At 42.8% G+C, this 59,442-nt stretch overlaps 3 protein-coding genes across 3 annotated transcripts in view; 2 read left to right on the top strand and 1 right to left on the bottom strand.

Annotated features, from left to right (window-relative positions):
- The window catches only part of EMP3 (epithelial membrane protein 3 (MAM blood group)), a 10,325-nt gene extending 6,070 nt beyond the window's left edge, over positions 1–4,255 (bottom strand). The window contains exons 1-2 of the mRNA XM_063301211.1: positions 3,993–4,255; positions 1–48 (exon numbers count right to left, since the gene is read on the bottom strand). The exon at positions 1–48 is cut by the window's left edge and continues 38 nt beyond it. Of these exons, the coding sequence (XP_063157281.1) occupies positions 1–40 (40 nt within the window). The 5' untranslated portion in view covers positions 41–48; positions 3,993–4,255. The remainder of the gene's footprint in view (positions 49–3,992) is intronic.
- Positions 4,256–12,522: 8,267 nt separating this feature from the next.
- On the top strand, positions 12,523–39,710 carry ODAD1 (outer dynein arm docking complex subunit 1). Its single transcript, XM_063301209.1, has 16 exons — positions 12,523–12,564; positions 14,130–14,303; positions 16,765–16,847; positions 19,927–20,026; positions 21,512–21,701; positions 22,299–22,421; positions 22,505–22,618; positions 23,505–23,572; positions 26,660–26,847; positions 27,878–28,003; positions 28,204–28,286; positions 32,646–32,814; positions 34,337–34,500; positions 35,251–35,354; positions 37,284–37,362; positions 38,248–39,710. Exons 3-16 carry the CDS (start codon positions 16,781–16,783, stop codon positions 38,290–38,292), a joined length of 1,620 nt encoding a protein of 539 aa, XP_063157279.1. The 5' UTR covers positions 12,523–12,564; positions 14,130–14,303; positions 16,765–16,780; the 3' UTR covers positions 38,293–39,710.
- A 6,664-nt stretch (positions 39,711–46,374) lies between these two features.
- MYADM (myeloid associated differentiation marker) lies at positions 46,375–56,875 on the top strand. The gene is made up of 2 exons (XM_063301210.1): positions 46,375–46,491; positions 54,555–56,875. Exon 2 carries the CDS (start codon positions 54,566–54,568, stop codon positions 55,463–55,465), a length of 900 nt encoding a protein of 299 aa, XP_063157280.1. The 5' UTR covers positions 46,375–46,491; positions 54,555–54,565; the 3' UTR covers positions 55,466–56,875.
- The last annotated feature ends 2,567 nt before the right edge of the window (positions 56,876–59,442 follow it).

Below are 59,442 nucleotides of genomic sequence, written 5' to 3'. Positions count from 1 at the left end.
GAACGTGGAGGGCAGTGACTGCGAAGAGAAGGAAACTCATCCTGGCAGCTGAATGGAGAGAGAAGAAAAACATGCATTAAACTTACACAGATCCTTCCTCACTGCTGGTCAGAGCAACTAGGAACCACCGTCTTCCCAGGCAACACCAACCCAACTGTGTCCCTGGCTCAAACTGATAAATTCTGCTCCTTCCAGATTCTGCACCCCAGAGGCTTTCTCCCTATTATCCAGCTGTCCCCATGTCCTTTCCCAAGGATTCACAAATCTCAACTCCAAAGAAAAAATGAAACATGTCTCAGACCTTAGCCAGTTTATTCCAAGTTGTCTCTGGGTGCTCAGATTTTGAAGCCCTTCCTTGAATGCAACGTATTTCCTCCTACCCCACATCAGAGAAAGCACAATCTGGGCTCCTGCAGCTAGTTTAAATTCCTGTGGCTGTAAGCCTGGCTTAATATGATCCAGATGTTTTAGAATTATGTGAGCCCTGGGCAAGCAGAGGGAGGTAGAAGGGGTAGCAGCTGCCTAGATATGTTGCCGCCCTTCTCAGTCCCATCAAGAGCCCCCACCCATGGTTTTGTTTTCCCCCAAATGGCAAAGAGGGAACCCGGATAGACAGTGCAGAGCAGTGAAAAGAAATCTGGGGTTGAGTTTAGAAATCAACAAAAAAGGTTGACATTCTCTCATCTGATTCTTATTGCTAGCAGCTATTTTCTCAGTTTGTTTCAAAGTTTCCCTAACTATGGAGCTTCGCCGATAAGGCACATGGTTCATGTTTGGGTTTTTCTTCAACGCTATCAAGTTTATCACCAGGTATTCTTTAACAGGAAATCTGATTCTCCAGTGAGGTTACTTGTACGGTGACCATATACTGGCAGTAATATACATTGGTTGCATTCCTACTTTGCAATTTAAGGTGTACATTAAAAAAAATAATGTACACATTAATCTGGCATTTAAAACAGATTTAATCCTGGTACACATTAAGCCATATGTATTTCCCATTCTAGGAAAATTTAATTAGTCACCTCCAACTTAGAAATGGAAGGATGCTAGTTAACCCATTAAATCAATTCTTCTTGAGAGTCCAAGGAGTCTTTAATCTACTATAGCAACTACCACTGCACATGCTGGCTGGGGCAGCTGGAATTGTAGCCCAACCCCAACCAAGCCATGGCCAATGATATGAGGCACTGGGATCTTTGACTTGACAACATCCGGAAGACCTCATGTTGCTCATCCCTGAACTCTAGCATGGATGACCAATTCTTTGAACTTTATCATGTGACTTTAAGTGATGTGGGAGGCACATATTATTATTACTTAAATAAAATGGAAATGGCCTAAATCTTGCAAAATCTCATCAGAGCAACGGGAGACAACAATAGCACCATTGTCCTTCTTCTCTAGCAAGAAAATGTCTTGGGGTCAGCCTTACTGATGGCCACTCCTGAGCTTTGAAAAAGTATTTCATGTTAGAACAGCTCTTAACCTTTTGTGTCCTGGACCCCGTTTAGAGCTTGGTGAAACCTACAGACCCCTTCTCAGAAAAAATGTTTGTAAATGCATAAAATAAAATAGAGAAAATTAACTTTTATCCCATCAAAGTCCATGGACCCCCTGAAATCTAGCCATGGACCCTCAAGTCCATGGACCCCAGGTTAAGAACCCCTGTTTTAGAATAGAATAGGAAACCCAGTCTGGTGGGTTGAGAGATCTAAGCCAGCCTTCTAGGGCTGAGAATTCTGGGAGCTGTAGTCCCAATATATCTAGAAGGGGTAAATTGAGCAGTATGAGCATAAGCTACAGGATGGCTACAGATCTGTCAGCTCTCAGAGTAAGACTGCAGTTTAGGGGATCTCATTATCTACTATGTGATTATTTTTCATTCTGCTTCGCTTCACTAATGCTGCAATATTATGCTTGAAAGGCATAATATTTCCTTTCATTACAAATTTCCTTCCTTACAAATAATTCCTTCATTTGTAATCTAAACAAAAAATCTCCATGGACTGGTGTTTATATATTTAAGAATATATATTCTTTAAAAGTCTCTTCTGCTTTCTGTTTCACATGGACAACTTTAGCAAGTGACGCATTTCAGACTAAAAAGGCGTTCCCTTCCTTGTGTTATCCCCCACCAAGTAATTGGAGTTTCCTGACACAGGCAGTAAACAACTTTCTCCAGTGCAGAAGGTGGTCAGATGATGGCTGGGCTAGGAAAGCTGTGAAAGAGTTAACCTGCTGCTAAATCAAAAGACACCCATTCTTGGAAAGTTTGGTTCCTCTGCAAAGATGCTTAAAACAGCATAATTATAAGGTAACATGCACAAAAATAAGTTATGCAAACTTGGTAGCATTCCCTGCTCTACAAAAATAGGGGGAAACCCTGCATTATGCAGCACAAGCTTAAAAGCAAGAGATGTAATTGAAGAAAAGTTTGCATAGAATCGACTATAGATTCCAGCACACAATATTCTGAACATATTTATTCAGCAGAGAGCCAGTCTGGTCTAGTGGTTAAGGCATCAGGCTAGAAACCAGAAGATTGAGAGTTCTAGTCCTGCCTTAGGCATAAAAGCTGGCTGGGTGACCTTGGGCCAGTCCCTCCCTCTCAGCCCAACCCACCTCACAGGGTTGTTGTTGTGGGGAAAATAAGAGGAGGAAGGAGTATTAGGTATGCTCCCCGCCTTGAATTATTTATAAAAACAATAAAGGCGCGATAGAAAATAAGTAAGTAAGTAAGTAGCCAATGAGACTTATTTCTGAGTATGTGTGCGTTCGGCTCCAGATTTAAGAGTTTAAAATTCTATTTAAATCTTAAAGATATAAGGTAATCTGCATGGAAGTCCAGTATTTTCACAGCAAGGCCATTATTAAAAGTTTTTTAGCTTCTTCTTTCTGCTATATTTAAAAGTTACTTAATAGGGTACAGCAAACAGAAAGAAATCAAATGTACTAACCAGGGGTTTTGCATTTGATTGTGATGTAATAGACCCATTTTAAGAAGAACATAACCCAGAAGTGGGGAATCTGTAGTTTTCCAGATGTTGCTGAATGACAACACCCAGCAGCAGCCCCAGCCAACAGCAAGGCCAGGGGTAAGGAATGCTAAAACCTAAATGGGACAACATCTGGAGGATCATACATATCCACCCCCTTCCTTACAACTTCTCACTCCCAGTGCAGTTTGTGTGGAATGAGAGCAGAGCTGAAAGCCCTAAAGGTTTATTTTATGTTTAATTTCGAGCACACCAACCTCCTGTTAAACACCCTTTTCTTTTTTATTACGGTTGCTTGCCCGCCCGCTCGCCCGCTCGCTCGCCCGCCTCCCAAGAATTAGTGTTTCGAAATCAGAAAGAATCACGATTGGCTAAAATTTGGGGATTCAGGAGGTGGAGCCTCCGGGATTTCAATTGGCGGCTATTCCACTACCTTTCCCCCAATAATTTAAATGAAAAGTTGAGGGACGATTGGAAGCAAAAGATGTGTTCGGACTTTTTTTTTTTTTAGACTGCTGTTAATAGACGGGCCAAACTACGGTGCCAAACAACAGAAAACCTCAGCTAAGGCAACGACCCGCGTCTGGAAAGCAAGGCGCGAACGATAATGGAGGGTGGGCGGGTGAAAAAGTGATATCTGGAGAAAGGATGGGCGATCTCGGGGTTAGATTAGATGGCGGGGGTGGGGAGCGAGTAGGTTGCTCATCTGATAGGTTGGCGTCGTTTCTCTCCCTTCTCCCGACCCTCTTCCAGTGCGTAAAACAACCGACCGCTGTCCCTCGTCCCCTTCTCGCCTCTCACGAGCCCCCAAGTCTAAACGGAGGAGATCTCGCTCCCCTCCTTCCCAAAACCCCCGTAAACTCCTGAAATTCCAGGAGTGGCGCCCGCACCAAGCGGCCCCCACTCGTTCCTCGCTTCAATCGGTCTCCCAAAACTCAGGACTCCCGACCCGCAACTCTCTCTCCTTCCCACCCCTCACCGCGGATTAGGTACCTGTTGGCAGCGCAGCGCGGGGCAGGGGCGCAGACGACCGGTCGGCCTCCTTCGCGCTCAGTTCTTCTTCCGAAGTTTTTCCTCTGGACTTCCCCAACTTTTATTTTGTTTTTTTTTTAAAAATACAAATTCAGTTCATCCTGCTCGTACCACGCTCTGCTCGCCCTGCCCTTGGCATCCGGCCACGTAGGTGGGGCCAGAGAGCGCGTGGCTGGCTTGACGCCCCAAAGAAGGGAGCTGGGGAAAGGGTGGGTCCTTTGGGAGACGCCCGGCTTCTTCGCAAGCGGGGGGGGGGGGGGGGGCGGCCGCGCCCTTCTGGCGGTGCCTCCTGGCTCATTTTTCCGTTAGCTGCAAGGGGAGGCAGATAGTCGTTTTCCCTTCCCTCCCTGCCACTGGGAAAAAAAAGTTATGTTAGCAGATGGCTAGGAAAGCAATTTGGCCCAGCAGAGATCAGAAAAGTCACACACCAGGCATTTCTATAAAAATAATTTTATTTACAGAAAGCAAACATATTTACAGGCTCTCAGTGAGAGCTGCTTAACGCTCTACGTGCCTACACAGAAGGGAAACTGAAGCTAAAACAAGTCCAGGCAAGTTCTTCCCCCCAGGTGCAAAAATTAACTGAAAAGGGGACAATTCAACATCTTCACCTGGCCAAAATGATTAGTTACCATAGTAACCTTAATCTGTAGTAAAAAAAATTAACACTCCCCTACAGAATAAGATGCAAACCAATTGTCTTTGATAACTCTGTATGTCTTTCCATTCACAATATTTTGATATTATTTCCCCTTTGGTTTGACAGAAAGCTACCATCCTTCTTCCTGTGTATTTCCAAACCTAGGTAATTTGTTACAGTTCCAAGGCTTTTTAATGTGAAATGGCTTTTCATGCAGGCTTCAAAATCAAGCCGTTGTTTTTCTGTTGGTGTGAACAGCAGCAAATCATCAACATAAATGCAGAGATACATACAGCCTTGTTTGTCTTTCTTCATATATACACATGGATCTGCTTTTCCTTTTTCAAAACCAAAATTCTGCAGTTTTTCATCTAATTTTTGGTTCCAGGATCTAGCAGCTTGTTTTAACCCATAGACTGATTTCTGCAGTTCACAGACCAGATTCTCCCCTTTTTCATAGCCAGGGGGTTGCTGCATGTATAATTTGTGGTCTAATTCACCATAGAGAAATGCAGTTTGAAGGTTACAGTGATGAACTGACATTCCTTTGAGTGCAGCAATTTTTAACGGTAATCTAATTGATTCACCTTTAGTAACTGGTGCAAAAGTCTTGTCAAAGTCTAAATCTTTCCTTTGAGTGAACCCTTTTGCAACTAACCTTGCTCTATATTTTTGGATTTTGCCATCAGCATCCCTTTTCAGTTTGAAAACCCACCTGCAACCTAGACAGCGTTCATTGGGAGGTAGATTTACCAGTTTCCATGTTTTATTTTCTTTCAAGGATGCTAACTCCTGTTGCATGGCAGAATGCCAATTTTGTGCAATCTCAGGTGGTAAAGCATTCACTTGTTCTAAAGACTCAGGTTCTGTGAATATGTGAAAAGCCTTTACTGTTTCAGCCTGAAAAACGTGATGGAGGAACGCCTTTATTACTCCTCTGAGATCTGCAAGGTAATACAGGGCTTAAATTTTGACTCCTATCACTTTCCTGAGAAGCATCTGTCTCATCAGACAGATCTTCAGTTTGCTTTTCTGGTTTAATGTCCTCATCAGGCAAAAGATCACCATCAGCAAGTCCTTGCTGTTCTCTTGTGATGGTCAGATCAACTGGAGAGGTAGAATTTAATTTCCCCCAGTTTTGTTCAGCAAAAGAAGTGCTTTTGCTAATTATCAATTTCTCTCCCATTATGAACCTGTAGCTCCTTTGGCTTTGTTCATAGCCAACAAAGATGGCTTTCTTTGTTGTGGGGCCTCCTTTCCTTCTCTGTTGTTTTGGAATATGAACCCAAGCAGTGCTACCAAACACTCTAAGATGGTTTACCTTTGGTTTCACACCATAAAACAAATGGAATGGAGTGTCCTGAATCACAGTTATACAATCTGTTTTGTACATAACAGGCAGTAGATATTGCCTCTCCCCAATACTTAAAAGATAAATGTGAATCTTTAAGCATGCATTCCATTGCATTTTGCAAGGTTCTGCCCTTTCTTTCAGCAACACCATTTTGCTGAGGGGTGTAAGGGTTAGAAAGAATTTGTTCTATCCTCTCTTCCACTAGGAACCTTTTAAATTTGTGAGAAAGGTACTCTCCTCCTCTATCACACTGGAGTGCAGATACAGGCCTAGGGAATTTTCCATTTGCCCATGTCACAAAACCTTTAAATTTCTCAAATGCCTCATCTTTATGTTTTAAGATGTAGATAAATGTGTATCTTGAGAAATCATCAATGATGGTCATTGCATAACTTGCTTGTCCAAGACTTGGAGCAAAAGGACCAATAATGTCAGAGTGTACAATTTCCAAAGGTCTAGTTGTAACTCTGTCACTGTGCTTACTCACAGGAGCTTTTAGTGTTTTGCATTCTTTGCAAACTACACAATCTAAGTATTTGTCACAGGGTTTTATCTTTAGGTCAGCACACAGCTGTGGCATTTGTGCTATATACTTGAAATTAGCATGACCAACTCTCCTATGCATCAGGTGTACACATTGGTCATGATATGGCATGTTGCCAACTGCAGCCTTGCAGCTTGGCTTCTTTGCATTTTGCACAATGTACAAGGAGTCTTTTAATATACCAGTAGCACACAATTTTCCATTTTTAAGTATCTCACAACCATTTTTCTTAAATATTATGACATACCCTGTTGCAGCCAATTGTGCCACAGATAAAAGGTTTGATAGTAAATTTGGCACATACATCACACCTTTTACAGTTTCTCCCAAGCAGGATAAATACACGTCACCTTGTCCCATAATTTTGGTCACAGACCCGTCAGGCAAAGATACACTTTGTCAGTTTTAGACAGTGACACAAAAGAGCTTTTACAATTACATAAATAACAATTGGCCCCAGAATCTAACACCCATACATCAGAATTACCCTTCTCAGCAACCTGTGCAATTTGGGTTGTCTGAAGAGCCTTCTTCTGTGTTGCCCTTGTGTTCTTCTTCTCTGTCTTTCTACTCTTGGGTCTCAAGGCACAGTCTTTCTGCAAATGTCCAGCTGAACCACAAGTGAAGCATCGCTGGCTGGCTAGTGCTGTGGCCTCAGCTTCCTTTCCCTTCTTTTCTGGTACTGCAGCTTTCCAGAAGAGATGGGGGGGATCTTTCCTCTCTCTTCTCCCATTCAGCGAGTAAGCGCTGTGGAACATACGATGGGGTGAGGTCTGTTTCAGGCATAGCCTCCAGGGTACAAATCAGCGTGTCCCACGTTTCATTCAGTGAGGACAGGAAGGTATAGGATTTTGTGAGAGGTGTAAATTCCATTCCTCTCTCCTGCAACTCAACAAACAGCTGCTGAATATAATGCAGGTGCTCAGGAAGGCTATCTCCTTCTGCAAGGCAGGCTTTGTACAGCTTTTTTGTCAGGGTAACTTTACTCCCTGCTGTTGCCTTTACATACAAGTCTCTCAAAGCGTCCCAAAGTTGCTTTGCAGACTGCATACCTCGCACGTGGACTAGCTGATTCTCCTCAACTCCCAGGATAATGGTGGCTCTAGCCCGCTCATCCTGTCTCAGCCATTCAGCACTGGGATTTTGGGGGGTTTGCTCACCAATTGGCAGCCAAAGATTCTCTCTGCGAAGATACATCTCCATCTTCAGGGCCCAATTCAAATAGTTGGTCTCTGATAGGCGCTCCAGAGGCATCTCTGAGGGCTGGGAGGTAGCCATGGCTTCTTCCTTCTTTTGCAAGTCGCCTCAGCTGGCTTCTTTGTCCTGCAGACCAGCAGTTGCTGGAAAATCTCCAGGTGGCTCCAAAGAAAATCTTCACAGGTCTTTGCTACCTACCTTTAAATTGTGCATTAGGTGTGGAGCTCTCTATTCTCTCTGGGGTTTTACTGGGCTTCTTAGTGGGTTTACTGGGCTGCTTACTGGGCCCATAACCTGTTAGCAGATGGCTAGGAAAGCAATTTGGCCCAGGAGAGATCAGAAAAGTCACACACCAGGCATTTCTATAAAAATAATTTTATTTACAGAAAGCAAACGTATTTACAGGCTCTGAGTGAGAGCTGCTTAACTCTCTACATGCCTACACAGAAGGGAAACTGAAACTAAAACAAGTCCAGGCAAGTTCCCCCAGGTGCAAAAATTAACAACTGAAAAGGGGACAATTAAATTCAACATCTTCACCTGGCCAAAATGATTAGTTACCATAGTAACCTTAATCTGTAGTAGAAAACATTAACAAGTTACCTGTTGGATTTCTGCCTGTGTCTCAACAAAAAGATGACTGGGGAGGAAGGAGCAATCTCGGTGCTCTCCTACTCCTGTGCTCATACTGTATAAGTGATGCTGATGGATAACTTTAAGCTCAAACCTCAGGAGTAAAATCTCCTTATTAGAGCCTCCTTTATAGAAGCTACTGTAATGGATATTATGTCCCCTGTTGGATTTCTGTCTGTTCTGTCAGTTCCAACTCTTCATGACCTGATGGGCGTCATACCTCCACGATTGTCAGGAACTGCCCATTTGAGTTCTTGTAAACTCATGTTTGGTCCGGAATCTAGCCACCTTGTTTTCTCAACACAGTACCTCCTTTTCAATTGCCTTAAATTTTCAAGCAACAGGGTCTGCTCCAACGACTGCCGCCTTTGCCTTCTGTGTCCAAAATATTTAAATTTTAGTGTTTCTGTTGAGCAACCTAATTTTACTTCATCAAGGACTAAATGATTGGTTCTTGTAGTCTAAGGCAGTGTTTCTCAACCTTGGTAACTTTAAGAGTGTGGACTTCAACTCCCAGAATTCCCCAGCCAGCAATGCAATGCAGCAAGGTTGAGAAACACTGGTCTAAGGTATTCTCAGCAATTTTCTCCAGCACCCCAATTCACTTTTCTTTTGTTCAGTTTTTGACATGGTCCAGCTTTCACAACCATATTTTACAGCTGGAAAACTTATAGCCTCGATGGTACATACTTGGTTGTCAACAGGATGTCTCTGAATATTAATATTTTATTTGGGGTGTATTATATTACGTAAGTTCAAAATGGGATCACCATCTCTGCTGAACTTGGAGATCTTTTTTTCTTTCTGGTAAGTTGGGATTACCATCTTGTTCTCAGAACAAGACAGCCCAAACAGGATTCCATCTGGAACAACACTCTGGAGTCAGGAGTTACCACTCTTTTATTTTTATGGCATTTTTCTTTCCTCCAGCTCTTTCATTCTCTTACAAACACACACACAAAATGCGCGCACACATAAACTTTGGACACCATAAAAGCTAGCCAATATTATTGTGGCATATCCTTTCATGGACTGTAATTCTCCTCCTTAGATTCTTTTAGCATTATCCTCAGTTACTGGCAGTTATTCTTCCTGGCAGAAAAGTATGTCTACTGCATTGAAGAAGAACTGGGGGGAAAGGTTAAAAAAAAAGAGAGAGAGAGAGAAGTTGCCAGGTTAGAGCACATTGACTATTTCGGTATTCTCTGATAGTTGCCAACCACTCATCCTTCAGCAGCTGGTATTCAGTGGTACATTATCTTTGAACATAGAAGATCCATTTTAGCCATTAGTATTACTGGGAGTTTTATTTATTTTGAGCTTATAGCTAAGCACCGTACAGATACAGAATAAAGCAACAATTGATGCAATAACATATTAGAATTTATTATAATAACATCACAATATAAAATTAGAGCGTCTAAACTAAAAGGTCCTTGACATGTAATAATATCAGCTGCTAGACATGCACAGCTTAATGGGTGAAAATGTATGTATTTTAAAGCTATTTCAGAAAGACCCATGAAGAAGAAGCATTTAAATGCTTTATTAAACTTCAAGTGATCCAGTTCCACAGGTAGTCTGGTGGGAGTCTATTCCAAAGAACCAGCACCAGGAAAGAAATTAATAATAATACCCAAGTCACAGTCATCATCATTAAATAAGTCTGATTAAGGAATCAATCACACTTTTTAAAAATCTGGTACCTTCCAGCTGCACTGAGATTGCAATCCAAAAATTCTCAGTCAGCAAGATATTCCAGTCAGGAATCCTTTGTTTTGTGGTCCTGATATATTTGGGGGAGTGGGGGGGCAAAAGTCTCTGAATAACTAATTTGTCTAAATCCCTTTTAAATGGCTATTAGTACATCATGTATTAGGGGTAAATAATAATTAATCGGACAGTGTATGAAGAAATACTTTAAAAATCTGTTAATAGTCGGTTTCACTTGCATTTGTAAAGCAACCTCAAAATATGCCTGCCTGCCTGCCCTCTCTCTTTTTCTTCTTCCCTCCCTTGCCTCTTTTCTCTCCCTCCCTCCCTCTTTCTTTTTTTATTAATATGGCCACAAAACACCACAAAACCGCAAGTGGAGATAGCATTTTGAATCCTCTCCCATAACAACCAATCTCCTTTCTTCAGATAAAGAACTGACTCATCATGGAGAAAAGTTATAGCTCAGTCTATTTCCTTCTGTGCTGTTTTTCTACTTGAAGTCATTTCTTAAATATAGGGGAGCATTTAAAAATATGATCCAGCACTTGCAGTTAGAAATAATGCAATCAATTCTATCATTTCAGGATTTACTGCAGCACTCATAAAAACTATGCTGATTTCAAGTGAACCGCCAATTACTGGTCACCAAAGGAATTATTCCAAATCAAAACCCAAAGTTTGAACCCCACAGAAAACGCATCAATCCAAATTCTGCCCTTCTGATTACAAATATAACTAAGTATAAGAAGCCCTGATTAGAAGTATAAAATCTGAATTCAAATTGATCCAGCCCAAATTTAAAATAGTCCATTGATTCACGATAATAGTTTCAACTACTGTTACCTGTAGCAAGTTCTCAGATATCAGGTTCCCTTTAAAAATACCTGTTCAGTCTCCTTTCTATATCATAGGACCAAACTTGATTATTTTAAGACTGATGTGAAGATTACGTGTATCGAATCTACGTTAGAAATCCTAATCAGAATCTTCTGAATTATTTAAACAAACAAAAAAATTAATGAAGGATTAAATTCTTTCAAATAATACTAGAATAAATAACGTTTGAATGTAAATATACAATTTAGATGTTATTTTGCAGAGCCAGCATTCAGATCTGCCTTATATTTCTGCAAAGGTCAGCAGATGAGAGGTGCTACTTCCAATTGTATACTCCCAGTGACATATACAATGTCAGATCAGACTTTCACTATATTTCAGTCCTACACCTTTTCAGGCTAATGTGAGGGTCAGTGTGATATAGTAGTTAAAAGTTTGGGAACAGGACTGGAGATCTCTATTCAAGTCTACTCTTGGCCATGGATCTTCTGCTCATCATGTCCTCTCAGCCCAACCTACCTCACAAGGCTGTTGTGGGGTAAAATCAGAGAAAAGAGTATTGTACCTTGAGTTCCTGGAAGAAAAGCAGAATGTAAATTGATAGAGAATTGTGTCTTCTGAAAATTTTATTTTAAAAATGGAAAAGTGTGTTTTCAGTTTCCCTACATTCTGTCGTAGATTTTTGGTGCTCTAAGTTAACAAATGGACGCATATCCACAGTCTGAAGCTGCTGTTCTACCTTAAGCTGATACATACGGGTGGGCAGATGCAGGAAAAGTCCTCATGATCAAGGGAGGCTGCAGTGTTACACAAATATGCCCCCCCATCCCCACGGACCTCATATAATGTCCTTATTTTAGTAACTAACCCCTTGCAACTGGGATAAAGTTTGGGACCTTCTACCAAGTTCTCCCTCCAAAGCCATGAGGGCTAGAAGCAGAACCTGCAGGAATGCAATCAAGTTTTCCCTGGGGATTGTATCCAGGACACGCTCTGTCCATCTATCTATGAAATTTATTTCCTGCATCGCCTCTAATGTTCCTAAGGCAGGTTCTAACAAAAATGTAATCACAACTGTGACAATAACCACCCTAATTCTATCATCAATCTCCTGGCACTGGAAATGGCAGTATTAACAAAAGGTTGAGCAACAGCCAGTTGTGGGGCTTGTGACATTTTGCCAGCAGAGCAGAAAATGTACATCATTAGTCATCTCTCGGGCGCACTCCACCCCCCACCCCATCCCCCCAAATTAGGAGGCTGATGCAAACTTTCCCCGCGTCTCCACCACACTCCTGCCTGCTCCTTCCCCACCTTCTTCCCCTCTTGCAGTCCCCCTTGATCTCCCCGCCTTTGCCAGCTTCCTTTCCGAAAACCGTCTCCGTGGCAACTGGCTTCAGCGGGACAAACTGAGCGAAGGATGTGGTTTTGTATGAGTCTTCAGCAATGGAAAATTGCCATGACAACCCGCCCGCGCCGCCCTACTCCGCCCCTCAACTAGACTCCGCCCAAGGCCGGGGGGGGGAGACGAGCGTCTTGCAAGGGAGGGGGAAAGAAGGAGGGAAGGAACTGTTAGGCTTGCACATGCGCAGTGGGAGGACAGGCCTGGAAGGTAAGGGGAAGGGCTTATTGGGAGGGGTGGGGCTTAAGGCCTGCCGTGAGCCTCAGTGTAGGTTGAAGGAGAGCGGGAAGGAGGGTGCGGGGGCTGTTGGGCGGGTTGCTGTGATCAGGCAGGGCCTACGAACATTATTTCTAGCCACGTGACTTTGCAGCACTCCAGTGTGGCCTTCCAGGACCTTAAGGGCTGACATGTTGAAAGGGCTTTGGTATGAGTTGTTGGGTTGGGGGTGCGACTGCCCCCCATTATCACATGGCGGTGTGGGGCTTTAGCGTGACCTGCCAGGGCCTTGGGGGCTCAAGTGACCTGGGGAGGCCTTGGCATGAGCAGCAGAGTCCCATGACTAGATAGAATTTGGTGAGGTCAGGCTTTGGGGTTATCCAGCAGAATTTGAAAAAGGAATTATCCCCAAGGGTTGGTGCCTCCTATGAAGAACCACTGATACTGCTTAATTACACACAGTGTAGTAGGAGCTTCATAAGTTGGCACAAACTGTTGTGATTTCAGCTGGTTAACCTCTGGGGTCTCAAATTCTGGAGTTTAGTGTAACATGCTGAGGACTGTGGACCAGCCATGGGGATAATGGGAGTATCTGCCTAAAGCCTGCTGACGGTGCATCCTAGGCAAATTTGACGTATTAGTATACTGTCTATATTTTCAGGGCAGATTGACGTGTTATTAAAGGCATGTAAGCACATAAGACTGATGTAATAAAGTGGCAACCTCAACATTAAGGTACTGTGCAGAGTATGGAAGTGTTCTTACTCTGTTCATGGGTCTTTCAGTCCATATTACACGTGCACTGGAGGAAGATCCGATTGAAATGAGCAGTGGAATGTGGCATTGTTCTGTAAAGAAGCAGAAGTCCAAGAAGGAAAAGTTTGGAAAAGAAAGTAGCCAGGAGTGAGGGTTAAACTTAAGGCAAAACACATGACAAGGTTTTGGGGTGTACGAAGTACACCACTATGGGTACAATATACAGAGAATAGAGCAACACCTGAGGTTTAGAAATGGTACAGTATTTGACTAGGCAATTGATGTTACTTTGAAGACCTAGTGACAATTAACAGTGATAAGCCTGAACAGGATGTCGGTATAACTTGAAAGCCATAGGATTTTATAGCATATAACATGACAGAAAATTACAGAAATGTATGGATTGTAGAGTAGTTGATGGGGATAGGAAATGGAGAAATGTATCACTGTCCCTGGGTAAACCTAAAAGTTTCTTGATTTTTGCAATAAATATATATTCCTGTGCAATCTTGCTTAGCTCACTCAAACCTACTGCCTTCTTAGCAAATGCTGGAACTATTGTTTGACAGCTGTCTATCACACACTTAAACTCCTCTTTTCTTTTTAAAAGTCAAGGGGTCTGTCACTTTCTTACCTTCCTTCTTTCCCAGTGTAACTCTTTTCTTAACTTCCTGCTCTGACCTCTAGTTTTTAACCCATTTTATTTGGTTGGCATCCTAAATTACCCGTAAGCGAATCAAGGAATCTCTTGAATTAGTTGGGTATAACCCACACTTTCTCCTTCCCCTCCCATCTTTCATCAGGATTGGTGGAAAGCTGATGCATTTCTTGGAGATGGTTGCTAACAACTGAGTGAACAAAAGCAACGGGTGATGTTGGCAGGAGAGATCGGAAGACTATACCAGAGCATACCAAAATACTGACTGCCTAAACTTTAATTGTATATTTGTCATAGGGTTTCTCCAGTAGAGAGCAAGGTACTTTTATTGTTTTTTGTGGGGGAGAGAGCACTGATTTAATTCAGGTTTCAGATGCCAGGAAATTATTAGGTTAAGGGGAAAGGTTTGGGAGACGGTGATGAATGTGCAGATAAAATTGAAGGAGGTTCTGTGGTTTTGAACTGAGTCAAATTCAGGCAAAGATATTGAAATGGAACTCTTTCTAACGAATTCCTGAATGTTCTTGGGCAAATAATTGCATTTCAGATGAAGTTTCCTCCTTGAGTTGCTTTAAGTAAAAACAATCTTAGTGGGAGGATGGAATGCGTTTTCTGTTTCATTAAAAAGTGGTATTTGTATTATATGGAATATTTCTTTTGGGGGAAAGTTGATAAGGCTAAGAAGCTAGAGAGATAATTTTTAAACAGTCTTGGGATCACTGATGAATTCAGGTCTTTCAAGTGGTCCTTTAGGTAATTTGTGAGATAGCAATGGAGATAATAAAAAAAACTGCTGAAAAGTTATGCACACAATTTTTAACTTTATGAAAAGTGGTTTGTCTCTTCAATTACACAGACATTTACAATAACATTGCTAAAGTAACTATTTCTACCTGTTCTTCAGCCAGTTCAGTGAACCTGGAAGGCAGGCTTCTGTAATCTGATGCACTCCAGATGTGCTGGGATCACAACTCTCAGAAGTTTAGGGCCATATTAGATGGGGATTCTGGGAACTGTAGTCTCAACACTTTTGGAGAAGAGATGGGCGTGACTAGATTTTTCCATGCTCTCATTTGCTAAGACTTTGTCAGAGCCAGATTTTAAATGTGGCAGTAACAGACAGTGTTACATCACATGTCCCATGTTCAGGCTTACTCATATCACATAGGAAGTCTTGTTTCATCCTTAGATTGAGAACCCCCAGATTATGAACCTGCCACTCTACCTTGCTAAGGTCCAGCCTATTCCTCCCTATCCGGACTCTTCCAAATAACCCAGTGAGGCTTTTTGTTGTATCATCCCTCTAGCCCAGTGCAGAAATGTTAAGATTAGTATCATCAGTGTTTTGATGATACCTCACCCCCTGCTGTTGAATGGTGTCACCCAGTGGCTTTGTGTAGGTATTGAATAAAAAGAGAGAAAAGGCCCTGTGGCACTCCATAATGGAGCAGCCAGGGGCTCAAACTCTCCACCCCCCAAGATTGAAACTGGTGGTTTAGTAAGAAGAAAAACCATTAGAAAATGGTGGCCCCCACTCTTGCAACTGGTCCAGAGGCATACCATGGTGGATGGTATGAAAGCCATGGGCAAATCTGACGAGATTAGGGTGGTCACGCTCCCTCCTCCCAGTCTCACCAAAGGTTCCCAGGCAGGACAACCAGTACAGTTTTGGTCCCATACCCAGGTTTGAATCCTAACTGATACAGATCTAGATAATCCTTTTCAATATTTCCTCAAATAGAATTACAAATAATTTTGCAGAAGATCCTTCTAGTTCACAGTGTTTACACTCTGTCCTCTGCATGTTTACCTTTATTTGTCATTTGATGCCATCATGGAAAAAGAGGGTGCTTATGTCGCTACTTTTGGTAAGCCTTTCCATTACATACAATTCTTAGCTGGCACAAAACAACCAGGAAATGACTATATTTACAAGTTGTGCATTTCAGAATTATAGCACTATTTTGGGAGATGGTCATGGAAAAAAATAATAATGTTGAATTGAGAAGATGAAAGGAAGATGATACACAGTAGAGTGTACAGGTTAAGTTATACTAAGTATTAGAAGTGAGCATCTGGTGAGGATTTTTTTTTTTGGTAGGAATATCTGTAATACCCACTTTTATGGAGCATCATGTTTAAGGGAAAGGTGTTTAGTTTGTTGTTTCCTATTGCCATTTAAACATTAGTCATTTGTATTTTAATTTGCTCTTCCTTCAGAGGTCTTAGGGCAGTGTATATAGGCATCTTCCATTCTTTGGTGGAATAAATAGTTATTTAGGTTAAAACATGACCTTCAGACAGTGCAGACCAACAGCTTTTAACAGCTGTGAATGGCTTAGGTAATAATGAGACATTATAGGGGTTACTACACTTTGCTCACCCATAAACCAAAAGAACAAAACAGGTCTGAAGTTAATGCATATTCTGCAGTGTCATGGTTTGCTTAAACTGGTTTGTTGGATAAAACAAATTGGTTGGATGTGTACCACATGCCAAGCCATAAATCAGTGTTACAACAGCAATATGTTAATCAACATGCTAAGCCATATGCATAACACATGACGGCTCAGCATGATGTGCAGAACCTGTCACAGGGAAATGTTATGACTGAGCAGATTTGAATTTGGGTCTCCTTAATTGCAGTTTGAGGCATTTAACCGTTTTTCACACACTAGCTTCATGAAGCAGTTATTCCCAGAAAGTGACATAATGTTTCTCAATTCTCTGTCTCTGTTACACACACTCCCATCTCTTTCTCTCTCTCTTCTTTCTATCAGCAGGTAGAACTTGAAGATGCCATTCTTCAAATCTACTTCAAGCCTTCGTTCGGAGAGTAGTGATGGGGACCCAGAAGGCCTAGGTAATTTCCAAGAGAGGGAAGAAGATACTGTGGTGGTGGTGATGAGGACCTAGAATATATGGAAAACTTTTAAGAGAGAAGAGGAAGTTATTGCAGTAGGAACCATCTGTACTGCCAGATTCTGCATTGGCGTTAATGATACTGGAGCTTCTGCAATGAGCTTGTAATGTGATTTAAGTGTTGAAATAGGAAAGCAGGAAGCTATCCTATGGTTCATGTTCTGTGTACCTGTTTATTTATACTGAGAACTTAAGATTAGGTCTTAAGTATTTAAGACTTGCTGGTCAAATGTATTTAAATCCAGTATTTGGTTTCTATGATGATGATGGCCTATACTTGGTCTCCAATAACTGACATTAATATACTTGAGCTGATTCTGAAAAGAAGCTTTCATATTTAGTTATATTCTGTTAGCTAATATCTGGATTTGATGAAGGTATGATCCGGTTTTGCCTAGCTCACTGGGACAGTGGTTCTTCCAAAGTGATTGTGTCAGGCTGCAATCCAAAAGTTGCATTTGTCCTCCTTGTAAGCCATTTCCCTAGCAGTGACTTGGAGTAACTTCCATTGGCATCCTGCTGTCATTGAGTTGATCTAGTCTGTCCTCATTACTGTTATTTTGGCATGAAAATTGGATGACTCTCAGTATAGTCACTAATGGGGGATCTGCAATAATAATTCTAGTTTCTCCTGCTTTTCTATCCTGTTGGAAAGCCCTTTATCCCCATATATCAAAAGATATGGCAAGCAGTAGCTGAGGACTTAGAGCAAGTGTATTTTTGACATTTAGATTTAGTGAAGATTTCCCAGAATTCCAACATATATTTATATGCTGCAGTTTTTCTCAGCCTAAACCTGTTATAAAATATCTATATACTCAGCTCAAATATAGCTTGACAGTTTCATAAAGGGTATTTGACAGGAGGTGTTGCTGTGGTTTTGTTTCAGAAGTGTTGATATACTACCATGGAAAGCTGTGAAACCTTTAGAGAAAAAAAGTTGAGGAAATGTAGGTTGTGTAGTAAAGTGTGCAGATGTGCCCAGCTAAATGAGCCTCTCACTGAGCTGAGGCCCACAGAATGCAATGTGAAAGTAGCAAGCAATACTGCAAAATTGGGTGGGGAACAAAAGTAGAGGTAAGAGGATCTTTGCATCTCTCTCAATCAGCCAAGTAACCGTATTCCCTTAATTTTGACTGGAAGAGATTGGGAGCTCATTCCCAAGCCAAATTAAAATGCTGCCAAGGAAGCCAGCTTTTGAAAATGAATAAACAAGAAATAAGTTCTTTGTGTCCAAATAAAGGGGCCAAAGAAACAGAACCAGGGCACCAGGGCTGTTTCCACATGCCTTGGTAAGTTTTATGAGGTAGTTAAGCCAGAGCTCCTCATGGTGTATTGGTTTTGAAATTGGAACTAAATTAAAGCCGCTGAAGCAAAAAACGTCCTTGCTATCATATGGGGATAGATGTGGGCATGAGTCACTGGTGGTATGAGGAGCCAGGGAGTGAGTCATTAAACTATGAAGAATGAGCAAGAAAGTCTGCCTGTCCTTGAGTTCAGCAGTGTCCAAGACAAGACAGAAACAGAGGCAGATGGATGGAATAAGGGTGTGTCCCGATCAGGAGCAGCGAAACATTTGCTCAGAGTAGGCCTGCCCCTGGGGTGGGGGTGAGGTTTGCCTATGCACCAAATGACTTCTGAGTTGGGTGGAGATCTCCAAATGCCCATGAACATAAAGCAAATTAATAAGGTTGCTGTCCACAAACCCCCAGATCTCCCTAATGCTCTTTATCCTCCAACTTACCTTCCTTTTTTCTAGGCAAGTATTTCACATGTCCAAGCCAAGCACCATTTTTATTTTCAAGCAAAGCCTGTGGGGCCTTGATACGTTCTTGTAAATAAAGTTGATGCTTTGCAGCAAGCCAGCTTCTCATCTACATTTTTAATGAGATTTTTTCTGAAAAAAACAAGTCAACTGGGGTGGAGGGACCTGCCAGGTCAGCAAGTAAGATATCTGTGGCTACTTTAGTATTTCTGAGCATTATATTGTTTATCTCTGAGCTAGATAGTAAGTTTGTGTACTCTCAGTTTGACCCCATAGCATATGATCTGAAATTCAGAAAGGATCCTGGAGAAAAGCAGGAATCATTTTCTCACTGGTTAGCTCCCATATGGATATGGGGGATCCAGTTGTGTGAAACAGTGTAGATTTTGGTACTCTTGGCAGTTGCGCTGACTGCATGAAATTGGTGGAAAATAAAATATTCTGGTATATGAGAACAAGAGTAACTCGCCTGCTGTTATGCAAACTGGATAGGCCTCAAGGAACAATCTAGGCCAGAGGACCTCCGAAGAGTATAGGGGGATTGTGATAAGACAGTGACATATATTGATTGGGCATGGACAATACTGAATTTAAGTGGGACCGTCAAGTTTTCTGCATTCTTAAGGGTACATTTTAAAAAGTAACATAGGTGCATTAAGCGGAAGCAGAAAAGCGATTGGTGACCACCTACAAGACCCTCACCATCTTTCATCTAGGCACAAAAACCAGGGCTTGAAAGTTGGCTTGATCCAGAAAATTAATATTAGCCAAAAAAGATACTGTCTGTTTATGCAGAGGATCATAAATCATTGTACTATAAGCTGAGAATGCCACAGAATTTGAAAACATCGTATTGCTCACGACATGTATTTTCACTCAGCTTTTACCTCTGACAAGTCTTGGAGATGTTTTTCTATCATTACATAAACTGGCAAATCTCTTTGACTGGACAGGGCCACAGAACAAAACAGAAATAAGATTCCTGATCCTGCCCTCTCTTCTGCTCTCTTAAAAGTCATTTTGGCCAATTTGACTTAATTATCAGAAGTGCAACCACTTTTGATGGTGATGGGGCTGTTGACCTCAATGATCTCCAGTTTTGCTCTGGGTGGGATAAGTGGGGTTCCCTACTCCACCCTTCAGAGATTGGGAGGGGACCTCAGGCAAACGACCATACTGGGCTTTCTTTCTTACCACTTTTCTTTCTTCTGCCTCCCCAACCGCCCGCCTTTTCCCCGGCATTGTCTTCTGCCAGCTGAAAGCGAGTTGGCCAAGCTGCAGCGCCAGTTCCGCCTTTTAGAAGGTGACCGCCATGCTTACGCCTTGGAGTCTCGTGAAACCATCCGCAGACAGATGTATGTATTTAATTGAACATCCTTGACCAATTCTTCATTTCTCAAAATGTGTTGTAAAACCTCCAGCATGTGTAGGGTGGGAGGAGGAGCTACTTTTTTTTTACCTTTTTACACAGCGGTTAAACAATTATATTTTAAATGACCTCATCTTATATTGGGGGCAGGGCAAGAGAAATGAAGGTGATGTGGAAGAGGCTTCTCATGGTCTGTTATGTACTTTTTTAATGTCTCTGTTACGTCTATTCCGTCCTTCAAATGCATTGGACTTCATCCCCTACTTTGGCCACGGGGTTGATTGGTGTCAACTTCAAAATTTCTAGAAGTCATAAAATACCTAACTGAACAGACTTTAGAAATTATAGAAAATCTGCAAAATCTATTTTAATTGCTATTATTAGAAGCACCATTACAAACAGTTTAACTTCCCTCAGATATCCATGTTGTTTGTTTCCAGCCTTAAACATTTTAGATTAGCTGAGTTCTTATTTTTCAGTCCTGCATAATTTCATATTTTCTTAGCCTCATCTTTTTTTGGTTAGTGATGACACCCCACATGCATTCTTTGACTTCCATCTTTTGATCTCTCATTTCCAATTTTGGTTTTTGAAAAAGTCTGGTTATTACATGCCTTACTGCAAGGAGAAGACTAAAAATTGAAACATTAAAAAAAATCAGTCTCTTTTCCCTTTCCCTCTTCATATGCTGATCCAGATGTTGACATAATACTGATGCACATGACAACTGTTATGCTCCTAGCAACATAAAATTGACAATTGTGAATGCATATGAGTTGCTTTTATTTAATATATGTGGCCATGTTGCTCACCCCACACTTAGCTATATAAACATACATCCATTTTGTAGGGATAATTGGTGTCTACATTTATGTATGCTTGCTGAATTACGCAGTCTTGATGAAGGATTTTATCCAGCTTCATCCTATCCTTTTAATCCAGTGCATTCCCAGAGAATCCAGAATTCCTAGTTTCTTTCCTCTGCTGATCGACTAGTTATTTTGTCTGTTATCAGGAGAACTTCCTGGTTTTCTATCTAGGCATACAAAAATTACACACCCTTTAAGGGAATCATGTATTCCTTATTTCCCCTGCTTATTTTACAGTGACAAATTCTGTATCAACCCAACAATCATATCTGCCCCAACCAATTATGCTCACGGATTTCTTAATTTGTGTTAGAGTGGATTGTCTAAGCCTGATCTCTTTTAAATGCACATTCTGCCCCAATCTCCATCTACCCATCTTTCCTCATTCACAATTTGGGAAATACATGTTCAGCTGTAAATTCTTAGCCCTCTAATCTTTCCTTGGCCTGTGCCACAAACTCTCCTAAACTGGCGCTGCCACCAATCCCAACCAAAACTCAGCATCATCGCTGCCATGAAGCTCCCATACATGCCCACCTGGCTGCATCTTGCTGTGTTATCTTACCACCTCTGAAAACCTCCACCTCATTTTTCTTGGACAGGGTTGAGGTCAAGCGCCTGGAAAAAGAGAACGAAGACCTGCGATACAAGCAGGCTGTGGTTGAGGGCCAGGCCAACCAGAAGAAAGAAAAAGTCAAAAGTGACGCTCTCCGGTCCTTGCTGACTCAACGGGATGAAGTAAAGGAACAAATAATTAAAGAAAAAAAGCGGATGACTCGGCTTGATCAGGAGGTATAGAGAGATGGGATAAGAACCAAGACTTACTTTTTTAAAAGGGAAGTAGTGTCTAATGGGATGAAGCAGCAGGTTGGAGAGCTAAGATTCTGGGACCTTAGGAAGGTGATGTTGTAATATGAAAGAACAAGAGATACTGACAGGCATGTACTGATACAAGGTCTTAGAGGCAGTATGGAAACATCTAAGGCAGTCATTCCCCCACCTAGCATCCCTTGGATGTATTGGGATTTCAGTTCTTAAAATACTCAGCCCTTTGGTCACATTGTTGAGAATTCTAGCACTTACAATCCTCATACATAGGGCAAAAGCTGCTCTAAGAGAATACTGTCTTTTTTCTTCCAGTTGTCTCTTTCACATCCAGGCAAAGAGAACTTGGAAATTGGTGCAAGAGAAACTGAAAGAAGATTTAGACCTTCTGGGTTAAATATAGGGATGAAGAATGCGGCAAGAGTTGGCATTTAGAGCCCCAGGTTCAACGTTAGAGCAAAGGAGCTGAGAGAACATGGATTTCTCAGAGTATTAAATTTCTCGGGTCTGAAACTAACCTGCATTTCACCTCCATTAGCTAATTTCCTTTCCTGTTGGTAATAGATCCAAACCTGGGAGAACCGTTTGGCTGAACGGAAGCAGGTGGTGGGCAGTGATGCCCTGATCCAGGAACAGAGAACCCATTTGCAAAGAAGGATACAGACAGTAGAAAACCAACTAGATAAGGTAAAAATGATCAGGAATACCCAGAGCTGATGCCAGAACTTGTGGGTGGTCCACACTCTCTTCACTCTGCTGTCTCTTTCCAGATCTCCAACGAATTCAGTTCTCAGCTCGTCTTGAATTCACAGCTACGTGAGGATCTAGAAATTCTCCGAGCTGGACATGATCGCTTTGAACAGCAGTATAAAGATTTAGAGAAGGTAGAGTCAATTTAGGAGAAAATTGGGAAGAATTGTTGGGATTCTTGACTAACAGAGTTTCAGAGGAAGACTGGAGTCATGATATAAGATAATGAGGTTCTGTTACAGAATTCTGGGATTCAGTTGCCTAGCAAGAACTTTTTCCCAGAATGGAAAGGTGTGATTGGCTATTGGGTATTTTAAAACTGAGGTACTTTATTGGCTAAGAGGAAATCATGGGCTTTAACAATGCATTTTGGAAAGTTATTTTTGGTTATAAAGCTGGAACATAATTGGATGACAAGATTCTGATGCTTTAAGTTGTATTGGGTTCTTTATACATTTGTTGTAAAAAGAATTGTCCAGAAAATTCCAACACTGTCAAAATCACAAGCTAACCATTCTTTGCTCACCCACTTTTTGTAGAGTTTCCAAAATGTGAGCTGTTGCATGTGTATGACATTAGGTGGTGAGGATAATCTTGTTTTATTTGTTAATAAAAAATTAACAAATCTCGGATTACTTCGTTGTTGACGATAACCTGATTTCCTGAATTGTTCCATGGAAGTAGAGCCTGCAGCTTTTGATGCCATTGCAGATTTCCCAAATGCACGTATAGGATAATTTATGCTTGTGGAATTACACCCTAAAGGATAATAATCAAGCCAATTTCATTCTTGAGATTTATCAGGGTTTAGGGAGAAGAGAATTAGGAAGAAAAATGTATAAATAGACCTGCTGCTAAGTTGTAGGCGAGGATAGTTTGGAGAGAATGAGTGGAGTGAGGGAATGAGTTGGAGAGAATGAGTAGAGTGTCTGGGCTTCAAGAAGGGCATGGAACTTTTATGCAGAAAGGTAAGGTGGTGTTGCAACAAAGAGGATTTCTTTCTCTGTGTCTCTCTCTCAGGAGCTGCTGGATACTCGTAACACCATAGTCACCGTTGTCAGCACATCCTCTGCAGCTTATGATGCAAGGTTAGAGGAAAGTGATGCTCATGCATTGTGGGGAACGTGTCCCTGGATCTAGATGCTGTCCTATATTGCAAAATGCCTTGTGCTTCCCACTAGTTCATGATTGCTGCCTAAATGTCACACTGCCTTCCCAATTAATTAATTAACTTGTCAAATTTATATGGCTGCCCATCTCACGTGAGGTGACTCTGGGCGGCGTACAATAAAACCGGGAATTAAAACATTTTACAAACTCATTAAAACAATAAGAATAGATAAAACGAGACCATGAGAGGGAAGATGTTACATACAATACAACCAGTGTGCAGGCTCCCTATTATCAAGGGATTCCCAGGCTTGCTGTAAAAACCCCATTTTGAGGGCTTTTCGAAAGGCCGTAAAGCTGAGGCTAACCTCAACTTAGACTCAGGCTAAGGCTCAGGAGGGATGATGTTCCAGAGGTGGGTGTCATGGCAGAAAATGCTTGTCTCCTAGGTCCTGTCAGATGAACTCTTCCGCAGACAGGACCCGCAGCATGCTTGTCCTGCCAGTCCTGATGGGATGGGTAGTTGTAATAGGGAAGAGGGGGTCCTGCAGATAACCTGGCCCCATGCCACGTAGGGCTTTAAAAAGTCAAAAACAGCACTTTGAATTAGACCTAAAAGCAAACTGGCAGCCAATGCAGCTCACGGAGCAGAGGTGTAATGTGTATCCATCTAGGGCAGTGTTTCTCAACCTCAGGAAATTTAAGATGGGTGGACTTCAACTCCCAGAATGCGGGAATTCTGGGAGTTGAAGTCCACCTATCTTAAAGTTCCTAAGTTTGAGAAACACTGATCTAAGGATACACATAATGGCCTATGCCTCTGCATTTTGCACCAGCTGAAGCTTCTGGATACTCTTCAAGGGTACTCTTCCCTATCTGTGCATTGTGACAGCTTCTTAACTATTAACCATGCTTCCTCCCAAGTCCAAACTTTTAATATTCTCTCTGACCTCTAATATCAAAGGTGGACATTTACATTATGTAAAATAACATTCTGCTTTGAGGTAACTGAAATTCTGTGCCCCATGTAAATATATGCAAACCATACAATAAGGGTAATCTTGCATTGTGACTTTAGCTAAAGGTGACTAGCGCACTGTAGCCTGCAGCTGATTCCCTGATCTCCCAAATCATGAAGTCTACCTCTCGTTCTGCAGTTCTCAGTCCATTACTGTTGGATTTCCTAGCCTTCCATAAACAGAAGAACTAGAAACTCAGGCTGGGTGTACATCATGCTATGCATGTTGTGTGGAACACAGCCATTGTGGTTTGTAAACCATGATTTTGGCTTAGAGTCCAGCCAGTTGTAGCTTATTTAGTAAACTTGGTTAAGCAAATCACAGCACTCAGTCTCAATTAATTGGATGTTGGGGATGGTATTGTCTCACTGTAATGATTGCCTATTCAAAATCACTATCAGACTCACACAAGGCTTTCATGGATATCTGATTTAATAATGAATATTATGCAGGGTCACAGGCAAAACTGAGAATAGTAAAAGCACGGGATGTCTCCCAATAAAACCCCAAACGGCTTTCAGTCCCTCCCCCCAAAGTCAACACAATTCCATGCCCTGCAGGTGCCCCTAACATTTCCTGCCGGTCTGCGGGAAAAGTCCTTGGCAAGGCGAGATAACCCAAACATGCATTCCTCATTCTTCACTCTTCGCATCGCAGCCTGGTACAAGGAACAGGAGCAGCCCCCTCCCATATAGCAACCCGTGTCAGCACCATGGCATGGGAACCCGTTACGATGTTTTCCAGGAACATTGGAACAGGGACCATGATGCTCACATTAAATGCTTTCTGCCATTCCTTTCCTGATGCATCCCAGAATAATGTAGAAAGGTTAACAGTATAATATAGCAGGCAGAGCTAGGAATCTGGATTCCTGAGTCCTTAGGGTCTAGTTTGATTCAGATGCTGAACGCATGTCATTTAGTTTGGGGGCATATAGAGCATAACAATTAGGATTTGATTTTGTACATGTTAGACTACCGTTAGGTTTTTCCCAGCCAAGACTAGAACTAGAACCTTAGCAGGCATGGGCATCTGCAGCAGGTGGGCAATGACAACACATGCATCTTGACACAAATGATATGACCATCTCCGATGTCCTAATGCAAGTACCTAATTGTGTCATGTGTGCAGGGACATTGCAACACACTTGTCATTTTGACATTGCCATGGCTTATTTCAGATGCCTGTGCTTGCGGGCTGTGATTCAGGATGTGATTAGTGTGTTTACAGCAAAAACTAAGAAAACCACTGAGAAGAAATCTAGGAAATGTCAAGGGTAAAATGCAAGCAGCCCTACGTATAACAGAAGCAAGGCTCAGTTCTTGCCCTATTTTTCAAACTTGTGCCGTGCAGTGGAGCAGGGGCCTTCCCCTTTTGGGTGGCAGGAGCTGCTACTCCCCTGCGCTTTGTTATTCTGATGTTCTGCTCAGGTTGTTTGCTTCTGACCTTGCCACACCTGGTCCTCGCACCTTTATAAAATGAAGCTGATTGGCAATATGGCCCTTACATGAATTTCTGTGTGGGTTGAACTAGGCCACCAATCTATCTAGCACAGTACCAGAAAACAAAACAAAAGCACAAGGATGGAAATGCAGGCAATAATAGGAGCAAAAAAAGGGAGGGATTGGAGTCCTAAGTGCTAGTGAAGTAAACTTTCAGCTTGCTGAATAAAGTTTATTTCACTGGCATTAGGGGTTCTGTTCCCTACCCCCATCCCTTTTCTTTTTTCCAAATCAAGCAGTGTACTGTCTATTCAAGTTTTCACTTGATTTTCTGGAAGGCCTCAGGCTGGATAAGACGGGATTCAAACTTAGCAGAAATTCTTTTAATTAGAGATGCCAGGGATTTCAGCATGCCCTCTGTCCATTGTGATAAGGTTGCTGGGCTAAAGTTGGGTGAAGCCTTCTGGCCCACAGGTGCCTTCAAGCTTCTTTGCAAAATGGGAATAGTCTGTGCTCTGACCTTATCACGAGGTTAGGAACTGGGATTCTTGGTTCTGGCCATCTCTGAAATCTTGCCCTTGTTTCTTATTTGGGATAAATGTAGAGATGAAGCTCATTCCCGTTTGGGCCAGCTGCGGGACAAAGCAGAGAAGGATTTAAAGCAGTATGTGTCTGAGATGAAAGAATTGGAGCGCTTCCTAGAGAATGACAGGCGTATGTCTGAATTCATCAACATCAAGCTGCAGGAAAGGACCTTTACTGAAGAAGCACTGAAAGCCAAGGCAAAGAAACGTGTGTATTTATTGAGTAAATGATTGGCTAGAGTGTTTCCATCTTTAGCAGGGGAAGGTGTCTTCCAGCTTGTAGAAAGGCACCTTTGAGGGAGAGTCCTTGCTTCTCCAGGAAAAGTTTGTTGACCTAAAAGCCAACGGTTCTGGCAGTCAATCTTCTATACCTAACTTCTGGGTAGCTCTCCCTGTTAAGTTATTGAGGCAAGCCATTGCCAGTTATTTCCTCAAATACTTTGTACTTCTAGTAAAGGGGGGTGTAAAAGAAGGGCACTTGATTGTCCTAAGAGTTTTAGTAGTTTATCTCTTTGTTTTTAAATGTGCTTACGGGTAAAAACAGTGCAGCGAGGACAAGATGCAGGCTTCATTCACTTGATATGTGAAAGTTTGTTTAGGAAACGGACAAAGGCCTCTTCTAAGATGTTGCTTGGAAACAGCATAAGAATTGTTCAGAATCAGTGTTCTGTTGTTTTCGGCTGGTTTGTATATGGTTGCTGGTTCACGAATTGCAGTGGTTCTGAGTGGGAATAGCTTGGCTCCAATGATCTGTTCTATGATGGCCTCATGACTGGGTTACTGTAATGCAGTGGTGCACAACTGTGGCCCTCTGAGAGACTACCAGAAGTTATTATCTAATTGTAGTTTTTAATGAGACAGAAGGGAAAAGTAATTAGAGACATGACTTGGGAGTGACCATATTAAATATGAACGAAACCAAATCCAGCTTTTGTCATGACCCCACTCACTCCTTTTCTGACAGCACTCAGCGGCCAAGTTTGGCAGTTTGGAAAAACTTGATTAAAAATGTATTGATAGAACAATCTAATCATGTACTATAAATGTTGTGGATCTGCCGAAATGTGATTAAATAATGACGATCTCCCTCTATTTTTAACGTATGTCCAGTGGTTAGGTGGGTCGGGTTTCAACTGTTTTTGAGCACTGCAAAGTTGGAAGTGGCACTGAAGAAGATTTAGCACATGACTTGTTACAGGAAGAACCGGGGCTCCTTTCTTTCTTTTTTCTCTCAACAGAGGAAGAACGCAGACGGAAAGATAGTGAGGAAGAGTTGCTTGAATCTTACAGCAATACCTTTGATAAACTCCTGGAGCTCACTGGCTCAAAAAATCTGAATATGGCACTGGATACATTTATTAAAGGTGATGTATGTGAATGGCAGTTACTGTGGAGGAAGGATCATCTTGCACTAGACACTGTTCACTGCCTGGGCCCACCTGGCTCAGGAAGAGCCCACCAGACTGGGATATTTGGGAGCCTCTCCCCCTCCAATGCCCCTTGGGTATTTGGGTCCTGACTATTAAGAGATGGGCTGCTATAATGTTTTTCCTTCCCTCTATAGACAGGGAACGGAATTTTGCTCAGTTCAACTACGTCAATGAGCAAAACAGCCAGAAGGACCGACTATGGGAAGAAATTCATGAGGTGAGTGGAAGAGATCACTTTTCTTTTTAATTTTTCATTCATCTTCTCGCTCTTTTCTTCGTTTTTGAGAAGGGCAGTATTTTTCATAGGCGACTGCCTCTGTGATTTTCCCAACTGCTGAACTGAAGTGCTATCCACCCATCCTTGAATTAGCAGAAAGCTCTAAATGCCTATATGCTTATGAACATATCATGCTATTCCCTGTCGGGGGATGCAGCATTATGTAACATGCAGGAAATGAATGAGAAGTAATGGGCAACAGAAGTTAAAGGTAGGAGACAAAGAAAAAAAATGGAAATGTAAATCACACAATTTCCTGCAATCATTGTCAATCCCTATCCTGCCTCACTGCCTCTGTTCCCAGTTACTGAAGTCACTTGACTTCCTGCCAAGGAAATGGGTGACAAACCCTAAGAGATTTTATGCCCCCTGAGGCTACCCTTGGCTGATGTCAGCATAAGAAAATGCTGTTTTGAACATTGACACAGCTAAAGATGACTTGAGACTGTCTCACTCATGGGCTGGGGACAAGATGAAGGCATTGTCATGAGGAAACAGCAGAAAAAAAGATGGAAGTAAACATCTGGGATTAATGGGAATAATTTGGATTCTTTGATTTCCAAGATAAAGGACTCCTGGCAAGAGATGGATGCACCTTGTGAGATTTGGGGAAAATGTGTGTGAAGGTGCCTTGCCTTTAAGCTGAATCCTGTGAGGGAGGGAGAAGAGACCCCAGACAATAGTGCAACACCAAGTACTGAGAATGGAAGTGGGAAGGGTATGCAGGATGTGGAGACATCCGATAATGAAACTGCAAATACTTATTTATGAGATTTTGTTCTACCTCCATCATACCCAATTCTAAGCAGTCAAAATACAGGAAGAAATATATCAAGTGACATGACTCAGCAATTCCGCTGTCTATACAAATGTACAGTGTTTGGGGAACAAATAGAAAGAACTGGAAGTATTAATGCAAGTATGACTTAGAAGGCATTATTAAAATCTGGTGGGATGAAACTCATGAGGAAAATGCAATGTCTGAAGGATCCAACTTACTCAAAAGGAATTGGCCAGAGGGGAAAGGGTGGCATTTTACGTGAAGATAGCACATATATGTATGGAGATGCAGGAATTTGAACATGGGGCACAGTTGGGTATTTCTATAAGAATACAAGGCAGAGGAAACAACAGAGATATTAATTAATGTGGAGGTGTGCCATAGAGTACCCAGCCAGGCAACAGATCTGCATAATTTCCTCCTGGACCAGATAACAGAACTTCTGGAGAGGAGGAATGGTAATAATAGGAGACTTTAATTTCCCAGACATCTGTTGGAAAACTAATTTGGTCAAGATTTCAAGGTCCCCAAAATTCCGTAGGGATCTTGCTGACAGCTTCATTTTCCAGAAGGTTGAAAAGCATCAGTTCTCCTAAATCTGTTCCTAATCAGTAGGGAAGAGCTGGAAGAAGAGGTAAATACACTAGGAACTTTGAGAGGAAGTGACCATGTCATCTTGGGTTTCAAGATAATAGAGGAAGAGAAATTGGATATTATTCTGTATGCACACTGGATTTCAGAAAGCTAATTTTAGAAAGCTTATAGAAGTTCTGGGTAGGTTCCCTTGGACAGAACTTGTCAATTCAAAGAAAGCACAAGAGCATTTGGAACAGTCTTGTTTCAGACTGAGCCCACATGTCGCTTGCTTTACAAGGAGTTTACTGGTGAGTAGCAAGCAGTCCAATACAAAGGCAGGCAGGGAGTCAACTGTGTAAGCACATGCATGCCTCAGAAAGGACACAGAAGAATGAGGTCTTGCTTGAGAGTTTAGTCCAGAAGCAGATGGAGCATGGGTTCAGAGAAGCAGACGTAGTTGACGAGAGTCCGAGAGTTAAACGCCAAGAAGGTTGATCAACCAGTCCGTATAGAAGAGCGAAGAGTCAGGTAACAAAGTAGGAAGTAATGTCAGAGGTACACAGGTCAAGGTTGGCAAATGGTTTCAAATGAAGGACCAGCTGCTGGCTCTTACATAGGCCAGATGCAGTGGGGTTCAAGTACTGGCATTGGTGTGTTTGATTCTCAAGGGGCCAAGTAGAGTTCTTCTGCTTGGTTCTCCAAAGCTGCTGATGCATCCTAGGTCTAGGTGCTCTGCCAGGATAAGGCCCCTTATTGCTTAACTGCTCCTGCACTGGCTCCTGTTGATTTTTTGCTGAGTCAGCCACTTGGGGCTGATTGCCTGCTGACCCCTGAGGCTGGTAACTTAATGGGTCAGGCCCCTCAGGCTCAGCCTCTTGACTCTGAGGAAACCAAGCCCATAAAAGGAACTTCTCAAAAAGAAGTCCAATCCTGCATCATGCCAATGAGAGAAAAAAGAGTGGGCTCATTAGGAAATTATCGTGGATGCATAGGGAGCTTTTGACTGAGCTGTGAGTTAAAAGGGACATGTATAGGAACAGAAGATGGGTGCAGTCACTAAGGAGGAAGTATTTAATATCTGCAGAATGAATGGGGGGCTAAAGCAGAAAGGAATTTAGGCTTGCATAGGAAACTAAAACAAAGATTGCTGCTGCTGCTGCTGCTGCTGCTGCTGCTGCTGCTTCTTTGGCCTTTATTTATTTATTTATCGTATTTTTCTACCGCCTATCTCGAAAACGACTCTGGGCGGTTTGCCTTTATCAGTAAAAAAAGGAAATGGAGGGGGGATCTGATGTTTGGTGAGGATGGAATGATAGTAACAGGTGACAGGGAGAGGACAGAGTTCCTTAGCCCTACTTTGCTTTAGTTTTCTCCCCAAAACAGAACTGTGTTCAAATGGAACTAAGCAGAACAATTGACTAAAGAAGGGAGTGGCAAGCCAAGGTAAGTAAAGAGATGGTTAGGGAGTACCTAGCTACCATGAATACATTAAGTCTCCCAGACCATGTCAGTTATATCTAGAAGTCTGATACCTAAATACCTCAGGTCCTCTTTCTGTGATTTTTGAGAACTCGTGGAGGATGGCTGCAGTACCAAAGGACTGGAGAAGTGCAGATATTCATATTGTTAAAAGGAGGTAAAAAAGAAGACCTGACAGATCAGCTTGACCTTGATGGCAGGCAAGATTCTGCAACAGCTTTTATTAAGCATTCAATTTGTGAGCATTTAGAGAAGAACACATTGCCCAGCAGGAACCAGCATGGGTCTAAAAACAATAAATCTTGCCAAACCAACCTGATCTTCTGTTACGATAGAGAGGTCAGGTTAGTTAACTATGGGAATACTGTGGGCACAGTGTACATTGACTTCTGTCAACCATTCTCTCATGAGGTTCTGGTAGAGAAGACGGTAAAGTGTGGGCTGGGCTGTGCTGCTGTTGGATGGATGCAGAGATAATGGAACACTCCATTTTGGCTGGAACAATCACAGCCATAAGTCTATATCACAGGCTGGAGGGAAGTAGTAACTGGAGTACCCCAGGCTTCCATTCTAGGCTTTGCACTGTTCAACATATTTATAAATGACTTGGATGAGGAGTTAGCAAATACGATTGTCAGTTTGTAGATGTGACAAAGATGGGGGATAGCAGACACCTTAGAAGACAGTATCAGGATTCAGAAGGATTTTAACAAGTTGGAAGATAGTTGAAATTCATCTTGCTGGTTTTTGCCCAAAAACAAAAGCAAAATCTTGCATCTAGATAGGACAAATTAAAGGCACATGAATAGGGTGGGGGAAGCCATACTAGGCAGTTGTACATGTGAAAAGGATCTGGGTGTCTTGGTGGATCACAAGCTGAACATGAGCCGACAGTGTGATGTCACTGAAAAAAAAAAAGGTGGGGAGGGAATGCCATCCTAGGCTGCATCGACAAAAGTCAAGATCGAGGTAACTTGTCATTCCTCTGTATTCTGCATCAGGTCTAGAATATTTTAGGAAGCACATTGACATGCTGGAGCATGTGAATGCAAGATGGTGAGGGACCTGGAAGGAGCAACAGGAACAGTTGGAAACATTGGCTGTTGTTAGCCTGGAGAAGAGAAAACTGTGGGGAGACCTGATAGCTATCTTCAAATATCTGTACAGCTGTTGTGTAGACGGCAGGGAAGAATTGTTCAGGGTTGTTTCAGAAGTCTGGAAAGAAACAAGTTTAAATGATAAGGAGATTTTAGTTGGACATCAGAAAACATTTTCTAACAGTAAGACATGTTTAGCCGTGGAACAGACTGTCTTGGGAGATGGTGTTTAAACAGAGGCTGGATAGCCATCTGCTGGGAATGCTGTAGTAGTAGATTCCTGCACAAGGCAGGGGGCTGCAATAGACGGTCTCTGTGATTGGTAAAAATAGGAAGCTCCTTCCATCTTTATCTTCGCTCTTCCAGCTTTGTCATGAGATCCAGGAGATTCAAAAGCGGAATGGTCAAAGGGAGGCCCAGCAGCTGTTGAAGCTCCAAGAAACTGAAGACAGACAGGAGGAGACGGTGAAACAGGCCAATCAGGCTGAGCAGAGTCTGAAAAAGCATCTCAAGATTTGGGAGCAGCTTAAAAGTGGTGAGTGAGGAGGGGAGAAAAAGAAGGGGTGGCTTACTAGCGGTTGTGTTAAGCAAATCTGGATAACAATGAACAAGGTTTTCTCTGAAACCTTGCAAGCTGGGAACTTGCTCTTGTCTTAAAAGCTATTTAAAAAATTTTACTCCAAGAATGCAATACCTTTTGGGACTATTGCACCTGTTTAGAGTTTTCCCAGGATGGGCATAGCCAACCATAGAACTCCAGGTTACCAGTTAAGTTACCAGAAGCCAAACTGGTGCCACAGCTCTTCCCCATCCCATCTGGTGCCCCAGGGTGCCCCCTACCACCCTTGTTTTCCTTGAGTATTTTTAATTGATTTATGTGAGGTACACAGACTTCAAAACAAAGCATTATGTTGTAGCCACCTATGATGATGAGCAGGAAATATCAGGGGAGCCAGGAAGCTCAACGGACCTCAAAGGTGATGTTCACACATTGACATTGATGAGCACTACGTTAGCCACCCTTGCCATATTCTGTGTCAGATGCTGCACTCTCATAGCAAAAGCAGCAAGTATGTGGAGATGTGTATGATCCAAACAAGCAGTAGGCCAACATTATTCAAATGGTGTGACACACCTGAACCTAAGGTAGTGATGTGGAGGCTTCATTTATCTTATGCATGTCCTCCTTCCAATAAATGTTGGTCCCCAGAGATGATCACATTATTCTATTGCTTTTAGCACCAGGGAAACAAGAGTGGTAGTTACCGAGCTTCAGTAGCTACTGACGCAGTTGGGATCATGAGAGGGAAAGGAGGATAAGAAGAGACTCAGAGGACTGGTTTGTGACTGGCTGATTGTCTGTTGATCAACAGGCAAAACTGCTGGCTGAGAATAGCTCAGATGGTAAAGCCTGGGGGTGGAAAGACGCTTCCTTCTTTGAGCAGGAAGGTGGGCAAGGTAGATAACAGTTCCCATTGGCTCCAGACAACATGGCCAAGGGAAATGGGAATTCAGTCCAACATCCAAAGGCCTCAGGTTACACACCCATCTTTGGTTAGCGGGCAGGGGATTTGAAGGGCATAGTGGCAAAAAGAGAGAGGGTTCCCCCCCCCCATGTGAAAACCTGGACCTACCTAGTGGATCTGATGGCCAGTACCTTCAAACAAAATAAGACTTTTTTTCAACACTACACACGTATGCAACTTGTAACTTTGGCAGGAGACAAATGGGCCTTTAAAAGGGTTGTGTTACTTTGTGTCACCAGGGGGTGTCACTTCTTTTGCTAGCCTTCTTTTCAACCTTCCTTTATCTGGGAAAACCAACTAACCAACCATCCATCACCCAACTCCTAGTCAGAAAATGGGACAAGAGCTATCCCATGGAATTGGTGTTGGAAGCAAGTTCCACAGAGGTACAGCGCAGAGCTGATATCGGTTGCTCTTACCTACTGGGGCAGAGGGAAACTGCTCCTAGTAGATCTCTAGCTTCTTTCTGAAGGACATGGAAATTATTGGCAAGTGTCAGGATTCATCTTCCTTTCTTTCCCCCCCTCAAAGCAATTGAGTCTCTCTTCTGGAAACTGCAGTGTGACCATTCCACGCTGGAAAAAGTGCTGGGGGGGACAACGACCACTCAGGATGAGAACGTTGCCATTTACCTGAGCGTGATTGAACAGAAGGTTAATGAGCTGCTCACAATATATTCCTACAAGACGGCTGAGGTATGCAGGCAACAACAAGGCTGGAGATGGGTCGTTTCTCATCTCCTCCCGTGTGGAGAAAGTGTTGCATGGGTCTTTTCCCTCAGTTCGGAAGAGGTGACTTTCAGGTTACTTTTCCCAGGTTGCACAGCCAGATTTGATTGCTGTAACAGGAACCTGGAAAATGTTTAATTGCATGAAAATCCATTGAGATTTTACAGGAAAAATATGGGACTGAAACTACAGGATAAGCTCTGTTGTTTCCTGTTCATAGGTCTACTTAGGTCCAGTATAATGTCCCTATTAGTTCTCACTTTCCCTCTCCAGGAACTATTGCTATTTGGACACTGTACAGTGGAATTTACCCTGGCTGAAAGCGTAAAATTACCTCTGCTTTACCTAGCTCCTTCCCAGATTTTTAGTAGTTTATGATTATATATATTTTAAACGTATCTTTGCAAATATGAGAGGTAGAAACTTTTAAAATAAACCCCAAATTTTAATAATAGTGGCTACCCATTAGTTGATGTAGTAGAATGGGGTAACCTTGGGGTGGGTCATCTGCAGCCCTCCAAATGTGGCTGAACTACAACTGCCAGTATGTTTTCGGACTTTTAAAAGCTGTGATAGTCAGCCACATCTGAAGAGCCACACGCTGACCACTTCTGACAGATTAATACATGTAGCAGTGTTTCTATTTTAGTGTAAATCTTTAAGTGGAGGTGAAGAATGGTCTTTTGTTCCCTACTTCTAAATTCAGTCTCTTTTCAGGACAAAAATGAGCCCTACGATACTGTGGAGACAGCACAGCTGCTCCTGGGGCAGACACCAGGGCTGCGGCCAACTGCAGTCGCCATTCGGCCACCCACAGCTGGGTAAGGAGAGCTGGTCATTATGCAGACAGTCCAATAGGATATTCTACTAGCCTCTGTTCAGCGTGCCCCCACCTTCAACGTTAAAATCAGAGTGGGGCATGGGAAACCTATTATTTTGGTGGTGTCACCTAACCTTCTGAAGATCTTAGGGGCTTTGGGTTGTAGAAAGATAGATTTCAGGCGAACGCTGCATGAATGTTCTTTCCATTAAGGGCAGCTTCACGACGAGAACTGATTCACTGGGCTTTGCCTCATCAGAAGTCCTTAGACACACAGTGGGCAGCCATCTGATAGGGAAGCTTAGCTTTGGATTTCTTGCTGTGAGCAAATGATTGGACTAAATCAGGGGTGAGGGATCTTTGTCTCTCCAGATATTATGGACAACTCCCAGCATCCCACATTGTTGGCAGGGCTGCTGGTAGTAGCTATATTTTGGTAGCATTTGGTGGGACACAGAGCCCTGACCCACGGAGAGTTGATCACATTTGCCTGTAACGTCACTGTTGTTATTACTACTTTAATTTATACAAATAGCCCTAGGAGTATGCATGGCATCTAACAAACAACAAACCCTTGTCCTGAATTTACAGTATAAACGGTGACGTGGGGAAATAATCTTAAAACAAAGAAAGAATGACTGAGTTCACTCTGAGAGTGGCAGTCTGTGCATTTTAGAGATGCCCAATTGGGGAAGGCTGCACTAGCCGTGGTTTACTTAAGCATGATTTATTAACACAGTTGGCCAGATCTGTACCACATGCCAATTCATTAATCATGGTTTAAAACTGCTATTGGCTGAGTTGACACAACCTGACCAAAAATCAAAGCATTTGATGGCTTAATGAAATATGGGATCCGTACCCTACACACTTGGGCTTGGTTATAATTTGCTGCGGAGAGCAAGTTACGGGAATTAGGATAGGGGAGCCATAGGCTTTCCTGAAAAAACTGCTTCGTGGATGGATTTGATGAGAGTTCCAAAGGCAGATCAGAAATAGGGGATAATGGTACAAAAGAAAGAGCAAAATTGTTTTGAGGATGCAACAGAGCCTCAGATTTAAAGGAGAGGAGGAGCAAAGTCCTGATTGCAAAGTTATTGTGGTATTAAGATAAAGCAGTGGGCTCAAGGCCATGGGGGACTGGATCTAAGCAGCCAGCCAGGATAATTATTTGCAAGGAAAGATCGCATGATCAGAAGGGGTGAATCATTCTGACACTAGACTTCTGAAGCTTGGGTTAAACTCTAGGATTGGTGGGATTTTAAAGAATAGATTTTATATAGTTATTTTTAAGACAGTTGGTATCAGATTTGTAACTTAGATGCATAGGAAAAGCAGCATATACATTAAAGCCGAGGAGCATCCACAGCTCGGCATAAGAATGCAAAGCAAATAAAAAGAAGCAGACGGGGGAAAAAATCAGCACAAAACAAAGATATATTCTGAAATAAAACTACTTTTGTCTGATGCTCAAGCTAAGAGATACACCTCTCTCTGATGAGTGTTGAGGCCCACACGTGAAGTTATAAAACAGAGAGGACGATTTCCCAAATTGTAACATTTATTCTGTGCTGGGGGCGTAAGTGTGGCAGAGGCATTGTTGATGCCTTGATTCTGGTATTTAGAGGTCAAGGCCAATAGGAATAGCAATGTGGAAGAGCTCCAGTTTCTGAATCTTCTTTCTAGCCTATGTGGAGTTAGTTGTACATAAAATAGGATACAGCAAAATCCACTTAGTGGGTTAAACTAAAGAAGAGGAAATAATAGATGCCCAAACTCTTGGGAAGAATATGAAATCAATGTTCCCTTATTCTTCTAATCTCATAGGAGCAATCAGATTTTAGAATAGCTCAAGAACAGGGTATTTTTTAAAGGGCAGATTTGTAGTATTTAGGACAGCGTTAATCAGATCATTCTTTGCTGTTTGCAGACTTGGCCATGAGCTAATACAAGAAGAAGACCAGAGACCTTTAACTCATGAGGAACTCAGAGAAAAAGTAATAAAGGATGTGAGTTCAAGGGACAGGGTGAACCACGTTTATGTTAAGAGATGAAAACCAGCACTCTTGGATGCTTCAAAACCTGTGTATTAGAAAGAACTGCTTTACTACTGCACACTATTCATATAAAATACACTATTTTATGCAGTATGTGCATGTATATACAAGAAGGAACTTGTTCACTAAAGTCGGGGGGTGATTTCCTACAGTTCTCTGGCATTTTGCTTTCTGTAGTGAGACTAAACCTCAGACCCCTGTTGTAGAAACATTTTAATACAAGTGCAATTTGGGGAATCGGTGCCCCTGTTCTTGAAAGTAGGTCATATGTTCTCTCTCTGTTCCTTTTCTTGCATTTGTTTATTAACCTCAACCGTCCAAACTCCTCAGCCGTAAAATAATCCTTTCAGCAACAAATCCGTACTTCTACTGGCTCCAAGGGACCTGGTTATAGAAAAGAGACTCTAGGTGCTGATGAGTCTTTGCACTCCAGGATGTCCTGGAATATTGCAAAGCATAAGGGGCTGTAGCAACCCTCAGGATGCATGCTGAAGCAGCTTTGGGCAGCCAGCGGTAGCCTTCTCTCCCACCTCTCAGCAGGGATGTGAATCTTAGCAAGTAATACTAGGGCTAGCAAATCTGGGCTGCGCAAATCTGGAAGGCAGCAGAAGCTAGTTTTCTCTTCGTTGCTATCCAGTAATTGTCTAGCTTTTTGCAACCCAGATCTAGTAGCTCTCTGACACTAATCTTTGACACCAGCCCCACATATAAGAAATCACCTTTCGCCAACCCAGTGTCTCAGAACTCCCATCATCTCCAGCAGCTTCTGTATAAAAATATGCATGTACACGTATTTTCAAACCATAATAGAATGGATTTGTCTTCTTCCACCTCCAGATCCTAAGCAAGGCAGCGGCACTTTCTCTAAAGAAAAGCACGTAATGTGCAGTGCAGTGACTGTATCCTGGGACTAACACAAACAAGAAATAACTTCTGGCCTCGAATAGGAATCTCAATGCAGCCTGGGCTATGCCAACCAAAGAAGAAAACTGTGGTGTCACTGAGGCAGGTTTGCGTTCCAGTTGTGGCTCCTGAAACATTGTTTTTAACACCATTGCCCTCTGCCGCATCCTTTCTCATGTCTGGAAGGGTTGGTGTGGCTGAGTGTAGCCTTCATCCTGCAGGATCCTTCACTCTGCTGTAGACCATGGAAAATCTTCCTCCTTCTGGTGAATTGTCCCTTCTCTGGGCTGCTTATGTGATCAGGACAGATGTATTGTGTCAATGGTACATAATTCATGGCTGTCTTACCAACCAAGCTGTTTGCTTCCGTACTGCCTTTAAATAGATGCCTTTAATTTGACTCCACATTCTCATGCAAAGAGAGAATGCATTGTAAAATTTTTGCCTATAGCAGTGGTATTTTACCTTGCCACCACTCCTGTGAAGGAAGCAAGAATGTCCAACTTCTTGGTCGTAAAATAAGGTCCTTGTTGGGCTAGAAACAGGTGACCAAATTCGCTCTATTCCCCCAGTGGCATCTTGTATCAACAACAGTTCTTTCTCCTGTTGGTCTCCTTAGCTGTCAGAGTGCTTGAGGCCCACAAGGGGTATATTGTGTCTTTTGATGTATCTGAGCAGGAATTGGGTGTATTTAAAGCACTTAGCCACATCTTGAAAGGGTGTTTCTTTTTTTAAAAACCAAACAGCGAGCATGTTCCTCAGAGTGTGGTTTTTACCACATGGACATCTAATATGAGGCTGTATCAGTCCCACACAAAGTTCCCATTTACCACTGCCAGTTAGAGCTTCATAAGTGGTGTATGCAAAAGTTTTTTTTCCCCAAAGTAAAATTGAAACGTACATGAAAACTGCACTAATTGAGGTGCCTGTCAGAGGAGCAGTTTCCTCAGGATAGTTTTTTTTCATTCTCTTTAGCCCCCTTTCTCGAAGTATTTTTTTAAAAAATCCCCCATTATTTCAGCATCCCCCCTTAAGTTGTTCCTTGATTTCCCCCAAACCATTTTCCCCTGGAGGGCCCCTATTTCAGGCCTCTTGGCAGTGTCTCAGAGAAGAATCTTAGGGAAGCTATTCCTCTCTCAAGGATGATCATCATGAAAAAAAAATCTGATAGTTTCACTGAAGGAAAATAGATGCTTTCTTTCAATTCTGCCATTCCTGTGGGTGTGGCATGCAGGGGTGATGTGTGTGTATCTGTGTGTGTGGGAAGGGAGGAGAGGTGGAGACTGGTCCCAAATGGGCTGACACATGCACAGTCCTGCGGCAAGTGAAAAGACTATCGTGGTTTTTTGATGATCAGTGTAAATCGAAACTGGATGATTAAAAGGTTTAATTGACAACACTGTGGTTTGTTTTTGATGGTTTAGTTGGAGCATTACAGGCTGTGCTTGGTCTTCGGGGATGGTAAAGTTGTTCCCCTCTCACCCAAATCAGGAGCAGCTGATCACTGATATCTACCCCCGCAGCTAATTTGCAACAAAGAACCAAAGTTGAAGCATCCCCTTTGCTGGGCAGACTATGGAGAATCTTGATTTGATGAAGGGCTTTGCTAAATAATACAGCACTGAGTTTGAGTTCCTATAACATGCTAGGTCTTTAACCCTGATTAAGAAAGCACAATTGTAGCGTTCAGATAATATGCTGTGACCCAACAAATAAACCATCTAACAATGTAATGACCTGGCTTCTCACAATTCACTATAACAGTGGTTGGGTTGCCATAACACAACTAAAGCACAGATTACCTAAGCCCATTTAGCCTAATCTAGCATGTAGTATGAACCCATGAGCATGTTCACATAATAATCCTGGCACAGTTTAGCATTAGCAATGGTAAGGTTCCTACCAAGGGGATATAAATGTAACAAGCAGGTAAATGATTAAATAATATGCACTAAACTGTGCAATTTGCTTTGCTTATAAGTATATCCACTGTGTTCTCAACCTGTAGTATCTTAATTCCCATTGTTCAGCAAGTAGGGTCCCATCAAGAGAGCCATAAAGCTCATCTTGTCCCAAGAAGGATACATGCCCAGAGCATTGTGCTATTTATCCGTAATAGTAAGTTTTAACGACGTATAAAAACCATAGTAATACCATCCACAATAATTTACATTGCTAGAACTAAAGCGCTGAGTGGGAGTTAACTGGGGCTGCTAATCAGAACAATTGAGATCCCTACAGCAAGATCAAAATCTCCAGCTAACCGGACATGTGACTTGACTTTCCCTCCTAAACCCAGCACGCTTCGTGACTCAGTTTCGTTTGCTCAACGTGCTGTCCTGAAATCAGGCAACTTTGTCTCTCTTACGGAGGCTTTCCCAGTCTGGAGAAAGCTGTGTCTCATCAGGTGGCTTTGGTGTACCGCTGCTTGAAAAACACGATGCTTTTAGTGAACAAGCAAAGCGAGGTCAGACGCAGGTTTGCTTGTCCCTGTTTCTCACTGGTCTGTACCCCAGCAACCTCGGTGTGGGCTCCTTCACACTTCTTGGTTATTTTAAACCAAAGCAAACCAAATCTATAGTGGGAGATGGAGACCAGTGGTATTGAGCAGAGGGGAAGTATTTCTTGCAGATGCTGATGCTGGAAGAATTTTGCTTTGCAGCTACTTGGGTGTCTGTAGGGGGGTTCAAAAAAGTCAAGATAGCAGCTGCATCCATGCAATCCAAACCCAGACCCTTTTTACATGTGTCATGATTGCATGGCTGTATGACTGCACGGCTGTGGCCACTATCTTGACTTTCGATGCATACCCCCTCCCTCCCCTGCAATTATTTGTACATCTGGTGTCTTTTTCCTGGGGGACGAACTGTTCTTTCAATCCTGTCTGGAAGCCGCACTAGACTGAGGTTAAGACAAACTGATCTCTTCATGAAATAAGTAGGCAACCATATCCCAGGATGCTCCCTGGCTTTACTTCTCCATTTCAACTAATACAGGTGAAAAAGTCAGTGTCCTGATCCAAAGCTGGCTGGGGTAATGCACAGGGTGACAGCTAATCAACACCATCTTAATCCACACAAGACGGAGACTCTGGCAGCGGGTTTATCCGTCAAATGGTTTTCATCCTGTTCTAGGAAGGATCATGCACCTTCCAAAGCAGTCAGCTTTAGAAGTCATCTTTAAAATGTGTGGCCTTCAACTCCCAGAATTCCCCAGCCTGGCTGGGGAATTCCAGGAGTTGAAGCGCACTCATGTTAAGGGTGACAAGGTTGAGAAATACTGTTCTAAATGGTTAGATGCATGGATTGGGGTACAGTATTATGCTTGTATCTGAGGCCCAAAAGCGCTATTAATTTTTAAAGCCCGGAATAACCTGGGGCACAGCTATCCGAACAAGCATTTCCTCTTGTATTTAATCATCAGGACTCTGAGAGTTTCTCTGGGTGTCCCTTCCTTGTGAGACAAGGTGGGTGACTGCTGAGAAAGGGCCTTGGCAGTGACGGTGCTCCATCCATGCAGCACCAACTCCAAAGAGTTTTGCTTGGCACCCACATTATGGTCTCTGAGTGTCGGCAAAGACCTTTCTATTTTCCTGCCATTGTAAGAACCGTTCTGGTGTTTCCCAGCTTGAATGTTTCATTGCTCCTTTACTGTGATTTTATGCTGTAATTAATTACAGCCGCTCCTGATTTTTATTTTATATGTAGTGCTGTTCTCTGTATAAATATTATTGCTCTGATTGTTTTTATAGTTGTGCTTTTCTACAGCGTTTTAACTGATTATATACTGCCCACAGTACTCCTGCTACTGGGCCGTAAAGAACAATAAAACAAGAGCTATAATTACAGATTACTGTATGGTTAAGAAGGAATGTCTTAACCATAATCTGATCCATGGTGTGTATTTGTACAACACGTCAAATACACCGTGGTTTAGCGTGTTATATCGTTGGCAAAGTTCACCACACTAAGCCATGGTATACACATAATGTCTGAGTTCACACAACAAGCTAAACCCCCCAAAATTCAATTTTATTGCCAGTCTAATTACGAAGCAATGTCTCCCAGCACCAAGTCTCACCCGTTATGATTAAGGGCAAGCTTTAGACCTATTGTGGAAAGAGGTCAATCCTTCTTGTAGGACTGTTTATTAGCCACAAGGTGTCAGCTGTATTCTTACTTTCTGGAAAAAGTAAAGTGTAGAGTTAGAATGACAAAATGCAAAGTTGGGAGGAGAAGATTATGGTGGATTGGAACAAGGGAAAGGTGGCAGTGGTTTAGAAGGCCAGAAAAACTGAGTCATATTCCTAGGTTGTCAGCTCAGCCTACATTAATCTGAAGCAAGACCTTGTTCTGCACAGATGCAGATTAAAATCACTGGCACTAGTAGACCATAGAAATGCTTTGCTTCAGCCATGTTGTTTTGATGTTGCCTTCTTCATGTCCTCATCCCAGGAGCGAGACACGTTTGTCATCTTTAGTTGTATTGGTGTTAAACGCATATTTTCTCCTGATTTCCCTTCCATAGGAGGACAGCTTCAGGTTATATAAAACTGGTTAGCCTGTCCCCCATTTGGTGACTGCAGAGGTTTGAAACAGGCACAACAGAGGCTGGATAGGGATCATCAGCAGATTTCGTGTGGGTATAGTTTTCCACTGATCCAAGGAGTGGTATGCATCTTTGAGCTTCCATTAAGAGGAGCAATAAAAATATAATCAGTCCACTGCTCCTAAATTTGGAAGCTCTGTATTACTATTCAGGGGTGTTGCAGGGAGGGTTGGAAAAGTTAAGAGGGTATCCATAACCACAAAATTACAGCCTGACCCCTTTTCCAGTGTTGCAAGTACAATGACCACAAGAAGGGGATAGGGCTTCAGCTGCGCAGTCTTGCACCCCTTCTTGATACTTCTACTCCCCCAGGGACACTCCAGTTGGTACTGCAACCAGCAGCAAGAACAACCAGCCCTCCCTGAATTTGTTTAACCCCCGCTTTAAAATCGTAATCTCCTGTGACAGGGAGTTCCCCAAGTTATTTCAATAAGTCCTTTCTTTTGTTAGTTAAAAGTTGCTGCCTGTTAATGCCACAGAGTGAGCCAAAGTTCTCTTTTTTTTTATTATGGGGAAATAAAAGTTCTGTGTATTTGTAGCTTCATTAACTGCAACAATACCCCCCCCCCAATTAAAAACTCAAATGCTTTTTAGCCTTTCCTCCTAGAGGTTTTGCTCCAGCCTTCCCCGCTTGACCATTTTGGCTGATATTTACAGCCCTTTTCCCAGCTTTGGCCTTTATAACAAACGGCTTGCTCTTTTTGTCTCTGTGCTGTTTTGCTTGTTGAGAAGCACGAAGCCCAGACAGAAACCATGGTGAGATTTCCCCTGCCGGCACAGTGACAGGCTGGGTCCAGAATAGGCAAAGCATCTTCCCTGGAATTTCCTCCTCCCTAAAGAACAGAGGGGTCATTCATGCCCATTCTCTCCTCTCCTTTTTAGTTTCTTTTAAAAGGAGAACAAAATGCAATGTAAGCACACAAACAAGAACAATTATAAGGCCTCCTGTAAAAGGCTGGTATAGCAGAATGAACTACAAAACCAAGGTGCTCCAGATTCAACTATCTCTTGGGCCATAAACTTCACAAGCAAACTTTGGGGACTCCCCGGCTTCACACGACACACTAAACCAGTGTTTTTCAAACGTGGCAACTTTAAGATGGGTGGACTTCAACTCCTAGATTTCCTAATCCACACATTAAAATTGCCATGTTTGAAAAACACTGCACTAAACCACCAACACACCACCAACCAGTAAGTGTGTCACTGTTATCTTCCCCACCATTGCAAGGTCAACCAGAAATGAGCAGGCAAGGGCAATGGTGAACTCATATTGTTCAAAAGTTCAGGATGAAGAACAAAGCCTGAGCATTCTTTTAAAAACCTGCCTCTGATGAATCAGAGGGACATAATTTCTGGATGAGTACACAGCCTTTATCAAATTTTTGACCCTGGAGGAATCCTTGAAATATTTTCCAGGCCTTGGGGAACCCCTGCACATTCAGGCTCAAATATAGGCCACAAGTTACAAAATTATTATATTCGTTTCATGGGTAGGCCTGTAAAGATGCAGTAACGGTATTCTTAAACTAAAGAATGAAACTTACCTCTTTAATGCGAAGGTGCCTGAATTTGAAATAATTTTTTAAATAAATCGTGATCTCCCAGGGAGCCCCTAGTCACCTCTCGCGGGACCCTAGGGCTCCATGGAACCCTGGTTGAGAAACGCTGGTTTAATGGATTCTTTAATAATAACTATGAACGGGCATCTGTGGGGTGTGTAAGTGTAAAATAAGTCAAGAAGTTGGCCATGATTTTACAACTGAAGTCCTGCAGCACATGTAACAAAGAGGTGGACATGCCTGACTATGAACACACTAAGCCATAATGTAATTTGTTTGGTTTGGATTTAAGCCATTTTCCCAATAAGGACTGATAGTGTCTTCTAGCGTTAGCTGGCCAGCCTTGAGGTGCCATGAAGCCTGACTTTGTTTACTCTTACTTTGGCATGATGGTTGAGTAACTCTAAAAGAAGTTCTGGATGATGCCAGAATAAGGGGAAAACACCACGTTCAGACCTGTACCGTGGAGAATGTCTTAAGGTTGTCTCATTCCTGGGCTGAGGTAGAGATGAAAGCAATAAAAAAAGGCATCGCCCAGGCATATATATGTATGTCACAGTCGGGTGTGGGTGTAGGGAGAGGCCCTCTGTATCAATAGTGGGTTTATGCTTTAGTGTGATTGATGAGCCCAATCCCTTGTTTGCGTTAAGAGAAATCATGCTACCAACCAAGAAGCCAAGCAGATCAAGGATTATGATGAGAAAAGGTGCATTTTTGTTATTTGTTGCCAATATCCTGGATAATGTCTTTAGCACTGAGTTACACGCTTTATCTCTGCTGCAAGATGAAGACATTGAAATAAGGAGGAATGTCCTTACTGTGAGCTATTAACCAGTGGAACAGCCTGCCTCTTGGACCATGGCTGGAAGTTTTCAAGGAAAGATTACGCAACCTTTTGTCTGAGACCTCTAAATTCCTGCCCTGGGCAGAGGGTTGGACTAGAACAGGGTTCCTCAACCTTGGCAACTCTTAAACTGTGTGGACTTCAACTCCCAAAGCTGGCTGAGGAATTCTGGGAGTTGAAGTCCACGCAGCTTAGAGTTGCCAAGGTTGAGGAACTCTGGATTATAAGATCTCCAAGGTTCCTTTCAACCCCATGATTCTATGAAACATGGCTACAGCATTTCTGCAGGAGCAACTGGTGCCTGCGGATCGGGGAATCCCTGCATTTAACAACGCACAATAAAACACTGGAATTTGCTACCACCCCCAGATACGGTGCTGCCAGCTTGGCTAGCTTCAAAATAAGGTTGGACCAATTCATGGAAGTCCTGGGGATCCCTAGCTATTACCCTTGATGGCCGTGTGACTGCCTCTGAAGGCCATCTGCTGGGAGACTAGCAGAAAGAGGGGAAAGGGTGGCAAAGGGTTGGCCGCTGTGAGAAACTGCAGGACCAGATTGGCCCCGGGTACCATCCAACAGGACGCTGTTTATGTTCTTAGGCTATGCCTAATCGGCTTAGGGAACTCACTCCCAACGATGCGGCGGTGGATTCCTCCAGCCCGCCGTTAACTATGAAGCAAAGCGAACAGAAGGCCCCGAGCCATCATCCACATTCGTAGCCCGTGGTTTTCCAACTCCGAGTGACAAATGCCGAGTCGGAGCGACAGACGGGCGTCTTCTTTGATGTTCAGCCTTTTGGGAAGCCTTGAGCGCCGGGGGAAAGGACCATGGGATCCCCGTGGCTTCAGCCAAGCTGCTTTTCGGGTGGGGACCGCACGCGTAACGCTTATTATTCCTCGTCGCCAGCAGCAACGGTAAAAACAGACCGCCCGCGCCCCGCTCAGCTCGCCTTTCCTCCGCCCACGTCCCACCCTTTCCCCTCCTTCTGGCCGGCACCCCCCTCCCGCCCTCTCGGCGCCTAACGCCACACCCAGCCCCCCTCCCGCCTCGGCCAACCCAGCCCGGGAGCCGCCGCCTTAGTCTCTCGAGGAGCATCTTTCGCTGGTTCGCCGCGCCTCGGGAGTCTCCGTCGCTGCAGGCTTTGCGCCCGCCCCGGCCTTGGAAGTAAGAAGGACCTGTGGAAGAAACTGGGGCTGGGGGAGACGCGGAGAGCTCTGAGGGGTTAAAGGCGGCGCGGGGCGGGGCTCTTAAAGTTGAGAGGAAAGCGGTGCCTGCGTGGAACTGAGGGGCGTCGAGGGCTCCGGAGTGTAAAGCAGGTTCCTCAGAACGGCCCGGGTGCCTGCCTTCCGAGGGGAAAGTGAGCGGGTCTTACGGTGTTAAAGCAAAGATGTCTGGGGCAGGTTAATTGGGCTGGAAGTTGGGTGCTGCCGTTCTTGGGAAATGAGGTACCTTGCTGAGCTCCCCCACAGCGACCTGTTTGCAGGGCTGCTTTTCGGGTGAGCTGGTGGACGCTGCAACGTCCGGGTGCCCCACCCCGTGGCTCTTCTTTTCCTTTGCTTTTTCAAAGAAGGAGCCCCCGTATTTGTGGGCTAACTTTGCAGCAGGAGGCAAACCCACGGAGGCAACGCTCTTTTTTAAAACATGGAGACAGTGGAGTGCATTGCGCCCATGGCTTTGGCAATCCGTTGTGCCAGGGAGGTGCCTGTCTGTAACGCTCAGGTTGTTTTAATGGAACAAGTGAGCAGCAAAGTTAGTAGGAAAACAGAGGTAGTGAAGATTTTAAGATACCACCGGGCTGGCTTCTCCAAAACAAACTCTAAAGTGATTTTGAAATGAACATGGGTCAGATTGTGCCATCACAGCTTTATTATGTAGCCTACAATTTTACAGACCAAGTCTGTGAAAACTTTTTAGATTTTTTTTATCCCACCTTTATTATCTTAACTCAAGGTGGGGAACATACCTAATACTCCTTCCTCCTCCTATTTTCCCCACAACAACAAGCCTGTGAGGTGAGCTGGGCTGAGAGAGACTAGCCCAAAGTCTCCCAGCCAGCTTTCGTGCCTGAGGCAGGACTAGAACTCTCGGTCTCCTGATTTCTAGCCTGGTGCTTTAACCACTAGACCAAACTGTTCAAAGGATCAGTGTAGCTAAACAGAACCTTCATGTTTAGAGGCAGTGTACCTTTGAATAATTGCCAAGCAATGACAGAAAAATTGTGCAAGCTTATGGTTAGTCAGTATATGAAAATAATCGGTGTCCTTAAAAAAAGCTGCTGTCTGAATCCAGCAGTTTTTCTCAAGAGCGCAACTTCTTTGCCAAATATTTTGGTCTCACAAGACTTTCAATTAAGGGAGACGTATCCCTTTATTAATGCTATATAGGAAAACTGCAATATTTTCTCAGGACAAAAGCTGAATAATTTCCTAAAGCTAATCTGGTGATGTTGTAATAGATGATAGGTGTGGTACTCAAGATGGAAGTCACATTTAATGTTGTCTGGGTGCTGTGCATGTTACAGTGCAAATTGCAAAATGGGTAATATTTAGTGAGTGCAGAGGACAATTATACAGTAGATGGGATAGTGTATGGAGTCAAATAGTGTGTATTTGTATCAATAATGCATGCATTACAATTGCAGAGACATGCTGCTATTGTTGAATGCATTTTTATGTGAGGAGGGGAGAGTTATTTTACTAAGGGAGTCATGTATGTGTGATGTGACTGACATCTATGGGTTTGTGTTATGTACTTCGTTGTGAATTCCCACAGTTCACTAGATGCTTAATAGGAGAAACCATTATGTGTATGGTTTAAAAAAGTCTTATTTTTGCAGAATGCATATTCTTTTCTTAGTTATCCTTAGCCTAACATTTTTGGTAGCATTATGAAAAGACCCCACAAAACAGAAATCTGTACTGTAATTATTTCTCCTTCCCACTGTGTGCTGTTGTTAGCTGTTTGTAATATAGTAAAACCTTGGGCTGGGGAAGAATCAATTCTTTTTTTAATTCATAAAAACTTCCCTGCTTATCTCAATATGATTATTACTAGGGCTACTTGATCTGGGCTGCAGAAACCTGAAAGACCATTAGATGGCAGCAGATAGTTACCTTTTCTAGATTTCTTTGCTGCCATCTACTGGTCTTTCAGAATTTTGTGGCCCAATTTGGTAGCCCTTCTGTTGTCTGATAAGCCAGAGGGTTTCAAAGTTTTTCAGGCTGCAGAACCAGTTTGTTAAGATTTTTTTCCCCTGGAACGCCTAATCAAGAGGCAAAGCTTTAGTGATAGAAAATGGGCTGTGTTTGAATGAACTTTTTTTTTTCTCTTAATCTCTTCTGGAGCCCCATCAGGTTTTCACGGAACTGTAGGGTTCGACAGAAAACCGTTGGAAAAACCCTGCACTAAGGCATCTAGCTCATGATGACACTTAAGCAAACATGCACCAGCAACAATGGTGCCTTTCGAGGAAGGATTTTCTGTTCCATTCCATGGTGCCAAACTAATAGATTTTGCAACAGATTTTCCAAAACGTTAAATTTAATTCTCCTCATGCAGTCATACATACAGAAAAATACCTTTTAAAAATCAATGCCATGCTTTCTAAACCGAGAAATCATGTTTCCTTAAGGATGGATAAGAGATCATCCTGGCCTTTGACAATAAATAATATGAGATCAATCAGGCTATTTCTTGGCTATTAACAACTGAAATCTATTAATTTGTAAAACATATCCTATAGTTTAATTTACAAAGCAACAGTTCACTTAAAAGTAGGGGTGACCCAATGGTATTCTTAATCTGGAGCAGTGTTTTTCAGCCTTGGCGACTTTAAGATGTATGGACTTCAACTCCCAAAATTCTGGGAGTTGAAGTCCATGCAACATTGATCGAGAGAGAGGGGGGGATTGAGGATTCCCTAACTTTTAGATACTTTGAATCACCTCTGCTCATTAGTTGCCTTGCCATTATGCCAACTTTACTTTGCAGCTCTAATTTTATCCAGCGAGTTCTGTTTTTCTGTGTCTTCTGCTTTTGTGGGCACAGATCTGGGGCTTTTAGGGAACAGGAACCGGAACCAGCTCTTCTAAGGCTCTGCCTCTTGAGTTTTCTGTGTTTGAAACAGTGCTTCAGTTGTATCCTGCAGCATGTAAGAAATAGTTCTACGCCCTGGGCGTTTCCACCTCTTCTTCGCTCTAGGTTTTTTGCACCAGTGTGCGATGGCTGAATATTTTCCTGCTAACTGTCAGCGTTACTTCTGGTAAATGCAAATTTCAATCTCTCTCTCTCTTTTGTCCAGAGTGTTTATAAGACTAGGTGAAGATGTTCCTTGATTAGTTTTCACCCATTTGTTTAGACAGCGGTTACAATTTCCTTTAAATTCTGCTTGCGTTATGATGAGCTGAGTCATCCTTAAAGTCGCCGTGAACTTGCAGGCTCCTTCGACAAATAAAAATGCCTATTTGAATGTACTTTGCAGAGTGAGAAGAACGAATGTGATAAAGTGGCATGCAGAATTTTGCTTTTGTTCTCCCTTCAGCATCTTACACGAGAGGAGTGGAGTTCAATGATATAAAACTTTTATGCTTGGTGTGGGTTAAAGTGTTCTTGGAAAAACCTTAGGATTGTGAATCAACTCAGATGGGCAGCAGAGTCAAATGGAAAACAGTCTATTTATCTAGACTGTGCTACTTCAGGCTGCAGTCCAAAGGTTACAAGTCTGAAGTTGTCTCATCAAGAGAGCTGTCAGTATACCTGGAAACCACCTGTTGAGGAACAGAGTTAAATTCTACTGTCTGAGATGCTCATTTTCTCAATGCAAAGGGAAAAGACAGCAGGATTCACACATGCCACTTTTTTTCTGCCACCTGAAAAATGACATTGTCTAGGAACAGTTTCTCCCTCTTGATTTGGTTGTATGCAAAACTAACTGCAGGTTAAGTTGGCAGGACAGCTTTGCAAAAAAAAGCTGTTCTGTCAGCTGTTTCCCCCTTGTAAGGCCCCAAACAAGTGACATGCTATATGTGTCTGGGCTGGATAGGACAACTTTCTACTGGCAATTGAATCATGAAGTTTCTTGCAAAATATCTTCTAGAGTTGCCCAATTCCCATACAGTGAGTGCTAACAGGCAATAAAAGCCACTGGAATTTTAAAAGGCATTCTGTGAAAAATGGTGAAAGGTCCCCTGTGCAAGCACCGAGTCATGCCTGACCCTTTGGGGGGATGCGCTTTTGAGGCGTTTTCTTGGCAGATTAAAGCGGGGTGGTTTGCCATTGCCTTCCCCAGTCGTCACCTTCCCCAGCAAGCTGGGTGCTCATTTTACTGACCTCGGAAGGAGGGAAGGCTGAGTCGACCTGAGATGGCTACCCGAGAATCCAGCTTCCGCTGGGATCGAACTCGGGTCGTGGGGAGAGTTTCGGTGGCAATACTGCTGCCTACCACTCTGCGCTAAGATGCTTTAAAATGGATTTTCTGCTCTCCTTTTCTTAAAGCAGCTTACCTTTACTTTCAAACATCTTTTTTTTCTCCCTCTCTCCTTTTCTTCTCTCCAAACTTAGAGGGCTGACTGGCAAGGCAGGGCAAGGCTTCCCTACCAAAGGATTCTGGTTTCCCTTGCAGCTGAATGAAAGGAGCTAGATCTGCTAGGAGACATGTTTGGAGTTGACAGGAGAGGAAACCCTCGATTCCGGGTTTGCAGGAAGGGAAGGGAAGGGACCTCGCTGCATCTTTGGGAGATGACTCAGAACGAAGACAGTGAAGCTGGCTCAGAGCCCAGGATTTGTCTGCCTTCCCCCTCTCCATTCCTCAGCTCAGCAGCAGAACTTGATTAAAACCAAATGTCCAGCTTTGGCTAAAAAGGGATTTTCTCTTGCCCTTACATGGATATCGTGGATTTTCTCCCACCCCTTCCCTGCACACATACCCACTATTTCCCAGCCCTTGTTGCTGTCTCAGCCTTCAACCTCTGCAGGAAGAAAGCGTTTTCCAACTTTGGCTGGAAATTAGCAGCTCCAAATGTCTGTAATGTAATTGTGAGACATAGACAGGTTGGAGTAACTTTTCAGTCCCCAGAAATTCTTGTCTGTTCTTTCATCGTACCTTGATTTGCCATAATTGGGAAATTTCCCAGTTATTAATTGGAAAATTAATACAGGAAAATGCTGTATCAGCGTTGGTTGGACAACCGCCCAGAGTCCCCCTTTTGGGGGAGATGGACGGTGGCTAAATTTGATTAACAAATATGCCACCCAGCCTTCTCCAGCCTCTGGATCTTTTGGGCCCATTATTCATAGCCAGCACGTAATACATGCTGCGTAAGCAGGGAGGGTTCCTCTGCATCTGCAGAAGGCTTCAGTTTGGACATTATTCTTAGTCTGTACCCATTTTAAATTCATCTGCCATACTGGGGCAATGTTTAAGTTAACTGAAGTTTAACAAAGGAGTTGTAAGTTACGATTTTAGTAACTGTAACTCTTCAGTTACCTCAATAAAATATTGCCCCAGTACAGATTCCATCCCCCACTTTTGCTGTTGAGAATCTCTACGTGCAGTACCATTTATTGTGTTAGTAAAGGTAAAGGTTTCCCTTGACGTTAAATCCAGTCGTGTCTGACTCTAGGGGGTGGTGCTCATCTCCGTTTCAAAGCCGAAGAGCCGGCGTTTGTCCGCAGACACTTCCGTGGTCATGTGGCCGGCATGACTAAACAGAACGCTGTTACCTGCCCGCCGAAGCGGCACCTATTGATCCACTCACATTTGCATGTTTTCGAACTGCTAGGTTGGCAGGAGCTGGGACTAGCAACGGGAGCTCACCCCGTCACGCGGATTCGAACCGCCGACCTTCCGATCGGCAAGCTCAGCGGTTTAACCCGCAGCGCCACCGCGTCCCTATTTATTGTGTTAGCTATACCAAATTTGAAAAAAAAAAGAAAAGTAAATCAAGATAGTTAGAGCTACGTGCTATCTGGAAAACTGTAGGTATGAACCCAACCCCCATAGAAATGGCATACATAAATACAGAACATAAATGATTTACAAACCTCAGAATAGACTGCTATTACATTACATTGTGTGTTTAGCTGAACTGCCCTCTTTTTCCCTTGCAGCTGTTGATGTCCAACAGTTGCTATCATGAGTATTTATTTATATCCCGCTTTTATTATTTTTTATAAATAACCCAAGGCGGCAAACATACCTAATACTCCTTTCTCCTCCTATTTTCCCCACAACAACAGCCCTGTGAGGTGGGTTGGGCTGAGAGAGAGAGACTAGCCCAAGGTCGCCCAGCCGGCTTTCATGCTGAAGGCGGGACTAGAACTCTCATACCACGCCTGATTGGCTCTTGGGCTGAGAGAAAGTGACTGGCCCAAGGTCAGCCAGCCAGCTTTCATGCCGAAGGCGGGACTAGAACTCTCATACCACGCCTGATTGGCTCTTGGGCTGAGAGAGAGTGACCGGCCCAAGGTCAGCCAACCAGCTTTCATGCTGAAGGCGGGACTAGAACTCTCTGTCTCCTGGTTTCTAGCCCGTTGCCTTAACCACTAGACCAAACTGGCTCTCTTAGTCCAGTTCATACATTTTATTTGCAACCATTGGTTTTAGCAAAAATCATTTAAAATTACAGCAATCCATATCAATTCAGCCCTTCCCCTCTAATATTTGCAGAACTATTTATCAACAGTTCCTTCCGTATCTTTCTTGTGGCCCTTGCAAACAATGCGGCTTGATTTCAAGGCGCTCTTACTTTGCAAAATTAGGTCTTCCATGTTACCTGTAGGCAGACGTTGAAACACTACCTATAGACATCTGGATTGGGACTAGCAGCCAGTGTTAATTTTGGCACGAAGTCTTTAAGTTTATATGGAGGCCTCTCTCTGATGATTGTTAAAATAAATTTTAAAATGTTGTTGCTGTCGTTCAACACTGTATTGGATGAGTGGCACTTAAGTTACTTTTCTCATTTTTAATAATTGTTGTCTTCCTTGCTGTTGTTTTTAAGTGATTGACTATTGCAAGCTACTTTAATAAGTGTTACTAATGTCTTCCAAGAAAAGCAGCTGAATAGGCCCACCTGATATTCACAAGTCGCACCGGATCTTTGATGGGTGAGATGGTACCAGTCAGGCAGGGAGACCAAGAATTCCCATATAAATGGCAAACAGTTCATGTTTGCATTTTATAGATGGGGTAATCTGAAAATGTTTGAATGAGATGTCCAAGGCTGCCTAGCAGATCTGGGGCCAAGCAAGAATTTTTGTCTAGAATGAGCTAAATAAGAGTGTCTGTCTGCTAAATTCTGCTCTTCCAAAATTTGTCAGTGCTTTATACAACACGAATGCAGAACTTTTTTGATGTTTAGAACTTACATATTCTCAGCAGAACCCCACCAAATAGTTTTGGTTAAGTTGTCTTGACTGGCCTCCTCCATCCTATGCCTTAAATGATTTAGAAGTAAAACTTGTGAGTCTCCAGACATTGGACTAGAAGTCATATACAGGTAGTCCTCACTTAACTACCACAATTGGGACTGGAATGTAGGTCACTAAGTGATGTGGCCGTTAAGCAAATTCATACCCAAATTTACAATCATTTTTGCGGCAGTTGTTAAGCAAATCATGCGGTTCTCTATTGATTTTACTTATCAGAAGCCGGCTAGGAAGGTAAAAAATGGTGATCATGTGACTGGGAGACACTGCAACCATCGTAAATGTGCGACGGTTGCCAAGCGCCCAAATCGTGATCACGTGACCACGGGGATGCTGTGGCGGTCATAAGTGCAAGTATAGGTCATAAGTTGGTTTTTTCAGCACCATCATAACTCTGAACGGTCACTAAATGAATGGTTGTTAGCGAGGACTACCTGTAATCCATCCTGGCTGGGACTGCTGGCAGCTGATATCCAACAATACCTGGAGTGATACATCTTCCCCATCCCTGCTCTCACTTCTACAGTATTCAGGCAGGTCCAGGAGACAATGGCACTTAAATTAGTCTTCCTCAGCTTGTAGTCCTGCAGTTATTTTGGATTTTTTACTGGGAAAGATAAGACTGGAATTCTGCTTGAGAATGATAAGACTGGAAATCCAACATATTTGGAAGCCACCAGGTTGAAGAAGGCTGCCCATTTTCCCTATATTCCCTAGCCCTAAATTCAGGATATGTATTCTCAACTATAAAAATATACATGATAAAGTTTTGCATTATGTGTCTTTGTTCTCCTCCCTAGATCTTTGCACAATGCCAGTAACCCGCTCAAAATCAGTGGGCAACACCAGTGCCCTGACATCTACCTTGGGCATTGTTCGCCTGCTGCAAGCCCTTTTCACCTGTGTGGCCTTCAGCTTGGTGGTCCACCGGAATGCCTGGAGTGGCCGCAACGGGGACTGGTGCATGTTCTCATGGTGTGTGTGTTTTGCCGTCACCATCGTCATCTTGGTGGTTGAGTTTGCTGGCCTTCAGCATCGCATGCCGGTCTCTTGGAAGAACTTCCCCATCACTTTTGCCATGTATGCCACGTTGATGTGTCTCTCTGCTTCCATCATCTACCCGGTAGCCTTCATTCAGAATCAGAACCTTCCTCGTGAGGAACGGGGATACCGCATTTCGGCCACTGTGTTTTCTTGCCTGGCCTTTCTAGCTTACCTCACTGAGGTCAGCATAACCAAAGCTAAGCCAGGAGAAGTTACCGGCTACATGGCGACTGTCCCAGGATTGCTGAAGGTGGTGGAGACTTTTATTGCCTGCATCATCTTTGTCTTCATAAGTTACCCAACTTTGTATGACAGCCCAGAAGCTATTCAGTGGTGCATGGCGGTCTACTGCATCTGTTTCATCCTCTCGTTTGTGGTGATTATCCTCTGCATTGGTGAATGCACCGGCTGGTTGCCATGCCCGTTCAACAAATTCCTCAGCGGCTACACTTTTTTGGCCGTGCTCATGTATGCCACTGCCACAATTATTTGGCCAGTCTACAAGTTTGACAGAAAACACGGGGGAGAGTCATCCCGACCCCGGAACTGTAGCAACTTCTGTATCTGGGACAAGCTTGTTACTATAGCTGTTCTGACCGCTCTCAATCTACTGATGTACCTTGCAGACCTGGTGTATTCTGCACGGCTGATATTCATCCAGGGGTAGACAGTGTCTGGCAGCAAGGAGAACCAGGGCAGCAGTGGTCCAAAAGGAAGGGAGAAGAAAGGGTCACGCTTCTCTCTCTTCTGCTTTTATTTGTTCCTTTCTTCCGTCTCTCTCCTCTGCCTGAAATCCCACTCGTTCATTCACCCTCTCTCTGCATTCTTGCTCTCTAGCCATCTCAGTTACCTCATTTCCTGCCTAGGTTCATGCTCTGTGCTTGCCACGCAATTGTTCTTCTCCCCTCTCCATCCTGAGCCCATTGCACACGACAGCCGTATGACAATTTGCTGTATGCAGAGCTTGGGATGGTTCACAAACACCTCTGTGTAACCATCTTTGGCTTTCCCATGTACGTATCTTCTCCAGTGCAGTTGGTTGGGAACTTCATGACCCAGGGCCCGAGGATGCTTAGTGCTATGAAAAGTGGTGGCAGTGGCAGTTGCAAGTGTTGGTCGAGGGGAGAAGGTAGAGAGAGAGGGCGTGCCTATCCTTGATGGGGAGGGTGCCGTGGTGTTCACTTGTCACTCCAGGACATTCCCACGAGAGTCCACTTCCTGATGTTTTCCTTAAGTTACTTAGCTTGCAGACAACATTTTTCATTTTCTGCCTTTGACGGCTACACTTTATCCAGACTACTAACTTCTTGCATTTCTGGTGGGTAGAATATGAAGGATCCGTTCAGAGGTGTGTGCCAGCAACCACCATCAATCACCCATTTTCTCAAAGGAGAGCATGCAGCAAAGACAGGAACATTGGCAGCAGAAAAGAATTCGGAGCATTCTCCTTGATGTACTTATTTTATTTGGCATTTAAAAAATTACTCCTCTATTTAGCTCCTTATAAAAGTTTTGGGTTCCTTTTTTCTGTCTTCCTTTGCCCTTACCAAATGTACTTGCTGTTTTCCATTATGAATACGTTTTTTTTTGGAAAGGTAGATGTTTACAGTAGAGCCTTTGGCTGCCTGCGCTTTCCATTGGAATGAATGGGGACTGCACAGGAGCAGTGCTAGGTGGGTGGCTTACTTTGCAGATCCGTAGAGGGTTTATTCTCCAGGGTTGCTTGGGGAGAAATTAACTGCAACGTGTTCAGGACTGGTGACGAGTCTTCTGCGACAGCTGTGAAGGTCCTGCAAAATGATTTATGCGGGAGTTGCTGAGGCTTGCAGTGACTTAAATCTAAAAAGGGTAGTTCTCTTTTTTGCTTTCAGAAGTCAACAAAATAAATTCTATTATTTTGGGGCAGTTACAAGGAACGTTTCTTGATTTGGGGACATGAAAGCCAATTATCTGTGATTGCCAGGCTGAAAGATGGCATCTGCAGTGGAGCAGCATTTAGGTAAGAGTTAAAAATCCTTGCCTGCAACTTTTTTAAAGAACTATGTTTTACAGAAAGGTGGTATTTGATTTTGTAAGACATCCTTTTTTTTTTTTTTTACTAAAAAAAGCATAGTAGAAAAACACATGCTTTGCAAAGTATTAAATACATAATTTTTGGCTTCTTTATGGTTGCTAATCCAGTATTTTTTTAAAAAAATTCCCAGTACTTGGTATTAGACAATACTACTCTCACAGTTTTTTTTCATAAAGCTTTATTAATTTTCAAGATATAATTAAAACCCAAAATACAGAATATAGGACAGATAGAATACAAGTCTAAAAAAAACGAGAAACTAAAAACAGTGCAATAGACAGAAAAACATACAAGATGGGTGGCTTCTGACCTTCTCCAACACAGATATCAAAGTACATAAAAGTTAATCTCTTGCTATTAAACATTTAGTAATATTATTTCTCTAAAATCAAACCATTTAATCATCAAAACCTAAAATCAAAACTTCATTTTTTTGCATTACGAGCAAATAGTTGAAAAGTGGCTTCTGGGTAGGAACAAATCCAGTTACAGATGCTGTCAGCTTAGCCGTTTGCGCCAATTCCATCAACTTAATCATCCAATCCTCCATTGGGGGAATTTGTGCATCCTTCCATCTTTGAGCATATAAGAGTCTTGCTGCTGTTATCATATATAAGAAGAGAGTTCCATGTTGCTTCTCAAACTGTTGGTCCATCAAATGCTCTCACAGTTTGTATTTCAAAAAAACATGTCTTTTCCCATCAAGTCAGCAATAGAAGTTATTTGTATGTATTTGTACTGCATTTACCATTCTATTTTGCCTTTTTTTAAAAAAATACTTGTAAACCTCATGTAGCGTAGGCAGAAATGTAAACTTCCTCCGTGCCTCAGTTACCCACAACTTCGCTTACGATGTTTTTTGTATTTTTTAAAATACGCAAATCAATATATGTGTATAAAATAAAGGAGCAATGTTACAATGGAGTGTGGCAATCCTTTTTCTATCATTTCTGGAAAAAAATTGGAACAATTGGACCCTGAGAGACTGAATAGCTGCAATAGAAATGGGCCTTTTTTCCTGAATTTAGGGTACTTTTAACAAATGGATTTTTGTACCAGTTTGAAAACAGCTGCATATTTCTATGATCTTCCAATATTGGATTGTTATTAGAGAGCTGAGCTGATTATTTTTGGCTTAGCTGTTTAAAACTTCAATAAAAGTAGTCTCTTCATCTCCTTTTTCTCTCCCCCCTTTTTTTAAAATATTGAACTTACAGAACTTATAGGCAGTCCATTTATATATTTATTTGCTAGATTGTTAGATCACCATGCAACTGGATGGTTTACAAAGAATAAAAGAACAACAACATAATATTCATAATCATCTTTAAACAGGAGCACATAAACAGTTCCCAAGGCACTATAGAAAAAGCTCCTTGGAAGACTCTTCTTAACTTGCTTTCTGAAGGTCTGTAATGTCAGGATAAGCCTAATTCTAGTCTATGTCTATGTTGGTCTACAGTGTTTTTCAAACTTGGCAACTTTAAGATGAGTGGACTTCAACTCCCAGAATTCCCCAGCCAGCCTGTTACTGAGCAGCCATCTATTAAATAAATTATACAGAAATATGGGAGTCACAATAGAAAAGCATCTCCTCTTGGCCCTCTGATTTTGCAATTAGTGGGGGACCACCAGCAATTTGAAGAAATTCCTGCCTGTCCACCCGTTCTAGCTCCTTAGCTTCTGATCTTAGAAAAGGTAGCTGGACGGCTTTGCAGTTCCTTTCATAAGGACCATTGGGATTTTTTGTACGCATAACCCAGGTGAAGTCAGGCTATAGATGGGAGTGTATGCAAACAATTTCCATTGTGCGTAGTGTGGGAGATTTTTGTTACTGAGCAGCATCTGGTAGAATAGTGACTTTGCTGCTTGTTCCCGGAGTTTTTTGGTTGGCAGGTTTGAAGAGGACTACATATTGTTTTCAAACTGCTTTTGAAGGATCGGAAAGGCCTTCGTGTGGAAGAGGGTATTTTCATCGGGCGTGGATTTCCTAAACCATGGCTTAGTGGAACAGCTACAGCCATTTCCTTGTCCACCAGATGCCTATATCTTCCTCTGGGTTCATTTTTATCTACCCTAACAAATAAATTATAGGTCTGGTACTGATGTCTTGCAATCTTTGAGACTTCAGGGGTCATAAGGGATCTTTCCCCTGTTTCTGCCCCACTTTCTTTTTTTTTTTTACTATCCAGGCTCAGAAATGCCTGGCTGCTGAATTTAGCCGTATCTTCAGTTTCCTGCAAGGCCACTCACTCCTGGGACTATCAAATCCAAGCTGCAAAATTCTGGATGACCATCAGATGGCAGCAAAGAGGCAGACCATTTGCAGTCTGTACTGCCCCCTAGTGGTGGTCCAGATTTTTGCAGCCAAGATCTGGTAGCCCAATTTGCATAACCATTTATTAAAATCCTGCCACATTTAATTGGTGAGGCACATGATGCACTCCCAAATTTTTCTTTCTGATTTTATTTTCTTTCAGTATTCCCCCCTTCCCCTGATTGCTGTGATAATGATTCTTTGGGGTGCTTATAGCTGCTGTGCACTTCCACGTAAACTGGAATATATTTTA

Source organism: Candoia aspera, chromosome 4 (assembly GCF_035149785.1).
Source record: "Candoia aspera isolate rCanAsp1 chromosome 4, rCanAsp1.hap2, whole genome shotgun sequence".
NCBI lineage: Eukaryota > Metazoa > Chordata > Lepidosauria > Squamata > Boidae > Candoia > Candoia aspera.
The sequence above is the reverse complement of the archived record's forward strand: the minus strand, read 5'-3'. Positions and strand labels throughout refer to the sequence as shown.

Coding starts and splice junctions, on each gene's coding strand:
- ODAD1 (XM_063301209.1), top strand. CDS start 16,781: ATGCCATTCTTCAAATCTACTTCAAGCCTTCGTTCGGAGAGTAGTGAT. Junction 22,422..22,504: donor TAGAAAACCAACTAGATAAG/GTAAAAATGATC, acceptor GTCTCTTTCCAG/ATCTCCAACGAATTCAGTTC. Junction 28,287..32,645: donor TATGGGAAGAAATTCATGAG/GTGAGTGGAAGA, acceptor TCGCTCTTCCAG/CTTTGTCATGAGATCCAGGA.
- MYADM (XM_063301210.1), top strand. CDS start 54,566: ATGCCAGTAACCCGCTCAAAATCAGTGGGCAACACCAGTGCCCTGACA.